Source organism: Salvia splendens, chromosome 3, assembly GCF_004379255.2.
Source record: "Salvia splendens isolate huo1 chromosome 3, SspV2, whole genome shotgun sequence".
NCBI lineage: Eukaryota > Viridiplantae > Streptophyta > Magnoliopsida > Lamiales > Lamiaceae > Salvia > Salvia splendens.
The window spans coordinates 34,477,288-34,549,376 of record NC_056034.1 but is presented as its reverse complement, the minus strand read 5'-3'; the positions used below and the strand labels follow the sequence as shown (position 1 = coordinate 34,549,376).

Here is a 72,089-nt window from a genome sequence, read left to right as displayed (position 1 = left end):
TGATCCATTCATCAAATTAAAAAAAAACCCTGATAACTGAAAAGGTAGATATATATACAAACCTTGCCTTCCTTTCCGACTTTGCCCTTCTCTTCTGCAACTATTATCCCATAAGTGAGCTTCATACCTTCCAGTCCATCTATGCCTGAATTCCATTCCCACAAAACATATTTCAAATTCACCCTTCTATCATATACTCATTCCGTCCCATAAAATATAGAAAATTACATAACTTCAAATACTAATTAAACTTTTTGTTATGAAATTGAGAAGAAAAATGTAAGGGTGTCACAATCATTGAACAGAGTGTACTAACTTGAATTACCAATTAGACTTTTTGTAGATATATGTTAAATTAAAACTTTTTGTAAGAATTTAAAATATTAGGGAAACATTTTGTATACATGGTGTAATTATCCCGAAAAATTATTAAAAAATAAAGCTAACAAATTTTGGAAGCCGATCCAAGATGGTAAAATTGAATTTGTTTTTTTTTTGGAAAAAGGAAGTATACGATCCAAATAAATATGAAACATGTAGTTTAAGACACGAGATTTTATGCAGTGTTGCTTTGTTAAAAGTTAACGAAAAATGAGTAAAGTAAGAGATATGAAAAAATAAGAATATATTGTTTCCATTTTAGAAAATATTTTATTTTTAATGGGAAAGATACTACCTGGTGACTCCTCTAAAGATTGAGGTGCGCTGGCCGAATGATTCAACGGCTTTCTTGGCCGGCGGATCAGACGCAATCTGTTTCTGGGGGCTATTATCGGTTTGTTCCGCGGAAAATCCTCGCAAGAAGCTAGCAGCTATTGTCTTGAGCTCAGAGTCATGATACATCTCCATCTCCGGCATGCCGTCGAACTGAGCCACCGCAGCTCTGGCGGCGGAGCTACCCAAGAAATCCTCCAGCTTGGGGCCGCCGCCGACAACGCCGCTGTGTCCATTATCCTGATGATGAACCACTGCACTAGTATTGCTGCTACCTTGAGACAATTAAAACAGAAAAAATGAAAGATGAAATAACACAAAATTGGATGATATAGTGGTGGTACATATGCTGACAAACAAACAGTAATAATTATATAAATCTGTTATTTTATTGAGAATGAAAAGATTTGGGAGGTGAGGAAAAAGAGGAGATAGAGAGAGGGGATTACTAGGATTGGAGTTGAAGGTGTGTTGGAAAAGAGTGTTGTTGGAAAGCGAGAAGACGAGCCAGTTGGGATGGGAAGAATCCATATCCATTATCGAAAATTTAGAGATGGATGTTGTGAGAGTGTTTTCTTTGGGACTCAGAGTTCCAGACACAGAGAGATGGGGTAAAATATGAACACAGATATAGATCTCAATTAAGCCCTATTTTTGTGTCAATTAATAGTATGATATTAAAATAATGGTGGTTGTAATTTTGCATGAACAAGGCAAGTGGTTGCCTATTATGGGATAACTGTGGCGGTCTTCATCTGGCGGTATAGTCACCAAAACAGACCTATTTTCGCGTTTTACTTTTTTATTGAAATCAAAATAATAGATTGATGGGGGACTTCCATAGTAAATTTGTGTCTGTTTGTGGGGTTGTTCATCTGGTTTACACGTGGCATTCATTCTATCACCTTTTTTTTGGCTGATCTTCTCCCGCCAGCTTGCCTCAATTCACCTTTCTACGTTTATATTTACCCTTTTATGTGCTTTGAGTATTTACGTATGAAGGTGTTAGCCAATGTTTTAAAAACCGGACCGGCAAGCTAACCGGCGACGTTACTGATTCACGGTTCAACCGGTCGAACCACTGGTCTAACCATTTTACTGTTGCAAATATATATAAAAATATATTAAATTTAGTAAATGATTTACAATTAATAATATATCACAAAACATTAAACCTTATAGATAATTAGTGATGTATAAATATAAATAATATTAAAATTTATTAAATATATTATGATATATATATATTTTATATTAGTTAGTCTAGATAAAAAATTTAATATTTCATGTATTAAAATAGATAATGTTTATATTAATTTAAGGAAATTTATTTCATAAAATAATATATAATTAAATACGAATTAAGTACTTATTAATTAGTTTAGATAAGATTATTCATTAATGTCAATAGCTAGGGTATATAAATTAAGTATGTAATATAAAAATTTATTTATAGTAAATAATGAATCTTATATGGTACTAATAATAATATAGGTGGTAAGTAGAGTATCATTAAAATATAAAGGATGATAATTATATATATTATAATTAACAATTATATTAAAGAATAATAAAATTAAAATGAATTAGTTTTTATAGATAAAATTAATGGTTAATGTATAAAAATATTTAATGTTCAAATTGTTGAATGAGCCCATGTGGTGGAGTGGTAGAGGCCTTCTTAATTAGAACAGAGGTCATGAGTTCAACCTCTACCAACAACAAATTTTAAAAAAAAAATTAAAAAAATAGAAAACCGGTTTCCGGTTCACGGTCCAACCGGTCCGACCAGCCGGTTCCACCGGTTCACGGCGGTTCAATGCAATGGTGGTTTAAAGGGGTGAACCGGACCGGACTACCTACCGGCTCGCGGTCCGACCGGTCGAACCGACCGGTCCGGTCCGATTTTTAAAACATTGGTGTTAGCTAATGCAATATTTATCCATGAATCATGATGATAAAATGGTAAGGAGAAGAAGTCTTGAAGGTGCCATTATACGTCCTAACTCTATCCAAAATAAGTGAGAAATTTCTTTGGGCATGGTTCATAAAAAAAATAATATTTATTAAATTAAGTAAAGAGAAGAAAAAGTAGGGGAGATATAGAGATAATAAAATAAGAAATAGATAATAGATTAGGGGAGAGAAAATAAAGTACGAGATGAGAAAGGTGTTGTTTTTGCTGAAAAAAGAAAACAAGCCTTATAAATATGATAATCTAAAATAAAAAGTTGATCACTTATAGCTAGTAGGACGGAGGAAGTATAGCATCGAGCTATTGCATGAAGAATGAAGATGACAATGAGGACACCTCTCATTTGCAGCAATATGAACTTTTATAAAAAAAAATAATCTAAATCGAAAATACAAATTTGAAAATATAAAATCCAAAAACTAAACTAAAAATCCAGTACAAACAAAAAAAGAAACTAAAATTACATAAAACTATCCCAAAAGCCAAGAAATCAGAAAATTATAGATAATCTCATGTTTCTAATCAAATAATATAGGAATTGGCTAGGAAGGAGACATAACTTCACCTACGGAGAAAAGAGTAGAATAATTCGAATTCATGAGACATAAGAAAATTTAGAATTCTCCCTCAGTAGAGTTTTCAAAAAGTAAGTGTAGAATTCTCCCACATTCATGATAGCTTGCAAATTTATTGCTGTTTCCTCGGAACTTCTTTATACATTGTGCTTTCTATTTTTATGTAATTTTAATTATTTTCTCGATTTCTTTCTTTTACCCAAACTATACAGTATTCCCTTCGGCCCGACTAACATGACACATTTTTTTAGTTGATATAGAATTTTATTTGTTTCATTTTATTTAGGACAAATTTTAAAAAAAATGTGTCAATCTTAGTTGGAACGAGAGGATTATAAAAGTTGTAGCCCCAGTCGATTCCATTTCTCTTTGTATGTTTTCATATTGATAAAGATGATGCAAGGACGAAGATTCAGTCGAAATTAAGACAAAGATGGCACCCGAACGTGAGAAGGAAAGAAAGGATTGGTAGGCAATTCGGCGCCGCGCTGTTTCGATCTATTATTAATGTTTAATTAAACATTCTGCTTTAGAATAAAGTAAAATAAAATATGATATACATCATTGACTGACTGAACTAATGATCTTATTATATTGCGTTTCTTAAATACTCCATAGATATGTTGTATATATTTGTTATGTCATGATATTGGATGTTGGGCAACCGATGAAAAAATAGGGGTGTCGAAATGGATATCCACGGGTACCTAAACCCGATTTTGCGAGCACCCGTACCCAAAAACTTTAATATTATACTATCCAATCTCGATCCGTATAGTTATACGGGTAACCCGATACCCGCATCGGGTATTCCAAATCTGCAGGCATAATTTGAATTGTGTATTATATTATTCAATGATATTATACTTTTAGTTTTCGCTTATCATCAATGCTAGTCATCTAGTACAATAATTTTATGTACATGTTTGTAATTCTAGAATGAATTTTGGGATTGTTGCTAGTTGCTACACTGTGATTTTAGATTTATATTTATTTTACTTTGTTGTATTTGCATAATTTTCAACAATTAACTATGCACAAATATGGTGATTTCTCATCTCTTAAATATAATATGACCACGTATGAAATATAATGCAAATCCAAGTTTCAAATAAGCAAATATGATAGAAACATCAAGCATGTCTAAAATTAAATCACCATTCAAAAGTTTAATATAAACTGATTATATATAAATTTGAAACTAATTAACTAAAATAAAATATTTTAAAACCCTAACCCTAAAAATAACGGGTATTATCGGGTTTAACGGGTATACCCGCGTGGGTAGCGGGTATACCCATACCCGCAAAAATTTAAAACAAAATACCCGATCCCGCCCCATTTCCTATTGTCGCCGGGTAGTGGGTACCCGATACTCATCGGGTAGCTGGTAGGGTTGAGGGTTTCCCCATACCCGCTACCCGTTTAGACACCCCTAAAAAACAAAACTATAGGACGTTAGACGGCACAATATTCATAAATTCGTGTAGCGTAAACTTTTATTTTTGTTGGATCCAAATTCATGCTAAATTGCTAATGCAATATAGTATAAATGAAACTGCCTCTCCTATACTAAATCTAAATCTGACTGAAAATAATAATACTATCAAACATTAAAGTTATGATGGCCAATGTCATAATTTGAAGCTTACCTTTTTGTCTCCGGTCAAAGCTAGTTGAGTGAACCAAATGATTTCACACGTTGGTGCCTCAATAATCTCCACTTTTTAGCATGAAATTTATTTATTTATATGTTTTTATCTACTCGGTAATGTACATAAAATTTTATAATGTATTTAGCTTGTTGAGTGAACCAAATGATTTCACACGTTGGTGCCTCAATAATCTAAATAATCTCCACTTTTTAGCATAACTCAAAACTTTTGACAGCAAAATACCAAAACAATAAATATATGCACAGTAGAGTACATAAATTAATTAATAGTATAAAGAGTGAAAGAAAAGAAGAGGGAGAAGTCCTCCGTACTTAAAGCAAGATGCATGTGGCTATTTTTCTATCCGTAGCTTTATTGTGAATTCTGCTAAATGGCAATCCATGCAATTGCGGCAATCGACAATTGTCACAAAACAAAGCAAGCAGATTTGGGTTGGGTTGGGTTGGGTTGGGTTGGGGTGGGGTGGGGTGGGGTGGGGAGGGGACGACCGTTCCCTCCCGTCCGTTCCAATAGAAAATCACCCCCTCCGTGTGTAGAAAAATTTGAATTTTTCATAAATGCCATATTAAATTAGTAGCCTAGATCAAGCTTTATTGAGAATACTTTATGATTCTATATTTTATCAATTCATATTACTCTTATTACTCTTATCTGCTCAAGCAAGAAACAACATAGGCAATATCAGGTCTAGTACTAACCATAAGATACATCACTGACCCAATAGCATTAGCATATGGAACGTTCTTCATAGCTTTAATTTCAGACTCAGTTTTAGGACAAAGGTCCTTACTCAGCATGAAATGTACAGCCGGAGGAATAAAAGCAATTTTAGCACCAAGCATATTAAACTTTTTAAAAAAATTTTGCACATAAGGTTCCCGGTGAAAAACCAAAGTAGAGGACTTCCTATCCTTAAGGATATTGATCCCCAAAATCTTTTTTACATCACCAAGATCTTTCATGTCAAAATTTTTACATAAAACATATTGCACAAGTTTAAAAGACTTGATGCAAGGACCCATGATAAGCATATCATCCACATACAACAGCAAGAACACATGCACTTTATCTAAGTTCTTCACATACAAACAAGCATCAAAGACACTTCTCACAAACCCTAACTTATGCATGCAAGTATTAAACTTGATATTCCATTGCCTAGGGACTGTTTGAGACCATACAAAGCTTTCTTAAGCAAACACATATGATTGTGGAACTTAGGATCAACAAAACCCTCGGGTTGCTTCATATAGATAGGCTTATCAAGATCACTGATAAGTCGTATTCTAGGCCTTAGTTACTGGTCCATATGATGAGCTTAACGTGCATTATTTGCAAGAAAGGTTGCTTAAGTGTGCAGAAAAGGATACAAGTCAGCAGGAGAATGATCGGGAGACTCAAGTGAAAAGGATGCCAGAAGGGTACAATACTGACCAGGATGCATGCCTAAAGGCTCGAGATGGAGAATGAAGGATTGCTAGGAAACGACCAACTACTTAATGGGGGCAAAAGCGACAATGTGCAAGGAGAGACAACCCTAATTTTTAGGGCAAGCCACCCTATAAATAGAAGGTCACATGAAGGAGGAACACACACGACGACACACCAACTCATATTTAGAAACCGCACTAACTGCGGAGACTAGCTCCGACACTTCTCGTTCCTCACCATCTGTTATGATCACTTGAAGACCTCGGCATTCCGCCGAGGAAACCTCACCACCGCCTCATCCAGTCGTTAAATTCTCTAAAACATCGTTTCATCGCCCGCGAGGCTAAACAATCTTTATTTGCTTTCGTAGTTTAAACTCGTATTTTGTTATTTTTGTTGGATCTACTATATAATCTGCATTTCTACTATGTTACGGAAGAATTGTGTTTTGATATCTAGTTCTTATGAAATGAAGTTTGCTTTTGTTTATCTTTCGATTGCAATCGTGTTTCATTCTGCCTAGATTAGTTAGATCCAGTAGTTAGCGTAAATTTCCAAGTGTTCGACGCATGAATGTTCTTGAGTTAATCAGATCTGAAGTGTTGAGCAAAATTTCGAAGTGGTTGATCGTTTAATTTGAAGTTTACCGCATGAAATCTGTTATTACGTAGCTTTCGTCACCTTGCATGTTAGTCAGTCTGTTTAGATTTGGATTATCGGCTTTAATCTATTTGGTTCAGCTTTTAATTCTGAATATTATTATTATGGAAGATGTTGTTGAGTTGTTGTTAATGGAGTCTGGTTTATTCTGTTGAATCGCATACGTGTTGGAGAAGATAACAAGCGGATCTGAAATTTGGACCACTTTACGCTTTTTCAGCCACTTTCCCTTTTGTCCTTTGCTTTTTGTCAGTCCTTTCTGCATATCTGGCAGTGCTTCAGCCAGTCCGTTAGGATTTTCACTCCAGGTATTGTCTAGACATTTTTAGTAAACTTTTACTTTTCACATGCACTCCAGTAGGATAGTTATTCTCTTTCACGTACACAATCTTACCCAGATATGAGATAGTCTTACCAGTCAGTAGAGTACATGTCACTTTGGAATTAGTGCTTAGGAAACCCTTAACCCAAAAGCATGGTAGCTAACGAACCCCTTCCAGATTATCACCACAATCACAATTCGCATTCATTAATCTATGTGGGATTCGACCCTTACATCCGCTATACTATTCAGTAGAAGTGGGTTGAATAAATTATTGATACTAGGGTTTTAGGTCATCGTGCCAAAGACACGACTAGGTTAGGAGTCTCCTCCTGATCAGTTGATTACACAACCATATAAACATCCTGCTCTTTCAATTACCATGAAGAAAATCAGTTTTGACATCCATTTGTTTCAACTCCTAATTAAATTGAGCACATAAAGCAAGCATGACTCTAACAGTAGTAAATTTAGCCACAGGAGCAAAACTTTCAGTATAATCTATCCACTCTTGTTGAGTAAGACCTTTGGCTACCAGCCTAGCCTTGTACCTAAGCCCCTCAATCTCATTTTTTAGCTTAAACAACCACCTACAATCAACAACAGAAGCAACAGGGGGCAAAGGTACAAGGCCAAGTCTTATTGACAAACAGATATTTCACTCCTCTTTCATAGCTTTGAACCCCCAGAACTTAGACTTCAGAGCCTGATTATAAGATTGAGGCTCATCTCCATCAGATTCAAACACATTAAAAGCTAAAGCAATTAAGTTCATGCATTGACCATATTTTTCAGGAGGGTTCACAACCCTTCTGGCTAGGGTTCACAAAACAATGTTGAACCTGAACCGGCCCGCCAAGGGTTTAGGCGGTTCCGGTTCAGGTTCAAAAAATCACCGGTTCCGACAACAATTCAAAACCGCTAGTTTCCGGCCAAAACCGCTGGTTCCGGGCCGGTTCGGCGGTTCACTTTAATTTTTTTTTGGCTTATGAATTCTATGAAACAATTCTTGATTTTCTCATTTATAGAGACATCCTTGAATGTTTTATATTTTACTTTCAATGTGGGACAAAATATGTTTAAGTATTTTCTTTTATAACTACATGTTTAGATCATTCATTCATCTTTTTCCAATGTGGGACACAAAACTTTCTTTTGTCTTCAACTTTTCTTCATTTTATGTATAATATATATATAAACAAAATTATTATTTGAATATATTTTTGATAGATAAAAATAAATAATTATTGAGAAATATGATTTGTATATAGAAAAATATTTATTTGTATAATAGTTATCGTTAGGTTTATACAATTTGTATAATAATTATTTCTTTAATGTGTGTAATAGTATTTATTAGTTAACATATACATAAATTTATAAACATAAGCAAATCGATAATGATAAAGAACTATTGAATAATAGTTCATGTAATAATATTTGTTGTTAAATTATCATAATAGAAAATAGAGTACTAATATAGACAAAGAATGATGGGAGATCTATCACATAGTTATAAATAATGACTTTTGTCCCACATTGAAAGAAAGAGTAACACATCCAAGAATGTGTAACTATAAAAGAGGAATAATCTAATACACTCTATTCCAATTTAAAAACTCAAGTCCAACATTAAGTATTGATATTTTTAAAATCAAAAGGTTTAACTTTAAGTATGAGCAATCAATTTTTTTTGTCTTTTTAGTCTTTCTTATGTATAAAATGTGCATAACTAATATTCAAACAATAAGGTGAAAATTGCAATTTTATTCATAATAAAACTGAACAAGACCAAAAGTTACAACTTATAACGATTCAATTTACTTCTAATAATTAATAAACAATAATTTAAGTTAGACCTTTTTATTTTTAAATGCCAATACTTAAAGTTGGATTTGAGGCTTTAATTTGGAAGAGAGTGTATTGGATTATTCTCTTTTATAGTTACACATTCTTGGGTGTGTTACTCTTGCTTTCAGTATGAGAGAAGTCATTATTTATAACTATATGATAGATCTCCCATAATTCTTTGTCTATATTAGTACTCTATCTTCTATTATGATAATTTAACAACAATATTATTGCATGAACTATTATTCATTAGTTCTTTATCATTATCGATTTGCTTATGTTTAAATTTATGAGCAAATATTATTGCATGAACTATTATTCATGCTACTCGCACTTTTCACTTTAATAGCGTAAATTTGAACATTAGTAATTAGTGTAATTAAATTAAAATTTTAAGTGCAATAAGGCAACACTTGATAAAGGAAACATAAACTAACTCTAATATCTTAATTAGTACCATAATTTTTTTTATCTAAAATAGAAATAGTGCAAATAGTTTGGGACAGTCCGAAAATGAAATGTGCAAGTAGCATGAGACGGAGGGAGTATATGTTAACTAATAAATACTATTATACACATTAAAAGAATAATTATAAAATAAATTGTATAAGTCTAACAATAACTATTGTACAAATAATTATTTTTCTATATACAAATCACATTTCTCAATAATTATTTATTTTTATGAATCAAGAATATATTTAAATAATAATTTTGTTTATATATATTATACAAAAAATGAAAAAAAGTAGAAGACAAAAGAATGTTTTGTATTCTACATTGGAAAAAGATGAATGAATGATCTAAATATGTAGTTATAAAAGATAACACTTCAACCTATTTTGTCCCACATCGAGAGTAAAACATAAAACATTCAATGATGTCTCTATAAAAGAGATATAACCAAGAATGGTTTCATAGAATTTACAAGCCCATCAAATGTATATGGGTTATTATGAATTTCTTGTATCAATTTATTTGTAATAATTATTTTTTAAATATAAAAATCAATTTATATAAATAATTTTTTTTAAAATTTTAATTGAACCGCTGGTTTAACCGTTGAACCGCCGGTTCGGAACCGCCGGTTCCGATTTCACATTTTGTTGAACCTGAACTGGCCCATGTGAACCGCCGAACCGTCCGGCGGTTTGAACCGTCAACGCAGGTTCTGATTCCGCGTTATGAACCTGGGTTAACCGCCAATTCGGTTCGGTTTGTGCATGCTTACTTCTGGCTCTATCCCTAGTCAATTCATAGTTCTGTAAATCTGGATTATTATTGGATTGTGGCTCATTGTCAAAAGCATTATCAGGGACTTGGGCATCTGGAGGGGTTGGGGGGTCAGGGTCATGACTTATAGGGTAAGTATTCCCCACCTGTTCCACCTCAGTGGAAGCATCACTGCCCTGGGACTCCACCTCACTTGAGGGACCCTCCTCAGGTGGCTCCACCTCACTAAGAGGTTCACCATCTGAGGACGGAAAAGTAGGGGCACTAGGGGACACATAACAAGGAAAGTCTTTTTCATCGAAGATGACATCCCTGCTGATAATCACCTTGACCCTAAACCCTATACCCCTGGACACCCTCTGGATACTAAAGAAAAACACCCTTTTTAGACCTAGGATCAAGCTTATCATTTTTGGAGTGAGTAAAAAGCACTACAACCAAACACCCTTAGGTGTGACAGATTGGGTTGTCTACCAGTGAAAACAAACTAAGGACACCTTCCCTTTAAAGGGACAGAAGGTGATCTATTGATCAAGTAGCAAGCAGTGTAAAGAGCTTCACCCCAAAATTTCTTTGAAAGACCACTTTTGGATAAGAGACACCTAACTTTCTCAAGCAAAGTCCTATTCATCCTCTCAGCAACTCCATTTTGCTGAGGGGTGTAAGAAGTAGTCTTATGCCTTTTAATCCCATGTTTTTGACACAAAGAATCAATTTGAGCATTGCAAAACTCAAGGCTAGGCATGCACACGGGTCGGAACCGCCGGTTCTGGTTAATGAACCGGCGGTTCACGGTTCATCATTCCCATGAACCGGAACTGACCCGCCAAGGGTCCCGGCGGTTCCGGTTCCGGTTAAAAAAACCACCAGATCACGAGGCAGTTCAAAACCGCCGGTTCCAGGCCGGTTCAGCGGTTCATAAATTTTTTTTTTGCATTTCTCGTTTTAGTGTTTATTTCAACTAGGCTACAAGTCACAACTTATAAGTCACAATTTACACTTAATGTTGGACTTGAGCTTTTGGGTTGAAAGAGAGTGTATTGGATGATTCTCTTTTATAGCTACATGGTCTTGGATGTGTTGCTCTTTCTTTCAATGTGGGATAAAACTCCTTATTTATAACTACATGATACATCTCCATCATCTTTGTTTATATTAGTTTATATCTTAACTACCTTCTATAATTATAACTTAACAACAAATATAATTACATAAAGTATTATTCTTTAATTCTTTATCATTATCGATTTGTTTGTGTATAAGTTTAAGTGTATATTAACTAATAAATACCATTATAATTTATATTAAGAGAATAATTATTATACAAATTGTATTAATCTAGTGATAACTATAATATGAATCATTATTTATCTATACACAAATCATATTACTCAATAATTGTTTATTCTTATCTATCAAGAATATATTCACAAATAATAATTTTATTTATATAAATTATACTACATCTATTAGAATAACAACTATTATACAAAATCATACTATTAGTCTACTACTAATATATAAACTATATTATACCACTAAACAAATCATTCTTTAGTTATCTATATTTATCATTATTATATCAATTATATTAATTGTTATTTTTTTTACATTTTAATCAATATATTGAGAAAAATTAACAACATACTTACATTTAAATCTAATTATTTGAACACGTCCATATTCAATAAACATACAAATTATTAGCAACATGCAACATTCAAATTTAATTAAACTATTCTAGTTGATGCTATTATTATCTATAAATTTGTCGTAGAAAAAGAATCATAACAAAAACAAAGATAAAATTAGTGAAAAATAAAATGTAGTAAAAAATAAAGAAAAGTAGAAAACAATAAAAGTTTTGTATCCAACATTGGAAAAAGATGAATGAATGATCTAAACATGTAGTTATAAAAGAAAATACTTCAACATACTTTGTCCCACATTGAAATTGAAACAAAAAATATTCAAGGATGTCTCTATAAAAGAGAAACAACCAAATGGTTTCTTATAATTCTTAAAAGTGAGCACATTTAAATCCAATTATTATTATTATTTGAACACATCCACATTCTATAAATATAGAAATTATGAGCAACATGCAACATTCAAATTTAATTGAACTATTCTATTTGATTCTATTATTATCTATAAATTTGTCTTAGAAAATGAATCATAACAAAAATAAAGATAAAGTTAGTGAATAATAAAATGTAGTAAAAATTAAAGAAAAGTAGAAAACAAATGAAAGTTTTGTATCCCACATTGGAAAAAGATGAATGAATGATCTAAACATGTACTTATAAGAGAAAATAGTTCAACATATTTTGTCCCACATCGAAAGTGAAACATAAAATATTCAAGGATGTCTCTATAAAAGAGAAACAACCAAGAATGGTTTTAGAATCATAGGCCCAACAAATAAATATGGGCTATTATGAAATTATTATATTTATTTATTTGTGAAAATTGATTTTTATATATAAAAATTGATTTTATAAATAATAATAATTTTTTTAAATTTTATTGAACCGGCCGTTCGAACCGGTGAACCGCCGGTTACGGTTCGTGATATTTCCGAACCTGAACCGGCCCTCTTGAACCGCTGAACCACTGGCCGGTTCGAACCGCCGCTGGTTCCGGTTCCGGTTCCGGTTCATGAACCGGCGGTCCGGTTCAGTTTGTGCATGCCTACTCAAGGCCATTATCAGACTTATTTTTTTAAAAGAAAACACGACACTTTTCTGGAAAAATCATCCATAATGGACAGAAAATACACTGCCCGAGAGTGGGTATTAACAGAGATAGTGCCGCAAACATCCATATGAAGGTACTCTAACACAGAATGACTGATATTTTCAGTCACATGGATAGGGAAAGAAGCACTATGTTGCTTTCCCAAAACACAAGTTTCACAAAAGGGTAGCTCATTTTTTAAATCCAACTCTCTCAAAATTTTAGAGTTTTTCAAAAGTTTTAAACCCTTCTGACTCATGTGCCCAAGCCTATTATGCCACAATAGAGTTTTATCCATTTTAACCATATTTATACTGTGATCATAACTAGTCAGAGGCTTAGCAGTACAAACATACAGATTACACTTCTTCACAGCATTAAATAAGCACAACACACCTTTACAGATCTTCATAATACCCTGCCCCCATTTACCCTCAAAACCCTCAGATTGAAGACAAGAGCAGGAAAGCAAATAGTAGCTCAGATCAGGCACATATCTTACATTGTTCAAAGTCAGCAAGTAACCATTCTCAAACTTCAAAAACACAGAACCAATACCAAGAATTTTACACTTCTTTTTTTTGATGAATCAATGAATGGAATATAAAGACGAAAATTAAAGTACAAGCAAGACACGGGCATACCCGAGGATTACATGCCTAAATGCCGAAGCTAAGTAGGCCGATGGGGGGGAAGTAACTCAAGGGAAAACGTACCCTTCGAGTCGGTATTACAATCTAGAAATCATACAATGATAAAACATGAATAAGATCAAGGAAATAGAAACTTCACATCGATAGAAGTCTTCACGATGGGATCCTCACGACATGCTCTGGTAATTCCTTCAATCAATGTGGGCTTGTACTCATTGCTACCGTCCATGTTACCCCAATGGATGTAGGGGTAGGGTCTCGTTAAAACCTCCTAGAGATAAAACCCAATGGGAAAAAATCCCTAGGAGGAAAAAGAGTACCCCCATGGCCGAGAGCAACGCTAGACTCCCAAGTGCTCGGTCACTTGTTCATGCGGGTAAAGGGAGTATAATACTGAGTATGTTACCTTCTTCACCTCAAACACCAAGTGCTTGGGTTCAAATGCTGATACGTCAAAAATCAAGGCATTTTTGCCTCCCCACATCAGGTTGACCATTGCGATGAGGGCTAGTCTTCTAGCCTTGCGGATGATTGTCGCGCCGCTTCGTTCCTTGATCATCCACTTGATGGCGCTCGGTATGGTTGTGATGTTCCTCCGCATCCCCAACCAAGCTTTGATCTCCTTCCACACTGCCCAAGTCTTGTGGCATTTGAAGAAGAGGTGGTCCACGGACTCCGTGTGCGCCATGCACAAGGGGCAGCATTGGTCGATGTTCTTGTAGCCCAGTCTGTCCGTCGTTAGAAGTCGTCCTCCGAGAGCTTGCCAAGTAGTGAAGGAGTACTTTAGCGGGACAAAATCCTTCCACACGAATCGGTGCCACAATCGTCGTTCACCTTTTGGCATGAACCACTTGTACGCCTCGACCGCACCCTTGCTCCCGTACCACTGTCCCAGCATCTTCTCCACTTCTCTTCTTGTCCGGTTGGTAATTAACTCGTCCTGGATTTCAAACAGCCTCTTGAAGAGTGGTTAGTCCCGCGATCTTGTCTTCCATTCCCACAACGTCCTTTTCTTGAGAAACTCACTATGGATCTACTTGATCTATAGGGAATCCTTCTTCACGTGAATGTTCCATAAGTTTCACGCAAGTAGAGCCTTGTTCCATGCCCCGAGGTCCCGAAAGCTGAGGCCCCCTTCATCCTTCGGTAGGCAGAGATCCTTCCAAGATATCGGGGGTATTTCGTACCCCAAAGGAACTCGCAGCTGATGGAAATGATCCGATCCCTCACGTTTGCCCGTAGAGGAAACACTTCTAGCCAGTAGCACTCGACTCCCTGCAAAACAGAGCGCACAAGTTCAGACTTACCGGCATAAGAAATGTTCTTACCTGTCCACTTTTTGGTGAGGGATGCAATCTTGTCAATCAACGGCGAGTAGTGCATGATGTTGAGCTTGCTCGACGCGAGGGGTACTCTTAAGTACTTCACCGACAAGGAACCCAGCGGGAATCCGAAAATGTTCTTGATCTCCTCCAAGTCTCAGCTTGGCAGCTTGCCTCCTGAAAAAAGGTTAGACTTATCCTTGTTGATCTCCAAGCCCGAACAGCCCGAGAATTCCTCCATAGCATCCGCCAAGATCTCCATGGGCATGTAGTCGCCCCTACTAAAAAGCATAAGGTTATCTGCGAAGGCAAGGTGAGTAATCTTTTCTCTCGCGCATTTTGCATGGAAATTAAAGTTGGAGTTAGTCGTTCGAGTTGCAAGAAAACGAGATAAGTATTCCATGCAAAAGATAAAAAGGGTAGGAGACATAGGATCTCCCTGTCGAAGTCCCCTTTTGGCGGGGAAGAATCCGTGCGGGCTCCCGTTGATCGCGATCGAGAACCTAGGCGTCGTGACACACTGCATCACCCAATAGACATAGGATTTTACACTTCTTGTCATTGGACATAGACACAAAAGCATTTTCCATAGGTTTGAGAGAAGTAAAAACATCTTTGAAAGGAGAGATGTGAAAGGTGCATCCAGAATCAATTAGCCAGTCATATTTGGTTAATAAGCACTCGGAGGCAGAATTTACAGAAAATAGGTAATGGTTCATGGAACAAACACCATCTGAACCATCATCCTTAACTAGATTGACAACTGACTCAAGTTGGTTGTTATTATTGTGGCTCTTCCCTTTCTTGGGCCTTGTACATTCATTTTTATAATGACCCACTTCTTCACAATTAAAACACTTCCTTCTAGCTTTAGGATCTTTACATTTAGATCTAGATCTGTCTCTGCCTTGTTGTTTACCATTCCCATTAGAATTTTTTCCATCCCCTCTAGATTTAAACCTTCCTCTAACATTAAAAGCCTTAGTTTGAGAAGATTTATAGTCAGAGTTTTCTTTAATTTCCATTACCTTTGATTTTAAAGAACTGATTATAAGGTCCAGAGGGGCACTGTCCCTACCATACTTAATAACAGCCTTTACATCACTATTAGTATCAGGGATTGCATTCATGAGGGCGATGCTGGTATACTCATGAATAGTTTTGACCCCAGATCTTTTAATGTCTTGGACAAGTTTTTGAAATCTGTCAATATTATCATCCATGTCCTTTGAAAGATCTAGTCTGAATTTAATAAGTTTATCAAAAAGATACACCCAGGAAGACATAGAGGTTTCAGTAAACAGAGTATCCAGCTTTGTCCACATTTCAGAGACAGATTCAATGGTCCCAACCTTTCTGATCACAGAATCAGAAAGATTCAGGATTATAGTAGACCTAGCTAATTCATTCATTTCAGTCACTTTCTCAGTAGATTCTGCTGGATCAACACACATTTGATTTTCTGTTTCCAAATCACAAAGTCATTTTTCCCATTGAATGGGATAATGCCAACTGACTGAGTCATTTTTGCAAAGATTTTAACACACACACAGCACTGCAAGTAAACCTGCTATCACAAAAGGTGGACTTAAACACAAAACAGTCAAAGAGTCCACTTAGAACAGATTTGCGTGGATTTATCTTTGCAGAAGCTCACAGATGCAATTACAGTAGACACACACACATGAGCAACACCAAAATGAGAGAAACAAGTCAGATTAGAGGATTTCCCAGTTCGAAATCACCCAATGTATGGGGGCGCACGGGGTCACTCAAGACGGTTAAAGCACAAGGTGGACAGGTTCACTCCACACAGAGAAACTGTTATGGGATACACACTTTGGTACCAAACACTCAAGCAGAAAGCGGTAGCGGAAGCAAGAAAGCAGAAAGCACCAAGAGCATGCAAGAAAACAAGAGCACAGAAAACTTAAACAGCGGCTAGCGGTACTACCAGCAGCAAAACCCAAGCCTAGATCAAAGAAAGCAGTAAGGAGATGTTCCACCAATTTACCAGAGCGAATACCCTTCGTTAAGGCATATCCGTCTTACCTTAGAGCCTATACCGGAGGCTGAGCTTTACTCTGAAGAGCCCACCACCTTTATTTTACGACCCGACGTGCCATGATGATCCCCCTGTTAGGGTTTTGTATACTAGAAATCACCTTTCGAGTGATTGCATACTGTAAAACTCTAATGGTTATTTTCCAATAAATGCAACAGATTATTTTTGTCATAATGTTGTTATGTTTTACATTTAATGGTTGTTTATTGCATATTTAAATGTATAAGCAAACGTAACAAAGTCTAAGTCTTTGTTTTAGTAGACCGGTTGTGGGCGTCGTCCAATTTAAGGTAACACGGTCAGTTCTAAACAAAGAAAAATAAGAATTTCACAACCTAGATAGGGCTAGACTACCTATCGCGAAAGGTTGCAATGTCACTCCGATTATTTCTAAGTCTTATTGAAATAAGATGACGTTGGTGTGGTATAGCACTGAATGGATCTAACAGCAAGACGAGTCTTTATGCTATCTACTGAAAGACGAGGTCTTGATAATTAATTTCTTAATCAATGTACGTTAGCATTGAGCACACGGCATTGAGTATCCACTACTTTGACTTACCAAAGGTGCGGGTTTTTCGTAACCCAACGATCCAGGTATATTGGGTAGTGGTGATCATTATCTAGCGGTGCTAGGATTGCTATTATGTTGAAACGTGCGCGAGGAGAGTCTCGTTTGATAATATCCACAAGAGGAGCTCGAAACGAGGATTTATTATTCGGTACCTAGCTAGTTGGAGTTTGATTACTCTATGAATAATAAATCAGAATTTCTTGCTAAGTTCACTCTTAGAATTCGAAATATGTTAATTAATTAAGTCTATAGCAGACATTAATTAATTAATGGATGTTTCTATCTTAAGCGCGGGAAATAAATCAAACGCAATTAAAGGAAACCCGGAATACTTGTAATTTCGGATTTGGAAGGCAGTGCAATATTACTTCTGTAGTGGCTGCTCGTAATATTCCAATATAAGCTTATATTAAATTGTGGGTTCAATTTAATTAGTAAAAAGCTAATTGGGTGAGGCCTGTTCCAAATTCTTCCTTAGATCCCTGACTGGGCCCAATATGTGACTTATATAAATAGGAGAATAAAGGAGAGAGAAAATACACTTTCTATATACAAAATTTTCGTCCCCCTCTAAAAAGAGAGAGCTCGAAATTTGTGCTCCCTCCGTGAGCAGTTTCTGTCTTCCATTATTCGAGTCCTAGTACGTTGGTGAGATTTTCCCACACAAATATCAGCGTATAGTCCGGGACACCAGTCAGAAGATCCGAGGTCTTGTAATGAAGATCTTCACGTGGAGACGGAGCAAGCCATCATCAATTCTTGATTGAATCTACGAGGTAAATTGGCTAATTCCGTAGTAAGCATGCTTTAGGGATTTTATGTGCTAAAGCATGTTTTTAATTCAAGTTATGAGCATGATACATGTGATAATTACGCGAATAGAATTGTCTAAATAATATGTTAAATAGATCAAGTTTATATGATCGGTAAATCACGCACGTTTCCGCTGCCAACCCCTTAAATTGGTATCTGAGCCAGTCTTTGGCTCTGATTATTTGGATTTAAATTTCGTGAAATTCATGTATGCATGTATTATTTGATTGCGAAGCATTTTCTTGGTGTTTTGTTTAATAAATTATGCATGATGAACTCAAGAACTATCGAATCAAAGAACTTGAATTACTCGATCGTACGAGACGTGCGAACCGTCGGCGCTTGCGTCGAGACAGATTGCACCACGCGCGATCGTGAAATAGGGTTGTCGATTGAGTGGGAGCCGAGGGATCTCGATCACGTGGGCTCGAGCGCGACGCTGGCCGAGACCGCAAAACCCCAGGCGTTCCTCGCACCAAGGCCGACATAAAGGCTGGCACGGAGTGGTGGTTTGTCCGAGAACCACCGAGACACCAGGCGCCGAGAGCTGAAACCCTAGCCGGAAGGAAGGGTGGTCGGAACTGGCCGAGAGAGGGCGCGCCACCGTGCGCGTCGCTGGCCGAGAGCTCGCGCCACCCGACTGCTCGGATGTCCGAGACGGGTGCAGAGACGCTGGCCGAGAGGTGCGCGCCGCCGCGTGCGCGCCTGGCCGAGAAGTGTCGGCAAACTACGGTCGCCACTGCCCGAGACAGACACGCCGAGTTGCCCGCCGTGTGCCACTGCGATGGGAGCATCGTCGCTCGGATAGGCCGAGACGGGCGACAGCAACTGGCCAGGAGCAGCGCCACCGTCGTGCGCGCCGCTGGCCGAGGACCGCGTCACCCGACGTGCTCAGTTGGCCGAGACGCGTCGGCACCCGACGGTCGAGACGATCGAGACGGGCGCTCGCTAGTGTCCGAGATGTTGCGTGCGTCGTGATTCGACGACGAATTCGTCGGATCTTCGTCGTTCATCGTTCGTTCGAACCTCGTACGATGAGATAACGATGAAGGATTATTTTAATAATTATTTTATTAAAAGATATCATTAAAATATTATTATTTAATCGAAATAAAATCTTTTTGGAAGATTTGTCTAGATTTTAGGAATATTTTTATTATTATCTATATCTATGGAAATAAATAATATTATTTTATTCCTATATGATATAGATGAGAATAATTTAATAGTTTCCTAATATTTGTCTAAATTTAAGGAATATTTTTATTATTTTCTATATCTATGGAAATAAATAATATTATTTTGATTCCTAGATGATATGGATAAGAATAATTTAATAGTTTCCTAATATTTATATATCTAAGATCCTAAAAAGGATAGATATGTATGAATACATTAAATAATGAAATATCTCTTCCTAATCTTGAACACGGAATTAATTTGAATTTAATTTTTCATGTCTTATTAAGAATTAAATAATTTATTTATTTTAGACATATCTTATAGTAGACATGGATAAGAATTATATTCTAGAACAATAATTTCCTAAAGGAAGATACCAATTAATAAAAGATTTAATTATCCAGCAAATTAAATACCAACAGAATTTAATGAAAGTCTTTCTCTGCCCTAAGGCTAAGGATAATTAAAGAAAAACCATAACCCAAAATATCTAAGCTATAATTACGAACTCAACGTTTGTATATGGTCTCCATCAATTGGTGTGCAATTTATGAAGCCTTTTTCTAATATTATCGCCATCTGCTCTGTGGGGACAATAATCCTAAGAAAATAGCAAGTTCATGAGGGCGGACTTCTCAAATATAAATAGTATGAACTAGAATGTAGTTTCCAATATTATCGCCGCCTGCTCTGTGGGGACAATAATCCTAAGAAACTGCGAGATTCAAAAGTTCACCCAGGATTTATGAGATAGCTTGATCTTGTTAGCAACACATGAGCATTGTTATGGGAGTGTGTTGTAGAAATGGACTCTGTAATGCTAAAGAGATAGTCTTTCTTAGGCAACATTAGGCGGCCATGCTACTCTGTGGTCTCTGAACTATTCGTCGGTGTTGTGACCAGTAAAATTGTAAGATTTTAATGCGTATTGACTTCCTCTGGAGGGTACAAAATTTTAATTTTTACAGTTGTAAGATTTTGAAAAGTTTTATGGTTAATCTAATCAAACTTCTTACATAAGTTTATGACAATAGTAAAATACTCTGTTTTGCAGTGCAAATCAAATTGTCAATATGTCGTTCAATCCTCTTTCTGCAATTCTCAAAGAAAATAAACTCGAGGGCCAAAATTACATAGAATGGAAACAAAATTTGGACATCGTTCTCACAGCAGATGAGTACATCTTTGTGCTCACCACCCCGCGACCTCCAGTGCCGCCGGCTAACGCTGCGGCAGGAGTCAGAGATGCACACAGACGGTGGCATAAGGCGAATGAGATGGCTAAGTGCTATATGTTGGCATCTATGTCATCAGTACTCAAGCATCAGCATTCTGCTATGGAAACTGCCGCCGAGATTATGCAGAATCTCAAGAATATTTTTGGTACTCAAAATCGAACAGCTAAGTCTCAAGCCTTTCGGAGTATCATGTTGAAGACAATGAAAGAAGGCTCGTCTGTGAGGGACCACGTCCTCGAGATTATGGGCCACCTCAACCAAATTGAGGTCTTGGGAGGGACGATCGATCCCGAGTCCCAGGTGACTATCATCCTTCAAAGTCTTCCCCCTAGCTTCCAACAGTTCAAGCTCAACTTCGAGATGAACAAAAGGAATTACACCTTGGCAGAGCTGTTGACTGAACTTCAGTCGGCAGAGGACCTTATGGTCCAGGCTAAGGCGGCCATGATGATTTCGGCGCCTCGTTCCTCTGGCTTAAAGCCTAGCAAAGGAAAAAGGCAGGCACCGAACTCAGGACCAGCCAAGATAGCTAAGGGAAAGAAGAAGAAGAGGGCCAACAAGAAGCCCACGGGGAAGTGTTTCAAGTGTGGAGAGAAGGGGTATTGGAAGCCAGACTGGCCTAAACGGGGCAAGGCTACAGGCATGCACCAGGCTCTAGTTGTCGAGTCTTGTTTGACTCGACATCAATTTTCACTTGGGTTATTGACACAGGAGCCACTGATCATATTTGTTTTGATCCTGACTTAATGCAAGTGACAAGAAGGCTACATGATCGTGAGATCGAAGTCCAGCTGGGCGACGCTACCAAAGTGGCAGCCGTTGCAGTGAGAGACATTTATATGCGTTTTAGTAGTGATAGATTTTTGATTTTGAAGAATGTTTTGTTGATACCTTCTTTTAGAAGAAATTTAATTTCAGTTTCTAAATTAGTTTATGATGGATATTCGATTTCTTTTAATGACAACTGCGTTATTAAGAAAGATGGTTCTTATATCTGTCGTGGTATCATGGAAAACAATCTGTATACAATCACTTCTACACAGTTTAATAATCGCAAATCAGAACTCAATACAACATCGAAAATTTCAAAGAAATGAAAGGAACCTTCAAGTTCAATGAACGAAACGTACTTGTGGCACCTTAGGCTTGGTCATGCCAATGAAAGGAGGATCCATTCTCTTGTTCAACAATATCTTATCAAAGGTCTAGAGGAGGAACCTTTTCATAAGTGTGAGTTATGCTTAGAAGGCAAGATGACCAAGAGGCCTTTTAAGGCTAAGGGCAATAGGCCAAGGAAGTACTTGAGCTCGTTCATTCCGATGTATGTGGACCAATGTCTATTGAGGCAAGATGTGGTTTTAGATACTTCATCACTTTTATTGATGACTTCTCGAAAATTGGATATGTCTACTTGATGCGTCACAAGTCAGAGTCTTTTGACAAGTTTAAAGACTTTAAGACTGTTGTGGAGAAGTATCATGGGAAGAATATCAAATGCCTACGATCTGATCGTGGAGGTTATGAATTCTTTAGTCTCCGAGATAAGAAAGTCATTGTGAGCACTCACGCGACATTCTTAGAGGAAGACTATGTAATGAATCATAAACCCAGCAATGAAGTGGCTCTTGATGAGCTAATTTCTGTCATAAGTTCCATTAACCAAGAACAAGTACCAAGTGTACAAACAATTCCCGAAACTTCAACTTCTACTCAAAATATTGTAGTGCCGCGCCGCAGTGGGAGGGTCTCACATGAGCCCGACAGATACATTGGTTTGTGGGAATCTATGGATCACTCCTCGGACAGCAATGTATTAGATCCCTGGAACTTTGCGGAAGCGCTGGCAGATGTCGATCATTGCGAATGGGTGAAAGTAATGGATTCGGAACTACAATCTATGATAGACAAAGACGTCTACGATTTGTCCTTCCTACCCGAAGGCTGTACTGCCATTGGGAGCAAGTGGATATATAAACGTAAACATGGACCCGATGGACAAGTTAAAGTCTTCAAAGCAAGACTAGTGGCCAAGGGGTATACCCAAAAGGAAGACATCGATTATGATGAGACCTTCTCCCCAGTGGCCATGCTCAAATCGATCCGGATACTGTTGTCTATTGCAGCTTATATGGATTGGGATGTATGGCAGATGGACGTTAAGACTGCGTTTCTCAACGGCAGTCTTGAGGAGACCATCTACATGGAACAACTCGAAGGATATGCCATAAAGGGCAAAGAACACATGGTTTGGAAGCTTAAGAAGGTCATTTATGGCCTCAAGCAAGCATCTAGATCGTGGAACCAATGTTTCGATCAAACTGTTTGCAAGTTTGGATTCGAAAAGTGCCCAAGTGAAAGCTGTGTGTATAAGAAAGTTGATAAGGGGAATGTAGTGTTCTTAGTTTTATATGTAGATGACATTCTTCTAATTGGAAACAATAAAAAGATGTTGTCATCAGTTCGAACAGGGTTGTCGAACCAGTTCGAGATGAAGGATATGGGAGACGCGGGACACATCCTCGGGATCAAGGTTCTTCGGAATCGAGAGAAGAAGATGTTGTGCTTATCTCAAGAATCTTACATCGAAACAGTACTTAGTCGTTTTAGCATGCATGATGTCAAGAAAGGTTTCTTACCTTTTACACATGGCATCCATTTATCTCAAGAGATGTGCCCTAAAAAGCAGTCTGAGATACAGGAAATGAGAAGGATTTCATATGCTTCGGCAGTTGGAAATCTCATGTATGCTATGCTTTATACTAGACCTGATATTTGCTTTGTTGTTGGCATGGTGGCAAGATATCAGTCGAATCCGGGCCAAGGACATTGGACTGCCGTAAAGAACATACTCAAGTACCTTAAACGGACTAAGGACTATGCTCTAGTTTTCAATGCAGCCGAGCTCTGTCCTTTGGGATATACTGACTCAGACTTTCAAGCTGATCAGGACTCGAGAAAATCTACTTCAGGATATGTGTTCACCTTAGGAGGTGGAGCCGTAATTTGGAAGAGTGTGAAGCAGAAATGCATCGCGGACTCGACCATAGAAGCCGAGTATGTGGCCGCTTCGGAGGCTGAAAAAGAGGCTGTATGGTTCAAGAACTTCCTTATGGATTTAGGTGTGGTTTCGAATCTGCCCAAGAGCATCACCATTTATTGTGACAATTCTGGTGCTGTGGCAAACTCGAAAGAACCAAGAGCTCACAAAGCGAGCAAACACATAGAACGGAAGTATCATATCATTAGAGATATAGTGCAAAGAGGAGACATAAAAGTGGTCAAGATTGCGTCAGAGAACAACCTGGCAGATCCTTTTACAAAGGCTTTGGCGGTGAAACCGTTCGAATACCACGTTGAAGGGATGGGAGTTCGACTCATTCAAGACCCCAACTCGCTTTCAGTATAAGTGGGAGAAATTTAGACGTGTGCACTACCATTTTGTATACTCGAAAGCTGTTTTGAGTATAAGTGGGAAATTGTTAGGGTTTTGTATACTAGAAATCACCTTTCGAGTGATTGCATACTGTAAAACTCTAATGGTTATTTTCCAATAAATGCAACAGATTATTTTTGTCATAATGTTGTTATGTTTTACATTTAATGGTTATTTATTGCGTATTTAAATGTATAAGCAAACGTAACAAAGTCTAAGTCTTTGTTTTAGTAGACCGGTTGTGGGTTGCGCTCAATTTAAGGTACGCGGTCAGTTCTGAACAAAGAAAAATAAGAATTTCACAACCCAGATAGACCTAGACTACCTATCGTGAAAGGTTGCAATGTCAGTCTGATTATTTCTAAGCCTTATTGAAATAAGATGACGTTGGTGTGGTATAGCACTGAATGGATCTAACAGCAAGACGAGTCTTTATGCTATCTACTGAAAGACGAGGTCTTGATAATTAATTTCTTAATCAATGTACGTTAGCATTGAGCACGCGGCATTGAGTATCCACTACTTTGACTTACCAAAGGTGCAGGTTTTTCGTAACCCAACGATCCAGGTATATTGGGTAGTGGTGATCATTATCTAGCGGTGCTAGGATTGCTATTATGTTGAAACGTGCGCGAGGAGAGTCTCGTTTGATAACATCCATAAGAGGAGCTCGAAATGAGGTTTTATTATTCGGAACCTAGCTAGTTGGAGTTTGATTACTCTATGAATAATAAATAAGAGTTTCTTGCTAAGTCCACTATTGGTATTCGAAATATGTTAATTAATTAAGTCTATAGCAGACATTAATTAATTAATGGATGTTTCTATCTTAAGCGCGGGAAATAAATCAAATGCAATTAAAGGAAACCCGGAATACTTGTAATTTCGGATTTGGAAGGCAGTGCAATATTACTTCTGTAGTGGCTGCTCGTAATATTCCAATATAAGCTTATATTAAATTGTGGGTTTAATTTAATTAGTAAAAAGCTAATTGGGTGAGGCCTGTTCCAAATTCTTCCTTAGATCCCTGACTGGGCCCAATATGTGACTTATATAAATAGGAGAATAAAAGAGACAGAAAATACACTTTCAATATACAAAATTTTCGTCCCCCTCTAAAAAGAGAGAGCTCCAAATTTGTGCTCCCTCCGTGAGCAGTTTCTGTCTTCCATTATTCGAGTCCTAGTACGTTGGTGAGATTTACCCACACAAATATCAGCGTATAGTCCGGGACACCAGTCAGAAGATCCGAGGTCTTGTATTGAAGATCTTCACGTGGAGACGGAGCAAGCCATCATCGATTCTTGATTGAATCTACGAGGTAAATTGGCTAATTCCGTAGTAAGCATGCTTTAGGGATTTTATGTGCTAAAGCATGTTTTTAATTCAAGTTATGAGCATGATACATGTGATAATTACGCGAATAGAATTTGTCTAAATAATCTGCTAAATAGATCAAGTTTATATGATCGGTAAATCACGCACGCTTCCGCTGCCAACCCCTTCACCCCCTCCCCCCGTGGCTATGATACCACTGTAGGGATCAAACCACTATGGTTCACTAATTACTGGGACCTCTTTTTCTATTACACCGCTAATGAGATGGCTAATCTTAGAGGAACAAGCCGAATACAAAAGATAAACCAAGATTACAGTTATACATAGTACAAACTACAACATTAATCGGAACCCTGGCTAGCTTCAAGTCTTCCACCAGACTTGGTTCTCTAGCTCCATCGATTAATCTGCACACTGAGTAAAGGGATTAGAAACACAAGGAATTGACCCCGAAGGATCTAATATGAGGCACAAACTGAAACAATAAGGAAGAACAAATCAGAGATGTGGCTCAGGTCACAATAACGACTACACATGCCCAAGAACCTCCCCGCGCGCTTCAACCACAAGTCACAAGATGGGAAACCGTCGAACACCGGAGTCAGAAACCCTAGTCTCACCGACTACCACCAGTTCTTCAACCACGGCTCACAATCACTGAGGATCTCACAGATCTCACAAGCACTTCACATTATCTCACACTCAAAACACCAAACAAGGTCAGATCTGAAACCCTAGGTCAGATCCAACACCAAACTCTAAAGGAAACCTAGAAAGTAACCTAACTCAAGATCTTCACTGATAGATCTAACTAAAACATAGATTCATCGGAGGAAACTGAAGATCGGAGGAGATGCCCGGTGGTAACCGCCTCAGGTGTAGAGAGAGAAAGTAGAGAGAAGGCGGAGGAAAACATATCCAGAGAGTGAGAGTGAGAGTGAGAGTGAGAGAGAGTCAACAGAATAAATGAGAGAACCGAAGATGCATCCTCACTTAATACACACATCGCTATTAAACCCTAAATCCAACGACTGCAGGTGATGACCGAGTGAGGAGCTCGACGTGGCGGCCATCGGTGAGACAGGTAAGTAACTGGCTGGGCAAGCAGCAAGACTTCCCACACAGATTGAGATGGGCCGAAGCATTTAAATAATCTGGACTAGCCCAATCAATTAAATACATAGGTCTAGTCCAATTAGTCCACAAATATTTCAACAATTCTTAAATACTCGAACACATATATATACAATGGTGGACCTACATAGGGGTATAGGGGTCCATTGGAACCCCCAACAATTTGAGATTTGCCTATATATAACATATTTTTAATAGGTTTACTAAAATAAGATCCAATGGCGTTGGTTTCTAGTCACACTTCTATCCCCGAGAACTGGGGTTTGAATCCTAGTGCCGAGAATAATTCCTTTCTCATTTATATGTTTGCATGTAGTGGATTTTAAATTATACTCTCTCCGTTTGTCATTAGGAGTCTCATTTTTTGGCGGCACGAGTTTTAAGAAAAGTGGGTGGAAAAAAAGTTAGTGGAATATGGGTCCCACTGATATATATATATTAGTTTTAAATAAAATGTGAGTGGAATAAGTTAGTGGAATGTGGGTCCCTATTACCATTTACGGTAAAAGTGAACCGAGACTCCTATTCGCGGACGGACTAAAATAGAAAAACGGGACTCCTATTCGCGGACGGAGGGAGTATTTTTTTTTTAATTTTCCCATTTCTATATGTTTGGATTTTCAATTATGTTTTTTAATTTTCTCAATTCTCTATATTTGCATTTAGTGGATTTTCAGTTATATTTTTAAAATTTCTCATATTAGAAGTAGTTTTCCTCATTGTTCTACGTTTATATTTGTCCTTTTGTGGACTTTAATCCTCATAAAAATGTATATATTATATTATTAAAAAAATTATTCTTCAATTATTTCGACAGTTCAGAACTGTGTATAATTTTTATATTGCTCAATCTCAAAATATTTATCTCTCATTATCAATAGTTCTCTCTCTATATTTTTTGTATCGGCCCAATCCCACAAAACTACCCCCTTCAACTAGGTATGTATTGGATTTTTCCCCATCAGTGTTTTCCTTACAAGCAAGAATATCATTAGAAAAGGAAAAACATTAAATCTGTCCATGCCCGCCTTACAAAACAAAAGTGCTAAAATCATACACCAAGGTAGTGAATCCAAGTGCACTATTTGGTTTGGGCTAGATGAATTATATTCTTGAACTTGTTATTATAACTAAATGGGTTGGGTATTAATCATTGGGCTATCTTAATTAATTTGGTGGAGCTAGACTATTTAATCCATTGGGCTAGGATAGATTAATTGTTGGAGTTTGAATTAAAATAACTATATGGCTTGGTCCTCTTGAACTAATTTAACTAAACGGATTAAGTTTAAAAGCCTTAATTAATTATTTGTTTGAGCTATTAATTATTTAATTAATTGGATTATTTCTTTTTAATTAGTTGAATGCTTGAAGAGTTTGAATTAGCTAGCATACTTAATTACTTGGGTGATAAAACAGCATCTTCAAAATTAAATAATCAGACTTAATTAAATAGCTACAATTTCAATTACTTAATTTTCGTTGGGATTAACTCTATAGATATAAATAAAGTGACATACAATTAAATCTCTTGATTAAATTGAAGTAAATCTCCACGTTTATTTAATCACTTAATCTTTTGATTAATTAATTCAAATTAATTACTTCGATGGCACATACATGAGCAGAGGGTCGCTTTCGTCCCACTCGATAAACTTCTTTTTGACAAAGTGTGAATACGAGTAAGAAAATGTATCCAATCTAATAATGATGAAGTACTTTTGTGAGGATCTATTCTACTATGATGTGGACACCTCAATAGTAAGAATTTAACAAAGTTAAAAGTCAAGATAAGGAGGCTTCCCCAAAATTGACCAATGGTGGTCAAACAGATTGCTCCTTCCTGAATCTAGGAAGCCCAATCTTGGCACCATGAATCTTGAGGTCAAGTTCATTCCTAGCTTTGAAGTCTGCATAAGTGAAAGGCTTGTAGTTGGAGGTCTCTATCACCCCATCCTCAGCCGGGAACACGAAATACCCTATCGACACCCTCTCCTTCACCCTGTTCACTTTCACTCTGTGCCTCACGCTTATGTATTTGTCATCACTCATCGCCTAAATGTTTACCAAAAGAGTAAGACAAAAAAATAAAATTGAAAGCCAATCTTAAAACCACACCTGCATCATGTCCCCAACATTGACAATGAGTGTGTCATGGATGGGGGCCACATCCAGCCACTGATTGTTCTTCAAAACTTGAAGCCCCCCGACTTGATCCTGGTGAATTATGGAGAGCACAGAGCTGTCTGTGTGGTCTTGGATGCCCCATCTCCGGTCCGCAGCCGGGCAGCGCAGGTATCGGTACACGCGTATGATTCCGGTGGCCGGAGATAGGTACGATATTGATTTGGGTAGTGAGAAACCGAAGTCTTCAGCCATGGAGCTGAATATGGCCTTTGCCAGCCTTGTTTGATGCCTCCCATATTCCTCTAGTAAACACCTGTTTTGTCATTTCAGATTTACTTTTTTTCATATGCCATTAAAATCTAAGTAGTAACTACTAATTGGTTGTTTGGATTCCAAAATAGCTATAATTACACGTGGACACACATCGGCAAAATAATTTAAAGGTTTTTGATATGCCATCACGAATTCACACGATTCAACAAAATAAGTAGTATTATAATAAAATAAGACGTGAAGAGACGTGTGCGGTGGCTGCAGTGCAGATGGACCAAATCGGAAAACAAGGAAACCAATGACAAAAACAAAAAAACACGTGCGAACCTGAAAGATTCAAGGAGTGGATCTTGGTAATGGGAATGAGAAATATTGGTGAGGGAAACATTGAGACCTTCAAGCCAGTTGTGGTGGTTGTCAGAAGGAGAGGGTTTGTGGTGAGCATTTGCAGACATGGTGAGAGCAGGGTTGCCCCAAAAGTAGAGCATAGGAGCGGTGGGAATAATCCCCTCTTTCGATTCAAAGACGCGCGAGAATAGCTCGTTGGCGTGATCGTGGAGCTGGCTCAGCAGCTCCGCGGGCACGCCGTGGTTGGTCAGCCTGAACATGCCCCACTCGCGGCACACCTCGCTCAGGTGTGCGCAGTCGAGGGCCACGAAATCGATTACTGGAAGCCTCGCGGATTGAGGACTTGATTCCGAATCGAATTCCAGAGAGTTCTGCTCGACCGAGTGTAATTGGCCGTTGTGGTTTGGGCGGAAGAAGGGAGGGTAGGAAGAGAAATTCATTTTTTTCAAGACTAGTTTTATTGTATTAGGAAATGGAAATGGAAATGGAAATGACAATATTGAAGTTACCGCTATTTATAATGTTTGTGCATTGGTGAGAGAGAAATTTATGGTTTTTTTTTTCCTGACTTTTGCTGGTGTTGTAAAGGTGCTATATATAGCATCTAGTATCAACAAAATGGACATGGGAGATGTTTGCGCATAATGGAATAAGTATATCATGTGTGTCACACATACAGAGAGTATCAAACTGAACAATATTATTATTATTATTATTATTATTATTATTATTATTATTATTATTATTATTATTATTGTATAGAACTCATCTTAGAATTAAAATGCAGATCTGATGGTTATATTTAGTCCATATGGTAATCCCTTTATTATTGAAACATAATACTTCCTCAAGGACTTTGGGGACACACAAGTTTTAACACAAAATTAGTAAAGTATGTGAAAGATAAGGTCTATCTCATGAGAGAGAAAATTTAGTCAAAATATAATTTAAATCGAGAAGATATATAAAATTAAAAATATTCAAAAATATTCATCTATATAACATAAAAGTTATAAAATTGTAACATTAAATTTATATTATTGCATCACTAAATATACATCACAAATTATTACTATAATTGGACTTATAAAAACTAACCAAATACTATTATCTGATATATTCATTGGTGAATTCTCGTTCTTATTTTATAAAAATATCTCATATTATTTGAAAAATTGTTGACCATAAGATTACAAAATCTTATAATTAAATGTAATATTAATTATGCATTTAATTTAATTTAGTTTAATGTAATTTCATTTTAATCACTATCCTATCTATATACATATATAGATATTTTCTATCACTTCTCAATCCTCCAACTACATCACCATAACTCTTGTTATGAGGTTGGACCCAAACTTATATTTAATTATATAGTTATAATATGACTAATGTTTGATTATGTTGGATATTAATCTATGGTCTATGGACATACAGTACACCTACCGGTCAATAAATATATAGGAGACTTTGATGCGCATAATCTCATCTACATCCTATTAATTAAGTACTCCTTAATTAATACTAGAGTTTCAGATAAAGTACTAGAGTTTTACTTATCGAAATTAACATTATTTAACAATATCAATAACTGAGTGCTTGTTAGGTTTCAGATATTTTTATTTTTACCTATTGTGGAGGGAATTCATAATTAGATTGATAATAAATTGTTTTGTTAGTTGTGGTTTTTCCGATTAAATGATTAATACCTACCTGCAAAAGTTTGGGTGACCATTGAAAGCTAGGCGTCAGCAAGATTGCATCCTATTTTTTTATATGTTTATTTAATTTAATTTTTGCATTTTTATGTTTGTTAATATCAATGCATCGTCAACAAAAATCTAATCAAAGTAATTTGGACTCGCAACCACTAAAGTTTATTTAAATAAGTAATAGTATTAGGAGTTTAAGTTATGCAATTTATGATATTCAATTATTGTTACTTCCTATATTTAATTAATGTAATTTTTGAATTTTTAAATAACTATTTTAATTATTTATAAAATTAGAGAATAATAAAAAAATGATGAATGAAAAAATTAAGTTGCAGCCAAAATTGTATTTGTATGTTTACTTTATATGTATTGTGGTGAAATGAAACTTAGCTTCAAAAATAGAGTTATAAATTAATTCAGTTAGTTTTCGGGGCATCATTGTGGATGTTGAAATTTGAAGATGCAAAAGGCCATCATAATCACTGTTTTGTTATATTCAGTAATTCAGACAATAAATTGGAAGCTGCATAGTGTGATTGTGAGGGGTTTGGATTCAATTGGAGAAACAAATTACATAATGGTCCATTTTTTTAATATGCAGCAGGCTCGTATCTATACAAATAATCTAATCCTCACATTTTTAAATACTCCCAAGATCATATACGGATCCCATGTCATGGGCGTAGGCTCATAAAATAGGGATATGGGTTGTGTTTCTAATTTCTTCATGAATTGGAAAAGTCACTTTTTTGTCTTCATGTCATATTTAGTGATTCAGAATTATACAAGTGACTAGGGCGGGCTAAATATATCATAATACCGAAATATCGCACTTATCGTACCGAAAATACCGAATTTGCGGTATACCGCAAGTTGTGGTACGGTATGATACTGCACCGATAGATTTCGGTACGGTAAAGGTATAGATTTTCCTATACCGCGGTATACCGCAATATACCACATTTACGATATTTGTTAAAAATTCGATATATATGTTGTATTTAAAATCTATATAAAAAATAGTTAATATGTTAAAATATTTAAAATTTATTTTAAATATTTGGCTATAATAGAATTTTTTTGGTATGAAACACAAGTATTACGGTATGACATACCTTATTTTGGTATACCGTACTCGGTATGCCATACCTTATTTCGGTATAACGTAAAAGTATGGTATACCGCAATACGGTATGGTATACCGCATAGACGGTAGGGTAACGGTATCGGAAATAATCATACCGAATTTTCAGTATACCGCAAATGCGGTATACTGAAAAATTCAGTAAGGTATAGGTATGACATTTTCTCATACCACAATTTGCAGTACGGTATGCAGTATGACATTCTCGGTGCGGTATACCGTACCATGCCACCCCTACAAGTGACTCCCACAAATAAATTATACTACTATAAAAACGAATTTATAATTTTATAAAAATACAAAGAAGAAAAATATGCATGGTCCTCTCTGCACCATGGGAATGAATATTAGTATGATAAAATAATGAGATAGTGGCAGTGCCTGCGTTTCATAATCTAACACCGAATATCCATACAACATTAAAATTAATGGATCTAAAAGCATTCAAAATAAGGTGCCGATCAGCGCCAACTGCAAGAAGAGCGTCGATCTTAGGTATCGGCGAACGACGCCCAAGCAGGTGCTGACGAGCGCGATCGGGTATCCGCGGGTATATGACAGCCCTAAATATTTGGTATAATTGTAAGTCGCTTTGATGAAACAAGCCCAAACATTAATATTTGATTTGCTGAAATAAGTACTCCTTATTAGTTATTACTCCCTCGGTCCCACTTTAGGAGTTCCATCCGAGTTTCGCACGAGTTTGAAAAAATGTAAAGGAAAGTTGGTGAAAAAAGATAGTGGAATGTGGATCCTACTTTTATATACTCCCTCCGTTCCTCTGTAGATGAGTCATATTTCTTTTTGGGTTATCTCACTGTAGCTGAGTCATTTCCTTTTTTAGCAAAAAACAACATCTTTTCTTCTCTCTTACTTTATTCTCTCATATTTTTCTACATTTTTCCTTTCCTACTTTATTATTCATTTACTTAACTCACATAACATAATTTTTCTTAAATTCCGTGCCGAAAAGAAACGTCTCTACTACAGAGGGGCGGAGGAAGTACTAGTTTTATAATAAAATATGAGTGGAAAAAAGGTTAGTGAAATGTGAGGCATATTACCATTTATGGAATATTTCAATCGGGACTCCTAAAGTGGGACACCCAAAAATGATAAAGGGGACTGTTAAAGTGAGACGGAGGGAGTAATAACTAATTTTATATGTATTTAATAATTAATTAATTTTCACTTTTGACTTGATTCATAATTTATAATATATCAAAAAAGCACAACTTAAGATTCATCAATTAAACTATTTTTAGTTTATCAATAAATTGCGATAAATATAATTAATCGTATTTTTATCTTATCTACTAAACAATAAAGAAATACTCACTCCGTTCCATAGTAGTTGAGGCGTTTCTTTTTGGCACGCAATTTTAGGAAAAATTGTGTTAAGTGAGTAGTTAAGTAAAGGAAGAATAAAGTAGAAATAAAAAAGGTTGAGAGATGAATAGTTAATAAAGTAAAAGAGAATAAAGTAAAAGTAAGAGAGAGTAAAGTAAGCGAGAAGAAATGTGTTAACTTTTACTAAAAAGGGAAATGACTCTACTACTATGAAATATACCGAAATGATAAAATGACTCCACTACTATGGAAGGAATGGAGTAGTAGAAAACTCAAAAGTACTAATTTAATCACAAAACCCATCTTTATCCGATTAACTGAACGCCATCTAAAATGAGATACTATTGGGTTCTTATTTCATCAAGAGCTTTGATTTTTAAAACAAACAAAAAGTTATAGCCTGTAGCAAAACATCATCGATTGCACCCTTATCCTAAATCATGTGTTTGCAATTTGACTTAACTCCTATAAATTGCAGCCTCTAGTCTCGAATAAGATTCAGAACAAATGATATACCTTTCAACTAGGGAAAAGTCAGAATCAAAATTTAGGTTCATTTAATCCAATCAACTATATTAGTTTGTGATACCAACCTACATTGTTCCAGTGCTTTAGAATATTTTATGATACTACTATAACGCATATAGCATCTTGTTTATAGTAAACGCAAAACATTATTTATATATATAATATATTGATGTATAGAATAAGATTAATGTGGAGTCAAATTTTACATCACACAATTAAGGTCAATTATGGTCTATTAGATTAAACAATGGATGGTGAACATCTATGTTTGTCCGTATAATCATTGTACATAGGGCATTTGGGGATAAAATTGTCCAACTCACAATTGTATTACATATATACATATACAATTAAGAAACACACATATTTTTTCGGCACTTTATACATTATATACATTGCATTTGGTCATGCACCACTACAACATTCTCCCTCCGTCCGCAATCAGGAGTCTCATTTCTTGGTGGCACGAGTTTTAAGAAATATTAAAAAAAGTGGGTAAAAAAAGTTAGTGAAATATGGATCTCACTTATATATATTAAATTTGAATAAAATGTGAGTGGAATGAGTTAGTGGAATATGATATCATATTACCATTTGCGGTAAAAGTGAACCAGGACTCCTATTCGTGGACGGACTAAAATGAAAAACGGGACTCCTAATCGCGGACGAGGGAGTATTTTATTAAATCACAACTACTTGTAAATTTAAAAACATGAATAAACAGTAGTACATTTTTAGCATTATATATTGTAGATCTTTATAAATATATATTGTGGAATCCATTCTCCATTAACAATACTTTAATTACTTTTTTTACTTCTCTCTTACTTTATTAATTGTGCATTAAAACACGTGCCCAACTAAAAGTGCATATTCTTGTGGAACAGAGAGTATATAGTATGTGAAAATAAATAATTAAAAAATTGAGAGAGTTATTTATGAAAGTTTTTACGATATTTTAGATATTTAAATATTGTCAATTGCCATTGAAAGTGACATGTGATATTAAAGATTTGAAAATTTGATATGTAACGACCCAAGACTTTAATCTACATTCTTATTATTATTATTATTATTATTAAAATTAGCTTACTATAAACTAGTGTTTGTCATGATAATAAAGGAATACACTTTTCGTGAAAATAACCGATCTTTGAACTAGATAAGAATCAAGGCGAGACATCCAATAGAAGTTGTTTGTTTTACCACGATTAATTTAAAGTGCAATCAAATAATAAATTCAAACAAAAGTTCATAATGTCTGGTACTCACGCGAGAAGTCCGATAAAGTTTGATTATACAAATTTATCAAATTCTAATCTATTACAAGTTGGATAGAGAGAGACATGCAAGTCTCACACAACCCGTTCAACGACATGCTTACAATCCAAGTAGGCATGATGCATCATCAAGAACCACTAACACTCGTTCAATGGATCTTTCCCTACATGAAGAAAGGAAATAGAATACACTTAGCATTTAATACATAATCTCAAATAGATTTGAAATATCCACCATATTTAACCCCACGCCAAATCCGAATGCTTGATGAGGATTTACTCCAAATAAAATGTGGTGTGAGAAAAAGGAGACATCCACACTATTTTACCATGCTATTAGCCGTAGGATGTGAGATCAACAAAAGGAATAAATGGCTGCAACATTTATTGAATTAAATCCAAGCCCAATCCCTTTTTACATAATTTGGGCTGCACTGAATAAATGGAGAGAGGCCCAAAATTCAAAATTTTAGTTATTTATTTATTTGTGGGCTGAAGATGAAAGATGGTCTTGGCCCAGTTTTGAAAATGATTTCTTTTGGGAGTAAATGTTAATATTTAATTTTAGCCTAAGTTTGAAGTTAGGTACAATTAATATGGTTTTTTAATTTTTTTTATAATTTCTCCTAACTGTGTACTTAAGCTTAGAATAATTTAATTTAAGTTTTGAATTAATTTTTTTATTCTAACATAAGCCAAATTAATTATTGGGAACTTAAGATTAATACTTGAAACACATGGTTTTAGGTGCATCCTTAAATTACTCCATCTTCTCAAAGCTAAGAATAGTTCGACTTTTATTTACTTTTCCAAAAAGGGAAAAATTTGCGAGGAGAATAACATTGAGAAGCAAGGAATTTATCTAAAAACTTGGAAACTGTACAAGGTGAACTTTTCTATCCTACATACTAATGTGGATAAAAATGTAAAATATTTTGAAGTGATATTTTATGAAAACCTGAACTTATGATCGTCATTTATTTTCTTTCTTTCAAGTGATGTTGTCTTGCCATAAATGTTTTGTGTATAATGCATATATACTTTGGCTAAGGCCAAGTGAGTTGTGAATCGAATCCGGGTCCAAGTGAGGGTGGTGTCCCTGCTCGGACTAGTGTACAAGGAGACTTATGGCCAAATGCTGGGTCGAGTGACCGAGGAAGGTGGCCACCTTCCCAGCATAAGAAAGTTAAGGTGACCTGAGAGAACACCATCTCTGCGGCACAAGATGATAAGATATGGCAAAGTACAGAAAGAGATTAGACTGCAGTCGAACAAAGGTTTATAGTGAGCTCGGGCCCTTTTTGAAAAACCCCGAGTGTTACTATGATAATGGCTTGACAATATTTTTCAAATGTATATTTGTATTTTTTGGCAATGTGTTTACTGAGTACTTTTGTACTCAGCCCTGAATGTATTTCTAAATGTGCAGGTTCAGCCGCGGCGGGGTGAAGTGAGTATTGTTATTCCATCAAGAATAAACTCTCGGAGGTTCATGTCTTATACATGGAACCAAGTTCTTTTGCTTCCGATGTGCCTTTAGGAAGGCAACACTTAGTTTTTTCTAAGATTGATAAATTTTATTTCGTTCAAGACTATGATAATTTGATTATGTATGAACAGCCACTCGAGTCTACATGATCAAGTGTATCTTGTGTTAAGTATTATTTCCGTTAATCTATCTCAAGTATCTCATTGTTATTTGGCTTTTATTCTTCTTTCCCCCACTTCTTTTCCCCTCTTTTTGTATCCCCCTAGTCATGGTACCCGGGGCTAGGTTATCCCTAATTAGCCAGAGTCATAACAAGATAATACTCTCTCCGTCCCGGACTACTTGCACTTATTTCCTTTCTGGGCGTCCCAAGTTATTTGCACTATTTCCATTTTTAGTAAAAATTTTCACCTACAGCCGTAATATTTGACTTTGCTATACACTCATTCCTTAATCTTCGTGCCGAAAATGAAACGTGCGAGTAGTGCGGGACGGAGGGAGTATTATAACAACAGATCAAATTCGTTATCTGTACTGCACTACAACATTAATCAAATGAATCTACAATATCATCGATTGGTTCTCTAACTTACCCTTAATACATAAAATATTTAAATCTTATAAATCTGTCGAATAATATAATAAACCGTTAGATCATGCTAATCCAATAGAACTAGTTTACCCTTAATTTTTTGGAATATTAACACCTAATATTATGGAACTTTCAAAAGGTTGGGTTTTTTCCACGAACTTTGAAATTGACAAATAATATCACAAACTTTACCCCGAGTTTGTTATTTCCCACCAATAAAAAAATTCCAGCAAATAATATCATGATACTTCGAGTGTTTCAAGATTTTCAATATTTGAGAATAGTTTTTCTTGAAGCACACCCTCCAAATTTGTTCTTCAATCTATTAATACAGCCGGAATTTTTTCATTGGTGAGAAATAACAAACTTGAGGTAAAGTTCGTGATATTATTTGCATATTTCAAAATTCGTGGGAAAAACCCAATTTTTTTAAAGTTCCATGATATTAGAGGATGCCAATATCCCTAATTTTTTACATAAGACTTGGTCTTATTTTAATCCACACCCTTAAGAATAGGAATATATAATAAAAAATTAATCATATATCATATCATAATTCCAATTATAAACACTCCTAATATATAATAACTAGAATCCACTTTTGAATAGTTTGCCCAAACTTGTGCGTTTCAATTACATTTATAAGCTTTTTTATAGAGAGAAGGCAAAAAAATTAAGCAGATCAATACTGAATTGAACTCATTGACTTATAGGCTAGTGCTAATATGTTGGAGCATTGAGTAATATCCTAAACAAAAGTCAACTCTAGAAATACACCACGAATATAAAATATGAAATTATAGTTCAGATCCAAATTAATTGGGCTCAATAATGGTCACAGGCAGCCTTAAGAGTATACAGCAAAATTGAAGATTATATTGGTCTATTTGGATGTCAAAGAGAGGTCGACTTTGGATCAAATAACTCTATTTAATTTAATGAATAAAGCTAACACTCTCTCCATGTTTAAAAAATGTTAACAAGGAGTATTTGTCAGTAGCCCTGATTTTATGGTTCAAAATTTGGAAATCTAATATTCTCGAGCAACTGAGAACATAAGAAACTGAGATTGAATAATAAATAGAGATTAGTATTAATTGTTACATACAAATAATAGGAATGGTTGCTACATCTGCACTTGCACTTGAGTTATAAATCCCACCATCTGTTGAAAGGCTATCAAATTTCTTTTGATACATAAACACATAGTAATATATTGACAAATTTTTCAGACAAGTTTCACATAATCTATTACACAATTAAAAAGTGAAAGATAGTAACATATTCCAAAGCCTGTTTGGTAGATATGTTAAAATAATACAAGATAATTAGTGTAAGATGGGATTTAAGTGCCTAACATATGCCTCATTTTATCGACCAAACAATTAAATAAGTCCATATAACTCATATATCTTTGGTCTTATCTAGGCTATCAAACAAGTACTACGACGATAAAGAGTTCCACTTTCTCCTTGCAAAAACAAGCAACTCTCTTCGTTTCCAAGGCCCAAATCTCCCCGCCAAATTCCTCCTAATCTTGGACACCCTCCAACCGCCGCTTCTCGACAGCGGCCCAACCGACGAAACCGAGGAAATTTTCCGAAGAGAAGAAGAAGAAGAAGAAGAAAGGTCATCATCAACACCCCATTTCTCATTATACCTAAAGCTGATCTCATGCTGCATTTTCAATGTTTTCGTTTTCCCACCGCGCCACCTTATCCAGAGCCAAGCCTTCTTCCACGCCGAGCTCTTCGTCTTCATATCTCTGCCAGCTGGCACAGGCCGCGGCAGTGATAGGCTTTGTGCTGCTGGCGGAGGGCTGGGTGGTGGGATGAGCTCATCCTCCGCCACCTCCTTGGGCGTGCCAGGATGCATCTCCCATCCAAACGGCACGCCCGCTGCCAAATCCCCGCCGTGCAGCGGGCCGGAAAACTGCTCCGGTGCGGAAACTTGGGAGAGAATTCTGCTCATAAAAAAATCGCCTTCTTCCACGGCGAATGCATTCTTGTGTAGGTTGCAGTAGTATATTCTGGTGTTCCCTTCTTCCTATATTTTATACTCATAGCGATCATAATATAGATATAACAATAGGATATTTTATATTCTCGTGTTCACTTCTTCCTATAATATCATGAAACTTTTCAAAAAATTATTTTTTTTTTCATAAATTTTGAACTTGCCATACAACATCATGAACTTAAATAGTTATTGAATTTTTTCCACTGACGGCAAAATCCAACTATATTATAATGAGATGGATGACTTCTAGGGATTTTGTAATCGCACCACTATCATTTTTTAGTGGTAACCATCAAATGAAATGTAGCTAAATTTTGTCGTTGGTGAGAAAAATTCAACAACTATTTAAATACGTGAAATTATAAGCCAAGTTCAAAGTTTGTAGAAAAATAAATTTTAGAAAAGTTTCATAATATTAGGAGTCAATATCCCTATAATAATTTATCTTGATATAGTCTATTAGTGTAACAAATGGATGTTAGGCCATCATGATAATTTAATTTTACTACCAAATGGTTGTTAGAGCCAAGATATAACTCTTGTATCCTAATAAACTGAAATAATTAATTACCAGGATGGCTGGAATGTTCCAAGGGCTGCAGCAGAAGGGAGAATCGACCATGGAAACATCGGAGGTTGAAGAGAACCTAGAGCTCTCTTGCTCTTTGTTTCTTATACCACGCACCTTCTTTATGATTCTTTTTTTCAGCCTCCAAATCATGGAGGTTTTCAGCCGCGGTGGCTCCGGCTCATCGAGATTGGGGAGAGGGAGGCCATGAGTGGCGGGGGCAGCTCTTCTTGCTGTGGATTCTTTGCCATTCCTGGCTGCATTTCCCATCGAAAAGGAATGCCTTCGTTGGATCGATAAAACACACGTGAAGATTGCCCCACTGAAGACTCTCTAGCAAGAATTCTGCTTATGCAAATCCCTTCACCTTCAAGCATAGAAACTGCCTCTCTACTTTTCAACTCCATTCTCAATTTCTTGTTTCTCTTTTGCTATGGATTTGATGTAGATGGAAGAATGAGAATGGAATCAAAGGCACATGATTGTGACTGAGTAGGCTGATGATTAGCGTGTGATTGTTATTAAATTAAATTGTTTTTGAGTGATAGTATCTTAATAGAGGTGATTCATACTTCTTTTTGACATAGCCAAGCAAAGTGCCCCCACCTCTGTTTTCAAGGTTACTTTAAGGTTTTTGGTCATACAGTTGTTGGTGTTATTCATGTGCACTTAAGGTACAACTAACTTCTCCTCGACTCAGAGCTACCATTTTTTTTAGATTTTCAAGTCCCACCACAACTCAACAATTAGGGATTGGGAAAAATATCAACGTAGTACTCCCTCCGTTCCATTATAGATGTCACACTTGGAGAATGACACGGGATTTTAGGAGATGTTATTATGTGTGTTATGTGAAGAGAGAAAATAGTATATTTATATTAATGTCAGAGTGAACTTTTTCTAAAAAGGAAAATATGACATCTTTTGTGAGACAAACTAAAAAGAAACGTGTGAAATCTATTATGAGATGGAGGGAGTATTATTATACCAACTATTTGTATTAAAAAATTATACTAGCGTCACCAGAATGACTGACAAATCCTCCGTAGATTAACCTATAAAGAGAGTATGATTTATTGTTCTATATTTTACTTTCATATTTTATTTTTATATCATTATAATCACATTAGATTTAAAAAGTGGAAAAACGCTGAATCGAAACCAAAACAAGCAAAGCTAAAAAGTAAAACAATCAGTTTTGAGCCAAAATAAAAAGTCAGTAACAAACTCAAAAAATATCCAATTTTATGGCCGGCATGGCATCAATAAAGCAAGCCTGTGATTATGCAATGAATCTATGCAGACATAAGCCTAATATAATAGGCCATTCGTGAATCATGAGATGGTGATATACGGATTGACTTTTATACTTATACCACTAAATATTTATTTATTTACAGTATACGTGTTTGCAAGATACGTCAATCGTTGGTCAACCACAAGTAGCACATGTAAAGATACAGGTCAGATAAAAGTTTGAGAATAAATGAAGCAAAAGAACTGTCAATTGTAACAAATACTTAAAACATAACTCGAGTTAAACAAACGATATGTTTCACCTATTGTCTATCACTCCCTCTGTTCCATGTTAATAAAGTCATTTTTCTATTTTCGAAAGTTCCAAGTTAATTAAGTCATTTCTATTTTTAGCAAAAAAAATCCTCTTTTTTACTTTATTCTCTCTTCATCTATCTTATTTTACTCTTTTACTTTTTCCACCATTAATTTAAAATACTATTCTTAAACCCCGTGCCGAAAAGAAATGTCTCTATTAACAAGGAACGGAAGGAGTACATGTTAGGATAATTAAAGCACAGAGCAATTACAAATGTACACACTATGAGGCAATGGGCTATCCCTGTTTTCGTGAGAATTTGCAGTCTCCTAAACGCTACGAACAAATTATGAGAACACAACGATCAGTGTACTGCTTTTAGACAATGCGCATAACATTTCACTAGTAGAATCTATAACTACGAACATGTTATCAAACCAAGTGTCATGTAGAGCCTAGCAACAAGGATTTTTGAGGTTACGATCCCTACAAAACAAAGCGATTCTATAAGAACAATGATAAGTAGAGATGTTTACTTCATAGGTGCAGATGTCCTTCAAAGATGAGGATGTCTAAATAATCAAATAATCATATATGAGAATTTTGCAGTTACCAAAGCAAGCAAAAGAAGCATCGTAGTGATCACAACATTGACTCCCTCTCAGAATTTAGATGGCCACTTAGTCTCCTGCATAACACATGTGTGTGTGTATCATGCATGAGGAAGAGTTGAGGAGGGGGAATGATCTGTCGAGAACGTACCTTGGCTTATTCGATCTAGGAATATGTTTAGACATTATAGATTCCTGCATTAGAGGACAGTGAAACTTAGTATAGGTGTCGATGCAAAACAAATTCTGAATGAAGAAACACAAGGGACAAAGTGGCGTGAGCAGAACAGTAATCAAAATGACAATCTGTATTTCACAGAATAGCATATATCTATTTTGAATATTCTTAAACGAACTTTATTCAGAAGAAACTTTATCTAAAACCTCCCAGGAATACTTGCAGCCAACATATAGAGGTATCATTCCAGATTTACCTCAGAAAAGCTTATGTCCTTAAGATGAGTTAAATTTCACCTTGCTGTCTTGTAAAATTTTTGGTTAACACTAAATTTTATGATTTTATCAGAATGTATCTAGACTCTAGTCCACTGTTAGTGCTCCTCGCCTTGTGACAGGATTTTTTTTTCTTGCATATTTAGGGAACGAATTTTAAGCTTAAATGTACATGTGATAACTTGAGAATAAGTTAGTAAATAAAATAACAATAATGCTTGTCTGAAAGAAAATAAATCAACAAAGTAAGGGGTAATTGCCTATACAGCAATAATGAATTTCAGAAGATAAGTCACGCGTTCCCAACAACATACACAAGCATAAAATGCATTTTTTCCATCTGAACTAAAACTCCAAGGATGCAAATATTTCTAGCTAGGACTTTAAGAAACAGTATGATACCTGCTCTTGGATAATGCTTCTTGCCTCAACAAGCTGAGCTTCAAGCTCAAGCTCTCTCTCTGACACTTCAGAAGTGAATTCTGCACCCTTGTGTACATCTTGAAGTTGAACCATGCGCTCCTTTATTGAGCTCATTTTTGTTCGGAGACTTTCTTCAATTTGATCTCTGCCCATGTGAAGAGGCAGATCAAACATATCCTGTAAGTAAAAATTGAACCTTATTCATGCAGATGGAAGTATAGCATAGTATTAATATCAGATTTTTTTTTATCTCTTTCCAAAATTCTGACATACCGTCCTCCCACCCAAAGGGGACTGTGACAGGTCAGCATCTGGCCTATTATTGACAGGAGAAGACTGCTTTCCATTTGGAGCATTCAAGAATTCACGCATATCAGCCTGGGTTCAGGAATGAGTTAGATAAATCTTCATTGCACTAAAAGACTCCTTCCAGTTTAAGTCGTGCAGCATATAAATAATATACTTTGACAAAATTTCTTATAAACAATATCACCATTCTTGTCTAATAATTTATAAATAAATCTTGTACTCCTCCCAGATACTCAAACATGACAGGAGACAGGAAGAGCATGAGGCAAGCCCATGATTTACAGTCACTTCAAGTGATCGTGCTTCATGCACACAATAGCACATAGTCTATAAGACCAACAATAACATATTAACACGTAGAGAAACAAAGGAGAGGATTCATGTATTCCAGCACCTACACTTTGCTTTCATTCAGTTAGCCCCAATTTGTCTAATTATTTCAATAAATTTTCACCTTCACTGAACAATAAATAATGGCCCCACCCTGTAATTTGATCCTTGGGAACAATATATGTCTATAAATAGAAATTAAGAAAAAAAACCGTAACACAAAATACATTTCCAATCTCATCATCAGTCTAAACAATCAAACGTACCTGCATTGAACGTAATAATGTTCTCAAATCTGCATTTTCTGCCATCAATTCTTGATTTTTTGCTTCGCAAGTTTCCACCTACAGGCAGGTGGCAGCAAGTAGCAACTATTAATGAAACGTGTGTCCCTCTAGTAACTTAATAAGCCCACATTACTCACAATCTTTTTGTAGAAATCAGTGTCAGCCTTCTTCCCAGTCCATGTCCCACGCTGCCTGCCTTCTTTCTATAAATATAGCATACGTGCATGAGGAAACTAAAAGAACTATAGTAAACATAAGATAACTAGTATTATACTAACAACATATTCACCTGTAGTAAATTCATAATTTCCATGCCTGATCTAGATTCTTTCTTTTTCTCCATTACTACTTGATTGAGGCGCTCCTGCAAGAAATGATATGTTGATTACCTATATGGTTGTCCTTAATATCTTTATGTGATTTACACCACCTTCAAAGTACGTTTTTCATATTTCATTTAAGAAATAATGGGACATACAAAAAAGTCGCACCTGCAACTTTACATACTCTTTTTCTTTCTTCTTCATCTCATGAATGTGTTGAGTTCTCACTTGCTGACATCAAGTACCTAGTTATAATTTGTAATATGGCAATGAGTGCATTAGTACAACAAGAAGAAGGTTAAATGCAAACCTGGTTACCCAAAACCATCTTCTGAAATTCATCTCGCTCCTGCTGCAACTTATCAATCTGGGTTTTGAAAGCTGCTGTAGCTTTTGCTTCCTATTGTTTGAATTAGTTATAGAACCAGAGAAATATATCAATTACAACTCACTTGATGTTTCAAAATGATTAAACTGGACGCACCGTTCTCGTCATACTAGCTATCTCTCTATCTTTCGTAGATAATTGGGATTCCAGCCTCTCAACTTTAGCTTCCAATCTTGAAATGTCTGATAAGAGCCTGCCAAACAATAACATGCAAGTGACTTTCTTAGCAAAATTATGATCAAGTTTCCAATAACTGAATTCATTATACCCTTAGGGCGTGTTCAAGTTGTTTTATATGGGAAGATGAGAAATAAATATAGACCAGATTTGTCACTGTTAAACATAGTATTTGCACAGACGTTTATGGTGTTCATTGTTCAAGAAATAAACCAAGAAATAAAATGAGTGATTTTTTAATCAATATGTTGACTTAGTCAATTGTGTTGTATGACCATAATACTCTGTAATGCAATGAAAAGAAAAAGAGTTGGGGGCTGCAATTTTGGGGGAAGACCAATTTTTCAGGGGTAAATTAGGCTTTTGATCTTCATTTCTTGACACACAAATCCAAGCAGAAATAAAAACCAAGGAATGCCACAGAATTGTTTTAGGTGTATAACAGATGAAAACAGTGCGGGCCTCTTTAAAAACTCGGGCTCCCCAAAAATGGACCTTGAAACATGAACGGTGAATAACGCCAAGAATTACACCTATTTCTTATCATTTCTAGAAACTTGAACACCCCCGTAGGCTACAAAATAGTAGTCACTCTAAATGCACAAAATTATTTGAGGTATCGTTTGATGCTTCAGTTCTTCTTAAAAGTACGTGTCCACATCAGTGATCGAGTTAAAATTACCAAAGTAATAACACATCATCTGGCTGTCCAGAACATTGAATTATTTTCCTAAACTACTATAAATTGAAAAAATATAAAACCTAGTAGATCCCTGCCTAAGTTCCTTACCCTCATTACACCTCCATAGATCAGAATGTTCCTTATCCACATGATTGGAAACAGAAACATGTGTGCTGAGTGCGGAAAAAGATCCAACAGGAGGGTAACTGCCTCACCATACTCAAGGTGCAAGAAATGAAAAACAAAAGTCTTTCCTCAATCTTCTACTTCAAATTTCTTTTTTTTCCTTTTTGGTTTGTTTGGATAAATTTACAAGCTAAACGTAATGACCGAACCAGCTCAAAATTCCACCAAAGCAAATTATGTACTAACCCTTATCCACATATATTCAAAATATATGCAATAATCTACAATAATACTTGACAGAAAGAATACCGTTGCCTCTGCTCATTGGCAGACTCCCGAAACTCAACATCACGCTGTCTCTGCTGCAACAAAGCATGTATGCAATTGCAAGTTCTCGACACAGAGACCTATTTCAAAAAAGTTCCATCAACATTAAACACATAGCAACACAAGTGTTATAACCCCCATTCATGCCTCCCCCTATTTCTACAACAAGTACTACAAATAAAAGCTCTTGAAATCGCAAACAGTAACTTACGGGGTCATTAGAAAAGAGATCGAGTGAAGCAGGGAAGCCAAAGGTGACTAAGGTATTGTTCAAATACTTGGCACAGTGCTCCAAGTTGTTGAGATCCGCAAACGCATACTCACTGACCATACAATGATTCTAAATTAGCGAGTATAATATTGGGGAAAACCGCGAATTTCGTTTATTTTTATTTTTGCACATTCTTCCCTGTTTTCCGTCGTCACACTGTCCAACAAAACATAAAATGAAAAAAAAAATACATTCTGAAGAGTTTTCAACTTACCTCATACTTAAAGTAGCTGGATTGGTCGATGATCTCTGCAGAAGAAGAGGCAACAAACACAAAACACGGATTTATATAGGTTAGAAGGAAAATGCAGTAGCTGACTTGGTTCCTAAACTATACATAAAGAGAGAGAGATAGAGAGAGATAGAAAGAGGGAGAATTTACTCTGAGATCGGAGCTCGTATCAGTTGGAGGCATTTTCAGAGTGAGGAGTGTAGATCTGGGAAAATGGTGTTAAAAATTTGAAATTGAAATTCAGGATAATGAAAAAGGGTTGAATCGATTGGGAGATAAAAATGCCTTATTTGGTTTGATTTAAACATTAAAGTGAAGTACTGTACAATTATATTATTTGGATAAAATTGGATTTAATATTCCCGATGAATTTTATAATTATACTCCAATTCAAATTTCCAGTGCATGGGCCCAACAATTTGGCCCAAACTGAAAATCACAAAGCGTGTCACATAGAATTATGAGCCTCATTGTTTACAGAATTTGGGCCTCGACTTTCCTAGCCGGGCTGACTTCAACCTTTTTTCTATGGGATGAATAACAATAGCGATTAATTGGGGATGAGTTTTAATGTATAATTAGTAAGTAAGAGAGGGGTAGAGAAATGATAGTAGAAGTAGTGTTAGAGCACCCGCATCGGGTCTCGATGCGGGCTCCCGTCTCGCCCCCAGCCCGTCCCTTGTGGCGAGACAGCTCGCCACGCGCGTTGACCACGTGGCGAGCTCCGGTTCGTCCGTGACGCCCACTAGCCGGCCCGCGAGTGGGCGTCGTTTATTTCCGTTGAAAATGTTTTTTTTTTGTTATTTTTTTAAAAATTCAGGAAAATTTTGAAAAAAAATCCCAAAAATATACTAGCCGTTTTTTACAATTTTTTTATTTTTTTGTATTTTTTAAGCCTCCAATCACTTCTATAAATATCAAATCATTCCCACAAATTAATCCACCGTAAAAAAACTCTCTATTGTCACTCAAACACTCTACATTTTTCATCTCAAAACATTTTTCTTCTCCCAAATTTAATTCATTCATGGATCCATTTGAGCAAACTCTCTATTCGCACATTATCGTCATTAGACAACTCTTTCTTCTGCTTATTTAAGTTTTGAGATTTTGAATTTAGAGAGAGTGAGCGGAAGATTTTAAATTATGTATTTTTATTTTTTTTTTAGGATTTTAATTATGTGTTTTTTTATTTTTTTAGAATTTTAAGTTGTAATTTTATTTTATTTAATGAAGTGTGTTTTTATTAATTGAATTTGTTGGAAATTGAATGAATAGTTAAGGGATGAGATGGTTAAGAGACGGTTAAGAGATGGAGGGATGCAGGTGTTGTCTCTTAGTTAAGAGATGGGGCGAAAAGTACAGTGGGGCCCATGAATAGTGAAGAGATGAGACGGTTAAGAGACAGGGATGCGGATGGCCTTAGTGGAGAGTGGGGTCCACATTATTAGTAGTATAGTTGAATTTTTCAAAATTAGAAAGTCCATACTTTTCAGAATCGGACTAAAAAGAAAATAGTTCTTACTTTTCAGGGATAAAGAGAGAGTAAAATATCAGAAGCAGTTCAGTTCAGTTCAATTTTCTCAATTCACATTAAGGTAGTTCTCGACTTCTCTGCATTTCCTGTAACCTTATAATGTTCAATATATTGCGAATCGGACCTTATCCCGAGTAAAGTGATACATTTCTTTGAGCATGTGAATTAAGAATTGGTGTTATGTGTTAATAAAAAAACAGTGGTGAAAATAAAGAATAAAAGTAATGGCTTTTTTTGGCAAAAACAGGAAAAATGCATCATTTACCTTGAAATGTCTTAAAAATGAATATGTACGAATGAAGAACGTCTGAGACAGAGAGACTATTTATAAGGTTGTCATTGAAGAAAGAGTTAGAGTTGCCTACTTTCAAAAGCAGAATCAAAAGAATTTATGGAAGGAGTGTATGATTGCAACTAGTGAGAAATAGTAGTACTATACATTGTCGGGAATAAGGACCCAGGTTGTGGGTGGATGCTGAATCACTCTATGAATGTTTGCTTGATTTTCACTTAAAAGTTTGAGCTACTTTTAATTGAAAGCATACAAAATTGTACAAATGCTTGTGTTCATTACATGGAAGGCCACTGTTTTTGGAGTCTTGTCTTCTTTTTTTTCATACTGAGCTATTGGACCTACTCATCTTCCATGTCCATTGAATAATATAGTGATGCATAACCACACACACCTTGTTTTTACGTAGTGAAGGGAATAAGGTAAGTTGAAATGAGGCCAACATACAAAATTCGAAATGCCATTTTGTTTTGTTGCAAGATTTCGCCATTTGCTTTGCCTAGTTGTTCTTATCTTATCAAAAAAATAATTATTTGCCCCATTGACGCTGAGAGAGACACAACCACTATTCTTTGTGAATCATCGACAATGGCGACCCGAAAATCAACTCCGTGAATCTACATATTGTGCACAAGTGTGTGATTTGATTACCAACCGCACGGTCTGTGCGATTGGTCTTAGCTTCAGAGATTACGAGTCCCACACTGTCTATGCGGTTTGCGTCTTTAACGCACCGTCTATGTTGCATGTTGTGGGTGGGACGTCAACTACTACGCAAGTCGTGTGGTTTGCAACGATGAACCAAAAGGAAAGATAAACACATATTGATTTTTACTATACCATAATATTGTAAATTAATTTCTTTATCGATATAGTAACGATTAAAGTATAAGTGTATAACTAGTAATAGTATTTAGAGGGAACATCATTTTTGGTCCACGAACTTTGCCAAAGTATCATTTTAGGTCCGTGAACTTTGAAAATATCATTTTAGGTCCGTGAACTTTGAGTTAGTATCATTTGAGGTACTTTTTACTATTTCCAAGTTTTTTTGGACGAAAATACCCTCAATACCTTAAAGTGTATATATTTTTAATAAATTTATCATATACTCATAATTGTTTATAAATATCTTTACAATATATTTTTGATAAATTTTCTAAATATAATTTGACCTTAAATATTATCACTTAATTTTGTGACATGCAAGTAAAATTGCTTCTTCAATTTTTTATATTAATTTTTTAAAATTGAATAAAGAACTTTTCTTTAATAATAAAAAATTGAATAAAGATCTTTTCTTGCATGTCACAAAATTAAATGATAATATTGAAGGTCAAATTATATTTAGAAAATTTGTCAAAAATATATTGTAAAGATATTTATAAAAAGATCTTTATTCAATTTTTTATTATTAAAGAAAGTTCTTTATTCAATTTTTAAAAAAAAATAATATAAAGAATTGAAGAAGCAATTTTACTTGCATGTCACAAAATTAAGTGATAATATTTAAGGTCAAATTATATTTAGAAAATTTGTCAAAAATATATTGTAAAGATATTTATAAAAAATATGAGTATATGATAAATTTATTATAAATATATACACTTTAAGGTATTGAGGGTATTTTCGTCCAAAAAAACTTGGAAATAGTAAAAAGTACCTCAAATGATACTAACTCAAAGTTCACGGACCTAAAATGATATTTTCAAAGTTCACGGATCTAAAATGATACTTTGTCAAAGTTCGTGAACCAAAAATGATGTTCCCTCTAGTATTTATATCTAAAACTCCACGTAGATGTACGATCACTTATACTCCCTCCGTCCCATTAGAAATGAAACATTTGTTTTTCGGCACGAGATTTTATGGGTTAATGAGGAGAGAGTAAAGTAAGAGAGATGAAAATAGAGATTGTGTTGTTTTCATTTTAATTTTTTTTTACTTTTAATGAAATAATCCAAAAAGTAAAACGTTATATTTTTAATGGGACCAAGAGAATATATATGTCTGAAGTAAAGAAGTAGTATGCGCCAGCATAGGAGTATTACATTGTATTGTAGTTCACGTTGTATTATTTATATATGCAAAGTAAAAGAAATATACGCTAGTATAATAGTATCTATATTGTATTGCAGTTTGCTTTCATTTTTGGTTAGTTTATTTATATATACAAAGTAAAAGAAATATACGCTAGTAGTATAATATCTATAGTCGGCGTTCGTTTGCCTTGACTAATATCATGAGACTATCTATCTAGGATTAAGTTGTGGGATTATTTTAGTTGGAGGGGGAGGTTATGACTAATTATTATGAGACTATCCATCTAGGATTAAGTTGAAGGGTTCAATCTTATGAACCAAACATGATACATATTTAATCATGAGATTTAATCTTATCAACCGAACACCTCATATTGTATTATAGTTTTCTTTCATTTTTGGTTAGTTTTTTTTATGAGGGGAAACTCAGTATCCTTAAACAATATTTTAATTACTTTATTTTTCTATATCTCTCCTACTTTCTCAATTTTCTCTCTATATTTAATGAACTAATAAAGTATGATACAGTGTGAACTACCGAGTCCTAGAGATCTGAATAATTAGAGCATCTACAACGGCGAGCAGGACAGCGTCCGTCCGTCCATGCCAGCGGCACGAAGACCTCGTCCGCCGCTGAGCTCGCGCCGCTGGCACGGCGCTGCTCGATACATCGAGCACGTCTGTGCCAGCGAGCAGGTGACGTGGCAGGCGCTGATTGGGCCGTTGGCAATTTGATTTTTTTTTTAAAAAAAATTGGTTTTTAATTAAAAAACCGATTAAAAAAAATATTTTCACACTTCCCAAAAAAATTATATCCGTTTTCTACCCACTTTTAATTTTTTTTCATTTTTTCCCCAAAAATACGCATTTTCATCTATAAATACCTCCACTTTCACACCCAAAAATCCACACCACACTACACAATTCTTATCTACATTATCTCATTTCCATTCTCATCTATATTCTCTCATTTCCATTCTCAATCTTTCTTCCACTCCTACAACATAACAATGTCCGGCCACGACGATCTCCCCCCGGGCTCCCACGGTTGAAACCCCGATTGGTTCGGTTCACAATTATTTCCTAGTCCGGAAACGGAATATTCGGCCCCTCCTCAAACCCAAAGTTCGGGAGTTCTGGGTGGCTACCGGCCTTACCCGATCGACTACCAAGATGCCCCCGAAGGGCTATACGGGTGGACACCCGAGCCTAGAGCGAGGTCAAGCGGCCCCTCCCAAACTCCGACTCCTCCTACTCGCGGTGTCCGCACACCGTACACTCCGGCGGAGATGGAGCTTCTTGTCAATCTCCGAAGATCCGGAGGTTGGCATGAACCAGTCTGGCGATCATTATTGGCGGCGCATCTGTCGCCGGTACAATGAAAACCGGCCGGTGGGAACAATCGAGCGCAACAAGAGTATGGTGCGCAATGCCATAAACAGAGCCAACGAAGAAATCCAAAAGTTCCAGGGGTATTACCTCCAGGAAGAGCGGTCGGCGGGGAGCGGCCGAAGCGAGGTCGACATCATCAGTTCCGCCTTGTCGACCTACCAATCCATGAACTACAAGCCATTCAAGTACCTCGACATTTGGCAAGAGACGCGGTCGCGTCCGAAGTATAGGAGAGGCATAACATCCTCCTCTAACGGCTCCTCCAAACGGTCAAGGTCGGTATCCCTATCCGACGTCGGCTCCGAAGACGTGGCTAGCCAACTTGCCGGAGCTAACTTGGGTAGCCCCGACGCCGGCCCGAGCGGTTCCCAACGCCGACCGCAAGGAAGAAAGAAGGCGGCAGCCAACCGCCGTCGCTCCGCGACTCCATCCGGCGATGCTCCCAAACTCGCTCCCGTTGCCTATGCGCCACCTCCAACCCCCACTAACTCGTTGTGGGCGATTTTGGCCCAACTCAATATGGCCGATAGGTCAACTATGACCCCCGCGCAACTTCGATCGCATGAGGCCATGATATTGGGTCTCCAAAAACAATTGGGGGTAGTGTCGTCGGATGAATAGTCTTCCACGGGGGTATTTTTAGCCTTTCATTATGTAATTTTTAATTTTTAGGAGTTTAATTATGTAATTTTTAATTTGTTGGAGTTTAATTATGTAATTTTTAATTTTTAGGATTTTAATTATGTAATTTTTATTTTTTAGGATTTTAATTATGTAATTTTTATTTTATTTGTAATTAGTAATTTGTAATATTATTTCGATTTTTTTAATGAATTTTAATATTATGGAAATGTTTTTATTTAAATTGAATAATAGAATGGTGGGACTCTTGTGCTCGTCCTTGCGGAAGAGTGTTGTGCTCTTGTCTAAGAGCAGGCAGAAAAAGTGGGGCCGGGCCCACAACCGTGCTCGTTGGCAAGAGCACGGTTGTGGATGCTCTTAAGATATACTTAGTATTCCCTCCGTCGCATTAAATATGAAACATTTAGGAATCGGCACGAGATTTTATGTAATGTAGTTTTGTGAATTAATGAAGAGAGAAAAGTACTACCTCCGTATTTTAAAAATAGCAACTCTTTCCATTTTAGTCCATCTCTTAAAAATAGAAACTTTACAATCTTTCTATTTTTGGACATAGACCCCACAATCCACTAACACACGTTTTTCTTCTCTCTCTTACTTTATTTACTTTTTTCATTATCTTTCTTACTTTACCAATTTTTCTCTCTTACTTTACCAATTGTTCATTAAAACCCGTGTCATTTCAAATGTTCTATTTTTCAAATACAGAGGTAGTAAGAGATATGAAAAAGTAGAGATAGAGTTATTTCCATTTTAGGAAACGTTTTATTTCTAATGGGATAATCCATAAAGAAAAGTGTTTCATTTTTAATGGGACAAACGAATACAATTCTTTCTTTGAAAATAGAGATTAAGAATTAGTATCCCCATTCTGTAGATCTAGAATTATACAGACACAACCACACTATATATATTGTGTGTGTTTATGGTCAATCCTCTTGGTCGAGCATGTTCCAACATTATTATCAAGTGTACCATGTATGAGGTATCATTAGTTTGCTTACATTAAAATTTGCATTAAGCTTTTAGGATAGAACTAAGATTCCAAATTAAAGTACCACCTTAAAGGCGAATCAGTCTTTAGTGCTCTCTCCACTACAATACTTACAATCTTTAATATTATCTTTTGAAATTATTATCTTAGATCAAAGAAATATGTAAAATCTCGTTGTTTTAAGTACTGTATTAGTTAACCATTAAAGAATGTTATTGGACACTATATCCAGTACTAGAATATTGAAGAGGCAATAAATATACAACAATGTACCACATGGTAATCTGATTCTGATTCAATAATTTATTCTCAATTATATAATCACAGGTAAATCCAATATACAATATCTAAGACATGTAACAATATCAAGAGTCTTGAGCAACAAGTCTCAACTGGTTTTAATTAGATAATGAATTGATGTAAATTAATTTTATAATGATAGTGCTCATAATTATTATGGTGATGGACGATATGGAAAGCTGCTAGGGAAAGTGAGAGCAGCCAAAACCATAATTATTGTGGTAACCCACTTAATTATAATTTGCTTGAGCAACTAAAGATGATCATGGTGGAGAACCATCCAAATGGGTAATTTAAGTAGGATTGCATGATTAATTATGTTATCCATCTGAAAAACCATTCATATATAGTTGGATTTATGATTTTATTTGTTTTTACTCGACTTATGGGAATAAGCCGTCAATCTTATATTGGTTAAATTTTCTTAGTCGGAGTTCACCTAACCGACTGACCCCATATTTAAATTGGTTTTCAAAGACTATTACTCGATTTAATTTCTATTTTTAGTGTCTATAAATTTATAATAATAACTTACTATTAAAGAAATGGGGCAGTGATAAATTAACAAAAATCGTGTATACAAAATTGGACATTTTAGGTATTTTCATTCACAATAGTTTATACATTACATATTTACCCTTCTATAACTATTTAGGGAAGATTAAGTGTTTAAGTTTAATAACTACACATTTAGGAAAGATAATTCATTCCATCATAAAGCTACATAATTATAGCTAAATCAAAACTAAAAAGATAAATTTATCACATTCTTCGCCATACATTTTTAAAAATATTGGGTACGTATTTGAAGAATATTAAATTTCTTCTATTTTCTAAACACTCAAATACCTTATGCAATAAAATTTAATGAATAAATTAACATATAATTAGTAGTCATTAGAAAAAAGTCACATAATGTATTTAAATTTTTAGTATTGTCATTCAACTAATCAAATATTATTATTTTAATTTTTAATATTACCATCCAACTAATATTATTTCGATTAACCATTAATAAAAAATAAAGTAAAAAATTAATAGTTATTTAAAACAAACTATTTCATTGTGCAATAAAAATTACTACATAAATTATAAAAGTAACTATGTGATAGTATTGTCATTCAACTAATTAAAAATCATTAACGCGGTTTCTTTGAGTATTGTATATCTTAACTCAAAAATAATGAAATGAATATAAAATAGTAAAAAATAAATTAAAACAAACAACGGTCATTTGTATCCAACTATTTTAACACTCTTACTAGTAAATTTTAAAATTGTAAATTATAAAACAACCATATGTATATTTATTTAATTTCTTAGTATTATCATTAGTTACTAACGGTTGATCATTGAATCGATTTTTTTTTGTATTCAATATCTTGATTCAAAACATGAAACAAAAAAAAATTGTTATAAAAGAATAAAAAAAATTAAAATAATAACAATAATCATTCACATCCAACTATGTTATTGTTCAACATTTTAAAAATTATAAATTATAAAAATAACTATATATAATATATATACTTAATTTCTTAGTACTCTCATCCAACTAATTGACGGTGATTGCGTCAATTTTTTGTGTACTAGAAAATTGATAAAATGATAATAATCATTCACATTCAACTATATTAGTATTAAATAATTATAATAAATATAAATTATAAAAATGATTGCATGTATATAGTTTGTTTTAGTACTATCATCCAAATAAATATAATTGATGATCACCACGTCGATATCTTTGCATACTCTACATCTTGACTAAAATATCATGAAATAGAGACAATTTTGAGTATGTAATAGTAACAAAAAAGTTAAAACGATAAAATCATTCAAATGGAATGATTCTTTAATTGTAAATTATAAAAATAACTACAGTATATATATTTAAATTCTTAGTACTACCATTCAACTAATTAATGATAATTAAGTCGTTTTACTTATGTACTCTTCTTGACCGAAAAATCATGAAACAAAATTAATAGTCACTCACATTCTAATTTACTATTATTGAATTATTCTAAAAGGGGACTACATGTATATATACTTAATTTTTTATTGTCATCCATCTAATCGATAATCATTAGATCAATTTTCTCGTAACTCTACATTATTTAATAACCATGAAACATAAATAAATTCAATACGTATTACTAAAAAAATACATTAAAGCAATATTAGTCATTCGCATCGAAAAATTGCAAATTATAAAATGACTAAGTAAAAATTGTAAACTATAAAAATGATAGTATTAGAATATGTACTTAAATCATGAGTATTGTCATTCAACAAATTAATTATCATTAATTCAATTTCATTTTATTCTCTGCATCTAGAATAAAAAAATTATGAAATGAAACTAAAATTGATATAATAATAAAAAATAAGTAAAAAAATTTATTTGCATCGAACTATTTCATGATTGAATAATTCTAAAAATTATTTGCATCGAACTATTTACTTAATTTCTATTATAAACACCCTTCATGTTAATTAAGAAAGAAATAAGATTAATATTTTCTTAATATAAAAATACCCATCACTAAAAGTAAATTAAAATAAAAAGTATTCAGATATCTGCTTTTGGATATAATGAAAAAGGAAACAGGCTAAGGAAAAATAGTATTAAATCATTATGGCTATAATATTTTCTCATGTATTCCACATATCAAATATAGAAATGCTATATTATTTTAAATTATTTTTCATATATTAAAAATTATTTTATTGTCACGACATTGATGATTTATATCGCATGATAATTTTAAATAAAAAATTAACAAAAAAAGAAGACAAACAAGTTATGAAAAAGTAACACAAATGACAAAAATAACTAGATACTCCACTAAAGTCTAAAATGATCAAACATAATTTTCGTTAAAAAAATATACGTTACTTTATTAAATTATATAGTACTAGTAATTATTTTATGATTAAATATAGCACTTTAGTTATGTAGTATGTTAATTAGTATTACCATAAATAATTCATAATCTAAATCAATTCGGTTTTCCTAAATTAATAGAGTTAAAAATATTCAATATTAAATAAGGATAAATTAGTCATAAAATTGTATTCTAAAAATAGAATTAAATTAAAGGGTATTTTGTATATACAACTTTTGTTAATTTATCTTTTCTCTAAAGAAATATTCCAGAACTTATGGATAATTATGGATAATTTGTAGAGAATGATGGATTTATGTATTTCAATAAGCACGTAGTGTGAAGCGCTCATAAGGGATATATCATATGGAGTAGTAATCAATGTGATTAAGGTTAATTTAATGGTCACCAGGGGCGGGTCTACATAGTGTATTAGTGGGGCAATTGCCCATCCTCAAAAAATATATATCAATGCTATTTTTTTAAAAATTTACCAATTTACTTATGATTTTCTCTTAAATGCCCCTTCTCAATATTTTAAAATTTGTTGATAATATATTTTTGTCTCTTTTCACGTCAATTCCTGGGTTCGCCCCTGATGGTCACATCAACTTTAATTGAATCAATCCATTAATGGGATTCGGTTTTGGGTTTATGTGTAAATTCTCCTAAGGTACGCTATGTTTTTCTTTAATTGTAAAATACACCATTGTCAAATTAGGTGCTTACAATTAATTAATTAGTGTAGTTTTAATATATTCATATAGTGGTGGGGTTCCTGAATGTGTTTAAACAATTTCACGGTGTGGCAAAGCTGGCCGTATCGTTTGGGAAGGGAATCGTCCTTAGCGTGTACGTCGGAGCAATAGTGCGAGGATCAAAGATGCTCAGATCAAATCATATAGCATTTTATTAGTTATATAAGATAATAGTGAGATACAATATAGGATAAACTATAATAATTAAAATTTATGTAAAATTAAATTAGTTATAGAAATAAAAGAAAAATACTTAATCATGAAATACAATCTAATTTTGTCATTATAAATGTACACTTTAAAAAAACTGTAGGTGTATATAAAATAAGATTAGTGATAGTATTTAATCGGATGACATAAATTTTAATGATCCCTTAAATACTCGCTTTATACTCTGCGTAAAATGTTGGGTTTTAGATAGACACGTATCCGCGTTTGTTACCAATAAAGTCCGTCCAACAATTTCTCATACTTTCTTTCCTTTTGCTATATTTAAATTCTATATAAATATAATTGTGCAAAAGCCTATCTGTAATCTAAATTATTTAAAAATATACTTTTGAATAAAATTTAGAAAATATAGACATTAATACTATTTTCTGCGTATACACTCATGCATATAATTTGTACCAAAGCCTTCACCCACTATGAAACTTTTCATTCAACCGTCTTCTAATTTATACTAGCATAGCTATTTATATTATGAAATTTGGTTAAATTTTAATTAATTTTGTAATTGTTGAAATTGAAATATTAAATCACGAAAATATAATTTTTCTAAATTCTCATTCATACACTAAATGACGTTTTGATGATGTTTAAAATAACATGTTTCAAATATTAAAGATCATGAAACATACCAGAATTTGACCAAATTGTATAATTTAAATGACTATTATATTTTTTTGTTATGATAAAGCATTATATATGTATAATTTATTAAGATTACTATATGTGCTTAAGGTTGTTGCAAGAAGCTAGTATGCACTGATACAATACATTAGAGCATTTCCAAGGGAAAAGGTAAATGGAGAGGTAAAGAGAAATAACTACCATATTTTCCTCTTCTTGATAAAATTTCATGCTCCAATGGAAAGGTATTTGGGGAGGTATTATACCTTCTTTTATTTTGAGAAGGTATCTTTACCTCTTCTTGGAAGAAAAGGTAAAAAGTTAGTTATTTTTGTTTGCTTTTTTAATTTACCTTCTTCCATTGGAGTCCATTACTTTTTAAGAAGATATAATTATCTTTTTTTTAAGGTAAATTAGAAATATACCTTCTCAACTTACTTTCCCCTTTAGAGATGCTCTTAGAACAGAAACATAATATAAAAATTTATTCGACGAAATGAAAGGGTGATCCTATGCAACATTAATTGGTTGAAGAGGTAGGGTAAAAGTAGTCTACATGGTCAGGGAATTGCGTCTTAGAGCATTAGCAATGGGGCGCTCTAAGGCGCGCCCTATGCACCGCCACGTCATTATTTTTATCCTCCTACCATACCACCTGCAGTGGAACGCCCTATGGCGTGCCCTATATGTTTTACTATTATTTAGTTAATTAATTTAAATGTTTTCAAATATATAATGCAAACTAATTAAAAAACACGAGTAGCTAAAATTCGGCGAAGACTGCATTGATTAACAAAAGTTACACGATTCAAGTTGGCTAATCTACGCAATTCCTAACTCCCGGCGCAGCTCATCGATCAACCCTGAAGGTATTAGTCTTTGGCGGGGTCCGTACACTTCTCGAGGACCTTGTGCGTCTGCAACAACGTCCGCGCCATCGAGGCTCTTGCCAACCCTACATACGCGGCGGCCGTCGGGGTCTAGGGTCGAGACCGGGAGCAGCGATTGGGTGGCGGCGGTCGAGGATGATGTCGCCGTCGCCTTCCCCTTGTTCTTCACAGCCTTGACGCCTATTGGACGCCGGGAGGACATCGGTGTGCCGGAACTCTCCTCCTCTGTGTACGTCCGGTTGAGGTCCACCAGACAAGTTCCGCTTTCGCTGCTCGTGTAACCACCAGCTGCGGTGGTCTTCGTCCTCTTTGTCGCACCGGTGTGCAGAATCCGGGCTTGGAACTTCTGCTTGTCCCTCAAGAGCGCCCAGATGCCCAAATGCTTGAAGTCGCCGTACAGGGACTGGTACGACAACAACGCTCTATCGCGCACGTCGCTCAAGCTCTCGCCGCTCCCTCACGCACTTCTCGTACTCCGACGCGAACAGGTTGACTTGCTTCTTCACCTGATCCCAGTGCTTGCGGAGCTGCTCCCGTTGGCACTTGTACGCGCTCGGCGGCTTCGCCTCGTTGTAGCACTCGACGATGCGCTCCCAGTACGCGAGCTTCTACTAGTTGTTGGCGAATATCGGGTCCTCCGATATATCCACCCAACACCTCGCCAAGACGAGGGTTTCATCCGGCTGGTAGTTCGTACGGCCGGGAGCGTACTCTTCATTCGTTGCCGGAGGTGGCAACTTGTACGCGAGGTGCCGGATCTGCTTTTTTTTGGCGGGGGCGGCGGGTTGGTTTGGAGACGGCTCCATGTCAGATAAAACATACGATTCCGTATTGAATTCGGGATCGTACTGCGTGTTGGCGTCGAACGGCCGATATTAGTCGGGTTCTGTACCCGGCCAACACGCATCACCACTAAACATCGGACTATTGGGACTTGAATCTATTTCGTAGTAATGAAAATGTGAGTTTCGAGAGTGGAATCGTGAAATGAAATGTTACAAATGAAGCCGGGGTATGGGGTATTTATACAAAAACGCGTGCCATCGTCCGCGGAGCCCACAATGGTGCCCGATGGCGCGGACGATAGGCCATCGTCCGTGCTTCTTCCGCGCCCGAAGCTTAGGGCGTGGGCGTAGGGCGTGCCATCGGGCGTGCCCGAGGACGATGGCACGCATCAGGCGTGCCATCGGGTGCCCCATTGTGGGTGCTCTTAATTCTAGCCTTGTAAAATAATGAATCATCCAACTTTACCCATTAAAAGATTAATTGTGCCTTAGAGTATCCACAGTGGGACGCCCTAAGGGCGCCCTAAAGCCCGCCCTATGCACTGCCACATCAGCATTTTATCCTCCTACCATTCCACCTGCAGTGGGGCGCCCTAAGGCACGCCCTAAAGGGCGCCCTAAGCATTTTCTTTTATTTGAATATTTAAATAACTACAAAATTTGGGAAAAACCTTCATTTCATTTATAAAATTAATCATCTTAATAACTCGAAGAAGTAAATACTCGTTTCACCAAATTCTACTTTTTAATCATAATTTTATTTATTCATTTTCTCAATCATACTAATTAAATATAACCTTATTGCGAATAAATTCGTGTAAATCTAAAACTATTTAGGGGCCTACTTTAACGAAGCTAACAAATAATTAGTAAGGCACTAAGCATTTTTAATAATTAGTTTTTAAAATATCTCAATTAGCTTTTGTAGTCCAATGGTTAGGATAATTGCCTTCCAAGCAATAGACCCGGGTTCAGCTCCCGGCAAACGCATCGTCCGCTCCATCGTCCGCGTCGCCCACAGTGGCGCGGATGATGCTCTATCGTCCGCGGACTAAGCTTAGGGTGCAGTGGGGCACCCTATAGGTTTTACTATTTTTTTGTTAATTAGTTTAAATGTTTTCAAATATATAAATGCAAACTAATTAAAAAACACAACGATTAACTAAAAAACGGCAAATACTACATTGATTAAAAAAAATACACGAGTTAGAAATAAAAAAAAGTTGACTACTCTACAAAAGCCCCAACTTCCGGCGCAGCTCATCGATCAACCCCTGGAGGTATTCGGCTCTGGCCGGGTCCGTACACTTCATGAGGGCGTTATGCGTGTCCAACAACGTCCGGGCCATCGAGGCCGTTGCCAACTCCGCGTAGGCAAGTGCCGACGGGTCGGGATCAGGGTCGGGATCGGCGATGGGGGGCGGCCGCGGTTTGCAAGGAGGATGTCGCCTTCGCCTTCCCCTTGTTCTTCGCAGCCTTGACGCCTACGGGACGCCGGGAGGACATCGGTGTGCCGGAACTCTCATCGGCTCCATGTCAGACAAACCGTACGAATCCGTACTGAATTCGGGATCGTACTGCATGTCGGGGTCAAACTACCGATATTCGTCAGGTTGTGTACCCGACCAACGTGCACCACCTCCAAACATAGGACTATTGAGACTTGAGTAATCACCGGAATACATTTTTCTAGTGTAAGTGAAAATGCGAATGAAAATGTTACAAATGAATGTGGGGTAGGAGGTATTTATATAAATGAATTTTTTGAATTAAAAAAAAAAAACGCGTTGAATCGTCCACGCCATCGTTCGCGTCGTCCACAGTGGGCGGACGATGGCGCAGACGATGCCCTATCGTCCGCGCTTCCTCCGCGGACTATCTGTCGGGTGAGGACGACGTCCATCATCCACGCACCCACAGTGGCGGACGATGGCGCGCCCGAGGCATCGGGCGGCCTATCGTCCGCCCCACTGTGGGTGCCCTTACAGTATCAAACTTTTTATATAAAAAGATGCTAATTCGTTTGAATGTGCATCTAATTGGAAGACGCTTAATGGAGAAATGTAAATTGATGAATTGATCCAATCGTAAAACGAACTATGATATGCATACATATTGTTTGTGGTCGAAATTGAAATAGATGTCTACATCTTACAATTGATACTAATAAAATATTAGAATATGGAGTAGTTAATTTATCGAGATTATTTTGTTGAAATCAGATGTGATTAGCTCGTTTAAAAAAAATACTTCAACTAATCACAGTATTTCCTTTAATACGAATATAATACTCTTTGGTTCCCCATTAATAGACACCAATTTCCTTTTTTCATTCATTCCTACTTAATTCATACATATTTTTTGTCATTCACATTTTATTATAAAATTAATATATAAAAGTAAGATTCAAATACCACTAACTTTTTCCACACACCTTCCACTACATTTTTTAAAACTCGTGCCAAGTTAGATGATGCTAATTAATTGGTGACGGAGGGAGTAATTATTTTACGAAATTATTATAATTAGTCAACTCCAAATAAGACATAACTTGAACCCAATATATCAAGGAATACCAAAATCACAATCCTATTTTGTGAGTCATACCAATAGTTTTTTAACAAATAAAAGTATATATTGCCATAATTCTAACTAAATACACTATAAACTATATTTGGAAATACTCTAAATTTATCAATATAGCGTGCTTATTAAAAATTAAAGACCAATTGAGAAATCGTTAAAATAGCTAATTGTTTGTTTGCGTAATATATTTCATTTGTGAAAAGCATAATATAATTTCTCCAAATTATAAACTATGGTATAATTGAACAAAATATCAAAATTATATAATTGACAATTTTACAAAGTTATGCAATAAAAACTAAAATTTGACCAAACTTTTTTTCTTTTTTTTTTTCAATTTAACTAATTCTTTGATCTAGTTGCCTAATTTTTGTTGTTTTCTTTTATGACAACATAATTCCCACAAATAAAAAATAAACGTAAATTCCTCCTGGGTCCTCCAACTTGAGAAAATCCAATTCACCATCTCTTACCATAATTCCCTCTATAAATTCCCTTGCCTCACATCTCTTCTTCCTCAACACCACATTAACTAAGCACACACAAAACCTCAATCAAACCCTTATACACATGGCGGGTTTTGATGCCTCATCAGCAGCAGCGCCGTCGCCGTGGCACTCGCCGGTGCCGTACCTGTTCGGCGGGCTTGCGGCGATGCTGGGGCTCATCGCTTTCGCTCTCTTGATCCTCGCCTGCTCCTACTGGAAGCTCTCCGAAGACGCCGAGAGGGACCTCGAGGCCGACGGAGGAGGAGACGGAGCTTCTAAGGTGGAGCCGCTGGTGATGGAGGAGAAGTTTCTGGTGATCATGGCCGGCCAGGAAAAGCCCACTTTCCTCGCCACTCCGATGTCCAGTAGAACGTCGTCGTTTAGTAGCAAGAGCACTACTAGTACTTTAAGCTCTGAAAATAGTACCCTATCTGAAGCTGATTTTGAACACATAAAACATCCATAATTAGAATTTTGGTTCTTTTAAAATATGGTAGAATTGTTATGAATTTTGCGGGAATGTAAATAATTTTTGGAAGATAATTCTCTCTCTCCCTCTCCCTCTATCAGTGTTAAATTATTCTATTTTTTGCAACTGTTTGCACAGAGGAATTAAGTGCAGAAATTGGAGGACTGAAAATGAACGTGAAATCAGAAAAAGCTCCTGTGAATGAATTTAGTTGCAGCAGAGAAATACGTATGATTTCAATAAATTTTAAGCTGTTTATTGAGGTGGGAAATAAAACCATACTCAGTTGATTCTGGTAGAATTAAATTTAGTCAGTGCAAAAAAAATGAGGAGAATTGGTATAGTGAAAGTGGTTGTCGTTGTGCAAGAGCTGTTCACGTGCCACGTGGAAACTGATACGAGTACAACACGACCCCGACGGACGGAGACCATATAAGAGATAGAGGAAGTGCCAACGAGCCTTGATGCACCGCCGGACTGTGATACTGTTGAAAGAGGTCGCCCATCTGCGACGGCCATCAAGTCGTCACGACCAAAGCGGCAAGTTCGCCCCCCAGCCAAGTACGGGGAGTTTGTCCCTCGTTGAATATGATTAGTTCATATTTTAATATTATTTTATTTTAGTTTCCTTTTTGAATTAGGATAATTATCTTAGTTTGTTTCCTTTTTGAATTAGGATTATTTTGAACATTATAAGTAGGCGCATAAGCTCTCTTTTTTTCATAATAAGATATATCAGATTTTCGTTTACTTTCATGTTTATTGCTTCTTTGTGTTAAAATCCTCTTTTCAAAGCGGTCGACGGGATTTTGCCTCCCGGGACTTCTAGATTATCCGTTTCCGACATCACAATAAGGGAAAACCCTTATCAAATTGGTGCTTTCTTGAACTCATGGACAATCAGTCATCTGGTGTCGGAACATCGACCACGACCGCATCCAGCAACGTGGCGCACCCGGCCTTCGATAACCGAAGACTCGAACTCACGTTTGAAGTAGGTTGACAGTCGGACGTCTGTCCAGCGGCCGCCGCCTCGCCCAGAGCCGGACCCGCCTTTCGCCCTTCCGACGCACTGGTTTTCCAACCCGTTGCCGACGACGGGACAAACGGCGATCCCTTCGCAGTCTGTAATCGTCAGCACTCCAACTCCGCCGTTATGTCGTTCCTCAGATTCGCTGATATTACGTCCGCCTGCTTCATCAACACTAACGACTTACCCTTGTCGCCGATTTCCCACTATTGGGCATGGCCCGCCTGGTTCCCGCCCGCTTCGGACCTATGCAGACTTCCAGCCACCGCCTGCGAGCACGGCCTGGGACTTGCCCAACAACAACAACAGGGGCGTGGGGCTCTCTAGAGCGGACCAGACGTCATGGGATATTCCGGGGTCGCACCTCGGTTTTGAGCCACCAAATTCGCGCATAGCACCCACGTCATGGGATAACCCGGTGACCCACCAGTTCCAGGGGACGTTCGGTGCTGACCAATCCCGTAATTTTAAGATGAAGGCACCACGTTTTGATGGAACGGACGTGGCCAATTGGATCTCGCGCGTGCAATACTATTTTGAGCATTTAATGATGCCCGAGGACCATCGTTTACACTATGTCATCATGCTCTTCGATTCCCCGGTGGCAGATTGGATACTCAATTATCGTGCAAGCAATCCGACAGCCGATTGGCATGGGTTTTTGGAGGACGTACGACGTCGCTTTGATCCGCATTGCTTCGAGGATTATTTGGGCCTCATCGCCAAGTTGAGCCAGACCGGTTCACTAGCCGATTACAATGCAACGTTTGGTCGGATGCGGAGCAAAGTACCGAATCACCCTGAATCTTCATTCTTGTCATACTTATGTGGCGGGACTGCAGCAACCGGTGCGGAATCAAGTTAAGCACCAACACCCTACTTCAGTGGCAGCGGCAATGGCCCTCGCCGTAGATTATGACAGCTGCTTGGAGAGGCCGGTGGTCCACCCAGGGCTCCAGCGCCGCAATGGAATGACCAAGGACTGGCGTACGTCCGCTCTGCGGGGGCAACCCCAGTCTGCCGGGAAACTTGTTTATGCCAAGGGCCCGGAGTATTCAAAATTACCGGTTATTCGTCTCACTGCAGCAGAAAAGGCGGATAGGACTCGCCGAGGTGTCTGTTGGTATTGTGAGGAAAAATGGGTCCCGGACCACGCCTGCAAGAGATCCTTTCAGGCTTACATGGGCGCAGAGGAGGATGAGGAGACGGAGGAGCACGTGCAGCCGCCCGTGCAACCGGAGACCGAAGTGATCACGGCCGATCTCTCACACATTTATGCTTTGGAAGGAAAGCTAATGCCGGCTGCTATTGAATTGAACGACTTCTTTGGCACTTCTTCAGTGCTCATTTTGGTGGACACAGGCAGCTCACATAATTTTCTGCATCTGAAGGTTGCGGAGCGGCTCTCCCTGCCCCTCAAATCAATTAGGCCTTTCCGAGTGTATGTTGGCAATAGCGAATCGTTGTTGTGTTCGCACACGAGCGTGCAGACACGTTTAGTGGTTCAGAATCAAGTTTTTCTGCTAGACTTACACATTCTACCTATTCACGGACCTGAGGTGATTTTGGATATGACCTGGTTGAAGTCACTCTATCGTGTCACAAACGACTATGAGATGGGCACAATTGAATTCATCAGGGACGGGGTGCCAGTTTGCTTGAAGGTCACATCGCCAAACCCGAAGCAGTTGTCCCTACGGTCGTTTGCCAGCCTACTGACTATGCTGGGCACAACCGACTTGTTCGAACTAATCCCCATCCAGCAGGACGGTCCCATGGCTGGTGGGACCGCTGAATTGGAGTTTCCGACAGGTGTGCCACCCTCCATCAGCAGGATCCTGGAGGCCCATAACGTCGTGTTCAGCATGCCGTCAGGCATGCCGCCGCCGCGTCCCTTTGATCATAGAATCCATCTTTTACTCGGGACGAAACCGGTTAATGTCCGACCCTATCGATATCCATATTTCCAGAAGAATGAGATCGAGAAGCAGGTAAAGGAAATGTTGGCCTCAGGGATCATTCGACCCAGTCAGAGTCCATTTTCATCCCCGGTATTGTTGATCCGCAAAAAAGATGGGACATTTCATTTCTGCATCGATTATAGAGCTTTGAACACAGCCACAGTCCCGGATCACTTCCCGATCCCAACTACAGACGAGTTATTCGACGAGTTGGGATTAGCCCGGGTCTTTACCAAACTGGATTTACGATCTGCTTACCACCAACTCCGAATGCACACGGATGACATCTACAAGACAGCGTTCCGTACTCATGATGGCCACTTCGAGTTCTTGGTAATGCCTTTTGGCTTTACTAATGCGCCTTCGACTTTTCAGTCTGCAATGAATGCTATTTTTCGACAACTCCTCCGACTCTCTGTCATCTTTTTCTTCGATGATATATTGATATATAGCCCCTCGTTGGATTCACACGCGCAGCATTTACATGAGGTCCTCACTATCCTGGAAACTAATAAATTCTTTGTGAAAATGTCAAAGTGTGTGTTCTGCAGCGAGTCGGTGGACTATCTCGGGCACTTGATTTCGGGCAGGCAGTTAAAGGCCGACCCAGAAAAAATTGCAGCGATGGTAGCATGACCAGTCCCGTCCACTATTAAACAGTTGCGAGGTTTCTTGGGCCTTACGGAATACTATAGGCGTTTCATCTCCAATTATGCGACGATTGCAGGGCCACTAACTGACTTGCTAAAGAATGATGCTTTTCAGTGGTCCCATGTGGCTGCAGACAGTTTCGAGGCTCTAAAAACGGCTATGACGTCGGCCCTAGTACTCCGTCTTCCGGACTTTGGCAAGCATTTTTATTTGGAGACGGATGCCTCCGATTTTGGTATAGGGGCGGTATTGCTACAAGACGATCAACCATTAGCTTTTTTCAGCAAGAAGCTAGGCCCTCGTAGGCGGGTAACATCGACTTACCACAAGGAACTTTACGCTATAGTAGAAGCAGTGCAGAAATGGCGCCAGTATTTACTTGGTCGTGAGTTCGTAATCCGCAGTGACCAAAAAAGCTTAAAGGAACTACTGCAACAAGTCATTCAGACCCCGGATCAACAGTTTTACGCACGGAAGCTAATGGGATACAAATTTCGGATCGAGTATAAGACAGACGCTTCCAATCGAGTGGCTGATGCCTTGTCATGACGAGAGATGGATCCGTCGCCGGAGGCGGTGGATCAGGCAGCAGCGGCTACAACCCTTTTGACGGCGGTCTCGCATCCTGTCCCGAAAATATTAGACACTCTGATTGAGGAATCGAAATCAGCCCCTGAATTAGTAGCCTTGCGAACAACAATTGAGGAGGGTAAGCCAGACAGCAGTTTCTCAGTGAGTGCAGACTTGATTTACTTTAATCGGCGCATATTTGTGGGCGACAGGTCAGCTGCAAAAAAGGCCCTCCTATTCGAACACCATTGTACGCCACAAGCTAGCCATCCCGGGGTCGAGCGGACTTTTCGACGTTTGGCTGCAACGTTCTACTGGAGGAACATGAGAAAGGATGTAAAGGAATTTGTGGAAGCCTGCTACGAGTGTCAGACTACTAAATATTCGACCCAGAAACCTGTAGGTCTCCTACAGTCCCTTCCAATTCCGTCCCAGGTTTGGGAGGATGTCTCAATGGATTTCATCATTTCTCCACCACAATCACGAGGCTTTACAACGATTATGGTAATTGTGGATCGTTTATCGAAGTACGTGCATTTCGCGCCTCTTCCGCCTCAGTTTAACGCTCTCCGTGTGGCAAACCTTTTCATTGAAACTGTGGTTAAACATCATGGATTTCCCAAAACCTTGGTCTCGGACAGGGATTCGGTGTTTTTGAATGATGTTTGGGAGCATATGCTTCATCTTAGTGGGACAAAACTTTACTTCACCACAGCATATCACCCGCAATCGGATGGACAAACGGAGGTCCGCAATCGGGGGTTGGAGCAGTATCTTCGGGCGTTCACCGCAGATAGACCGAATAAATGGGTGAATTTTTTGCCTTGGGCAGAACTGGCTCTTAATTGTTTTCATCACGAAGGCTTGGGGACGTCCCCATTTACTGCGCTGTATGGTCGTGGTTGAGCCATCGGCAATCACTCAGCCAGATGTGGCATCCTTAATTCGCCAGCGTGCATAGATGATTATTGTATTGCGTACGAACTTGGAGAAGGCCCAGCAGCGAATGCGATCAGCGGCCAACAAACACCGTCGTAATGTGGAGTATGCGATAGGTGATATGGTGCTGTTGAAACTGCAGCAATATAGGCAGTATTCAGTGGCCAGGCCGTTGTCTACAAAGTTGGCAAGGAGATTTTATGGCCCATTTCAGGTGATAGAGCAGATTGGTATGGTTGCTTATAGGCTCCAATTACCAGAGGGGAGTCGCGTCCATAATGTATTTCATGTTAGTTTATTGTGACCATTTGTGGATGGTTCCAAGTTCCAGACGACCGAGCTGCTATCAAGATTTGCTCGGGGTCGCCCAGTCTCTCGCCCAATGCGTTTGCTTGACGTTCGCACAATCTGGAACGCAGGGGCGGCAGTGGAGGAAGGACTGCTACAATGGGAGGATGACGGAGGTGAACGGCCGTCGTGGGAACCTATGACGGTGATTAGGAGACGTTTCTCGCACCTCCTTGAGGACAAGGAGCTTCCTATGGGGGAGGGAGTTGATATGAGTACAACACGACCCCGACGGACGGAGACCATACAAGAGATAGAGGATGTGCCAACGAGCCTTGATGCACCGCCGGACTGCGATACTGTTGAAAGAGGTCGCCCATCTGCGACGGCCATCAAGTCGTCACGACCAAAGCGGCAAGTTCGCCCCCCAACCAAGTACAGGGAGTTTGTCCCTCGTTGAATATGATTAGTTCATATTTTAATATTATTTTATTTTAGTTTCCTTTTTGAATTAGGATAATTACCTTAGTTTGTTTCCTTTTTGAATTAGGATTATTTTGAACATTATAAGTAGGCGCATAAGCTCTCTTTTTTTCATAATAAGATATATCAGATTTTCGTTTACTTTCATCTTTATTGCTTCTTTGTGTTAAAATCCTCTTTTCAAAGCGGTCGACGGGATTTTGCCTCCCGGGACTTCTAGATTATCCGTTTCCGACATCGCGATAGGGGAACCCTTATCAGAAACACACGTGGACGTCACGTCACATACAATGCAGCTTTAGTTCACCTGTCGCGGCGAGCGGAAGCATTAATGTTGCAATAGTTGTTGATGCAGTTGAAGTATTTATATATAGAATAAAGTCCCAAAATGGTCCTTAACATATTGCGTTTTTTTTATTTTGGTTCAAAACATTATCTTTTGAATTATTCGGTCCCTCACATTTTATATCGGATCACATTTGGTCCATTTTGGACGGTTCCGTCAAATTTTGGACGGTTCCGTCAAATTTTTGACGGTTTTAATTAACGGGTCACAAATCCGTCACAAATCCGCCACTAACTGGGAGAAATTGATCCGTCACTAATCCGTTGCTAATCTGTCACTGATCGTTGTCTATTTCTTAGGAAAATGAAATAACTAATGAATCAGTGTAATACAGTGGTAGTGGATGGGCCTCTCTCGTAAACCAGAGCTGTCGTCGTCGCTTCTCTCCACCGCCGTCCTTCCCCCGCCAAATAGATTTTTCCGTTTTAATTTCCATTTTTCGGTTTAAAATTTCCGAATAACTTAACAATTTCTATTTTTCCCTTCTGTAGAAATTTGCAAATCCAGATTCAGCAGTGTCCTCAGCTCCCTTATTTATTCATCGATCATTTTCAGCCGCAAAGAGCTATCCAAGCTCCCGCATTTTAACATGGCAGTCTTTGTTTGTGTGTTTTGTGTGATTTCTGTTACCATTCCCCACCTGAGAAAAGCAAATTAAGCTTTGTTAGAGTAATGCTTTTAGGAGTATGTATCAATCGATTAGGGCTGCTCATTACGTCCAATTTTGATTTTGATTTGGAGTTTGCAATTGATATGATAATGTTCGATTTCTTTGATTAACATTCGAATATGGTTGTCTGTTCTTTTAGGTAGAGAAATGATGAAGAAATTGGGATAAATTTTGTAGACTAGAATGACCTGATTGATTATTCTGACCAAATAAGCCCAGAAAATCATTCTTAACAATCTCGAAATGACGAGAGGATTCTTAAAGAATTTACCGTTAGAAACCACTATCGATATTCTGTCAAGACTCCCTACTAATGACGCGGGTTAGGATTGTCTGTGACTATGATTTAGCATAGAATTCGGTTAGGATTAGTGACGGATTAGTTACGGATTAGTTTCTCCCAGTTAGTGACGGATTAGTGACGGATTTGTGATCCGGTAATTAAAACCGTCAAAAATTTAACGGAACCGTCCAAAATGGACCAAATGTGATCCGATTTCAAATGTGAGTGACATAATAATTCAAAAGATAATGTTTTGGACCAAAATAAAAAACGCAATATGTTAAGGACCATTTTGGTACTTTAGTTTTATATATATGGTGTATAACTATGTCAATTAACGCATTATTACTTGAAATGATTGCATGGCATATTTACTACTCCAGTGATCATAATTTGCTCGATACTCTTATGAATTGAATATAAGTGTTTTTTTATTTTAAAAAGGGTGCACTATCAATTACTCCGTTCCACAATTAAAGTCATACGTCAGCAGTTATGGATTCATGCTATACACAATATATTTTTATGATAAAAATTGTGAAACTGATTAAAATCAAACTGGATTTAAATTTGTATAGTAGAATAAATATATGTGATTATAATAATATGACTTTGGACCCGAATTTTCCCCAATCTAACACCACATGTCACACTTATTAATACACAATTCATTCATATTTATGTTATGTAAGAATATACTTCATCGTCAAACATGGAAATTGTGGAGATTAGTGTTAGTGAGGTACAAAAAAGCATGCATATTGTGTTGTTGAGTGGACTACTTCAATTTGGGCTCTCCGTCTTAAAATCATTAATTGTGGGAAAAAATATGTGTGCGTATGTATATGTATAGATATTAGTATGTGTTTGCGTGTTTGTTGGAAACTAGTCCAATTGGTGTGTGGGATTAATTAATTAATCACTCAAAGGGGTAAAATAGGGTATTTTTTTATGAGGATTACAAATTAGATACAGTGGAGGATATATAGTTCTTTTTCGTTTTACAACTTGTAATAGAATTAGATTTGCTGACATCAAAGGAATGGATATACTATCATTTACAATCACCATGATTGGGATTATTCTTAATTT

The 72,089-nt window shown here is 36.7% G+C and overlaps 5 protein-coding genes and 1 non-coding gene across 6 annotated transcripts in view; 2 read left to right on the top strand and 4 right to left on the bottom strand.

Moving 5' to 3' along the window:
• The window catches only part of LOC121797366 (AP2-like ethylene-responsive transcription factor AIL5), a 3,787-nt gene extending 2,421 nt beyond the window's left edge, over nucleotides 1–1,366 (bottom strand). Inside the window, exons 1-3 of the mRNA XM_042196121.1 lie at nucleotides 1,164–1,366; nucleotides 677–989; nucleotides 63–145 (exon numbers count right to left, since the gene is read on the bottom strand). Coding sequence (XP_042052055.1) covers nucleotides 63–145; nucleotides 677–989; nucleotides 1,164–1,251 — 484 coding nt within the window. The 5' untranslated portion in view covers nucleotides 1,252–1,366. The remainder of the gene's footprint in view (nucleotides 1–62; nucleotides 146–676; nucleotides 990–1,163) is intronic.
• A 27,120-nt stretch (nucleotides 1,367–28,486) lies between these two features.
• Nucleotides 28,487–30,226, bottom strand: LOC121793489 (gibberellin 2-beta-dioxygenase 6-like). The gene is made up of 3 exons (XM_042191498.1): nucleotides 29,656–30,226; nucleotides 29,047–29,368; nucleotides 28,487–28,983 (listed from the first exon to the last, which is right to left on the bottom strand). Exons 1-3 carry the CDS (start codon nucleotides 30,114–30,116, stop codon nucleotides 28,753–28,755), a joined length of 1,014 nt encoding a protein of 337 aa, XP_042047432.1. The 5' UTR covers nucleotides 30,117–30,226; the 3' UTR covers nucleotides 28,487–28,752.
• An 8,901-nt stretch (nucleotides 30,227–39,127) lies between these two features.
• Nucleotides 39,128–41,059, bottom strand: LOC121795364. Its single transcript, XM_042193887.1, has 2 exons — nucleotides 40,368–41,059; nucleotides 39,128–39,823 (listed from the first exon to the last, which is right to left on the bottom strand). Exons 1-2 carry the CDS (start codon nucleotides 40,632–40,634, stop codon nucleotides 39,221–39,223), a joined length of 870 nt encoding a protein of 289 aa, XP_042049821.1. The 5' UTR covers nucleotides 40,635–41,059; the 3' UTR covers nucleotides 39,128–39,220.
• A 1,055-nt stretch (nucleotides 41,060–42,114) lies between these two features.
• LOC121797365 (afadin- and alpha-actinin-binding protein-like) lies at nucleotides 42,115–47,145 on the bottom strand. The gene is made up of 15 exons (XM_042196119.1): nucleotides 47,009–47,145; nucleotides 46,841–46,875; nucleotides 46,567–46,678; nucleotides 46,338–46,435; nucleotides 45,140–45,236; nucleotides 44,966–45,055; nucleotides 44,824–44,886; nucleotides 44,622–44,696; nucleotides 44,470–44,535; nucleotides 44,312–44,389; nucleotides 43,680–43,784; nucleotides 43,386–43,583; nucleotides 42,682–42,725; nucleotides 42,533–42,607; nucleotides 42,115–42,405 (listed from the first exon to the last, which is right to left on the bottom strand). The coding sequence occupies exons 1-14, from the start codon at nucleotides 47,039–47,041 to the stop codon at nucleotides 42,562–42,564; spliced, it is 1,140 nt and encodes a 379-aa protein (XP_042052053.1). The 5' UTR covers nucleotides 47,042–47,145; the 3' UTR covers nucleotides 42,115–42,405; nucleotides 42,533–42,561.
• A 14,006-nt stretch (nucleotides 47,146–61,151) lies between these two features.
• On the top strand, nucleotides 61,152–61,223 carry TRNAG-UCC. The gene has a single exon. It is a non-coding gene; the product is annotated as a tRNA-Gly (tRNA).
• Nucleotides 61,224–63,346: 2,123 nt separating this feature from the next.
• LOC121793895 (protein GLUTAMINE DUMPER 3-like) lies at nucleotides 63,347–63,850 on the top strand. Its single transcript, XM_042191917.1, has one exon. The coding sequence runs from the start codon at nucleotides 63,390–63,392 to the stop codon at nucleotides 63,771–63,773; it is 384 nt and encodes a 127-aa protein (XP_042047851.1). The 5' UTR covers nucleotides 63,347–63,389; the 3' UTR covers nucleotides 63,774–63,850.
• The last annotated feature ends 8,239 nt before the right edge of the window (nucleotides 63,851–72,089 follow it).

Bases quoted from the DNA above. Each gene is read 5' to 3' on its own strand.
- LOC121795364 (XM_042193887.1), bottom strand. From the start codon at position 40,634: ATGGGAAATGCAGCCAGGAATGGCAAAGAATCCACAGCAAGAAGAGCT. The intron at 39,824-40,367 runs GTAATTAATTAT...TATAAAATATAG, and splicing joins GGAACATTCCAGCCATCCTG to GAAGAAGGGAACACCAGAAT.
- LOC121793489 (XM_042191498.1), bottom strand. From the start codon at position 30,116: ATGAATTTCTCTTCCTACCCTCCCTTCTTCCGCCCAAACCACAACGGC. The intron at 29,369-29,655 runs GTTCGCACGTGT...ATGACAAAACAG, and splicing joins CCACTCCTTGAATCTTTCAG to GTGTTTACTAGAGGAATATG. The intron at 28,984-29,046 runs GTGTGGTTTTAA...GTAAACATTTAG, and splicing joins ATGTTGGGGACATGATGCAG to GCGATGAGTGATGACAAATA.
- LOC121793895 (XM_042191917.1), top strand. From the start codon at position 63,390: ATGGCGGGTTTTGATGCCTCATCAGCAGCAGCGCCGTCGCCGTGGCAC.
- LOC121797365 (XM_042196119.1), bottom strand. From the start codon at position 47,041: ATGCCTCCAACTGATACGAGCTCCGATCTCAGA. The intron at 45,056-45,139 runs GTGCGTCCAGTT...TTCAAACAATAG, and splicing joins TAGCTAGTATGACGAGAACG to GAAGCAAAAGCTACAGCAGC. The intron at 43,785-44,311 runs GTACGTTTGATT...TCCTGAACCCAG, and splicing joins CATTATTACGTTCAATGCAG to GCTGATATGCGTGAATTCTT.